Raw genomic sequence first — 72,089 nt, forward strand, 5'->3', positions numbered from 1 at the left:
AAATTGTATTAGCTCATATAAATGGCATAATCAACTAGCGAGAAATAAGAAGATATCTCAAACAATCAACACTTTGTCAAAGCAACCATGATATAATATGACAATAGTGGTATCTCGCTTAGCCCTTTCTGAGACCACAAAACATAAATGCAGAGCACCTCCAAAGTTGAAGCAGCGACTAAACATTGTAATTCATGGAAGAAAAGATCCAGTCATGATGCAACCAACATTAGCTACACCCAATGCATGAGGATGACAATAGTGATCTCAAGTTCTGGCGCTTATTTGAGAAGGTGATGACACAACATAAAAGTAAATAGATAGTCCCTTCGCAGAGGGAAGCCGTGATTTGCAGCGGTGCCAGAGCTCAAGTTTTTAAAACAGAGGTAAATGGAATTTTGAGAAATGCACCCTTCTTGTTTACTTCGCGACCATTAGTTATCAGTACCTTCCATGCTAAACACATTACTGGCGGTTCCCAAGCAATAAAAGTAAAGGTTTACTCCCCCTCCACCAACAATCACACTCCATGGCTTGTCCGAAACAACGGGTGCTGTCCATACCAACAATAGTCCAGGGGGATTTTTGTTTAATTATTTGCAATTTCAGTTCGGGAATGGGGATCCCTATTACCACCCCTCTCATGCAAGGACGAGTGAATAAACACTCATCATGAGAATAACCCTCTTAGCATGGAATATACTAACTACCTGCCATTGCTCTATGAACAATCCAGGCACACAAAAAGGATATTTATTTGAAGTTTTTAGAGGTGGCAGATGCAAATTTATTTAGGACGGCAGGGTAATACCGTATATAGGTAGGTATGGTGGACTCATCTGGAATAACTTGGGTTTCAGGATTTTTGATGCACAAGCAGAATTCCCGCATAGTACATGCGAAGGCTAGCAATTAGGTTGAGAAGCGTCCATCTAGAGAGCGAAAACGGTCATGAACATGCATTATGCATAAGTAACATTGGATACTAGCATGAGTAAGATATGAACACCATGGACATAAATATCATAGAGGCTATGTTGGTTTTCATTTAACTACATGCATGAACATGTGCCAAGTCAAGCCACTCGAACATTCAGAGGAGGATACCATATCATCATACTACATCACAATCATTTTAACGCAACATCGACATCCCCCAAAATAAATCATTATCCACTCCTAGCTACTTAAGCATGGCATGAGAAACTATAATCTCTAATTGTCATTGCAAACATGTTTGATCATAATAGGCTGAATCATGGATACTAGGTTAAACATATTTACAAAAACAAAAAAAGTTGAGTTCATACCCGTTTCTCTCTGCCACAGCCAATTCATCAAATATCATCATTATTGCCTTTCACTCACACGGCCGGATGATATGAAAATAATAATAGTGCAAGAGTGCCGTGGACTAAGCTGGAATGTGCAAACATTTTATTCAAAAGGAGAAGACAAGGTAATATGGGCTCTCTGTTAGATCAACAATAATGCATATGAGAGCCACTCAACATTTTCATCAAGGTCTTCTCCTCGGTACAACTCAATAAAAAGAAAAGAACTACAGAGAAACACACTGAAATGTTTTTGGTTTTTATTGAACAAGCAAATAAAATGGAAAACAAAGACCAGAAAAACTATATACATGGGAAAGCTCCCAACAAGCATAAGAAGATCAAAGAAATATTTTTGGGTTTTCTTTTTTAGTACTACAACAAATTAAACTAGAAAGAAAATCTAAAAAGAAGCAGGAAATATTTTTGGATTTTCTCAAAGTTTTTCAAACACACAAGAGGAAAATGAGGAAATAAATCTAGCATGGATAATACAATGAAAAAGCGTGGACACCGACAATTGGAATGAAAGGTGTGAACATGAATATAATGTCGATGTAAATATGTACTCCCCAAGATTAGGCTTTTGGCCTAACTTGGTAATCACCACTTGAAGAAACCATGGGGGTCCTATGGTGAAGTGCTAGGGAGTGGGCACCTGAGGGTTCCACTCCCGAGGCTCCTCCTCTGCTGCAACTAGGTTGTTCCGGTAGGCGACAATGCCCTCAGGCATAATCCTGTATCCACCCTTGGCAACCTGATCAAACAAAGTAGGTGCAGGCAATGGAATAATATCACGAGTGCCCACACTGAAAACTAGGTTACAAGGAATAGAAATGTCAGTGTTCTCGCCAGCAATAAACTGGTAATGTGCCATAGCCCGACGATCTAAATAAACCTTGGGTAAAGGATAATCATGCTGGCGTATCTGCATGTTAAAGTGACTCGCTAAATGAGTAGCATAAATACCACCATGTATTTTACCCTTGGATCTGTTAATGTGGAGATGACATGCCACAATAGCTCCCAAGCTATAAGTGTTGTCGCCGTAGAGTGTGTGGTGTAAAACGGCGAAATCGGGGGCACTAAGTGCACCAACCTTCTCTCTAGCAAGTAAACACTTCACAATAAATAAAGTAAAATAATGCACTGAAGGGAATTGCAAGCTAGTGGCGGTGACACTCGACACCCCTCTCTCATCTCCTACAGACAGAGTACGATAAAAGCCTTTGAATTCTACAGGCCTAGGATCTACTAAACTCCCGTCATAAGGGATCAAGCATATGTCACAAAATTTAGTATGTGGTATCTGATGGGGTTCAACATATAAGTTAAACTGCACCTCAGGGGGATTATTCCTAGGTAGGAAATGAAAACTTTGCACAAAGGAATTTGTGAGGAGATGATACTGTTCAGCTACGATGAAATTGGTGAGGCCGACATTAGCAGCATATTGTGCAAACTCTTGAAGGATTCCGGCCCCCTCCATGAATGGGTTATGCGGCCATTCACACGGCCATACCTATACCATTCTCCTGGTACGGATATCACTGTCAGATGACTCCCCAATAACTCCCTTGGAGTTCTTCTTGGAAGCAAACATCCTAAAGAAACTCATCTTTTTCCTATGAAAAAAATTCTGAAATTTTTAGTCCACAAAAAATTTCTCAACAAAACTTCACAAGATTGGTAGCAACTACTCATAGGGATGCATAGAGGCCATATCAGGCATTCAAACTACTTAGAACTCTAAGAATTCAACATGTAAGCTCATCTACAGCAGCACCAAGAGTAACTAATTATTCAAAATATAAACCACTAAAGCAAAAACTAATTGGATAAACGGAGGAGTCACATACCAAGCAACAATCCCCCAAAATAGTTTCAAAAACGGAGCTTCGAGCAAAGAGATCGAAATCCGCAGGTTTGAGAGCAAGAACACGAGAGAGATAGAGCAAGGGTGATTTTTTCTGGAGGTAGGTGGTGATGTGGGATCAAGAGATAAGTGAGGGGGCCCACGTGGGGACCACAACCCACCAGGGCGCGCCTGGGGGTCCTGGCGCACCCAGGTGGGTTGTGCCCACCTGGTGCACCTCCCTTTGATGTTATTTGCACCAAATATTCTCAAATATTCAGATAAAACCGTATTAAATTTTAGAGCATTCTAAGAACTTCTATTTTTGGGACATTTTTTATTGCACGGGAAATTCAGAAAATAGACAAAACATGATATTTTATTTTATTTAACTAATAAAAACAGAAAACAAAAGATATGAACAGAAGGTAGTGCTTACTAAATTCAAATTCATACCTCTCAAAAATGATTCATTAATAAGGTTGATCAAGTCTTATTAATAACCACTTCCGATTAGCATGAAACCGAAGAACTTTTGTAAAACACCAAGTTACCTCAATGGGGATATGAATGTCCCCAACAATTAGCATTTCATATTTCTTTTTGACAGTAGGTAGAGGTAGTTGAAAACTTCCAATAGTGATTGTCAGAGATTTTTCAATAACACTAATACCATTCACTTGGAATGGTTTCTTCATAAAGTGCACCGTATGCTCATTACCATTGATATGAAAAGTGACCTTGCTTTTATCGCAATCAATAACAGCCCCTACAATATTCAAGAAGGGTCTACCAAGGATAATCGACATGTTGTCATCCTCGGGCATCTCAAGTATAACAAAGTCAGTTAAAATAGTAACATTAGCAACAACATCGGGCACATCCTCACAAATATCAATAGGTATGGTAGTTGATTTATCAGCCATTTGCAAAGATATTTTAGTTGGTGTTAGTTTATTCAAGTCAAGTCTTTTATATAAAGAGAAAGGCATAACACTAACACCGGCTCCTAAATCACATAAAGCAGTTTTCACATAATTTCTTTTGATGGAGCAAGGTATAGTTGGGATTCCTGGATCTCCAAGTTTTTTAGGTACTCCATCCTTAAAAGTATAATTAGCAAGCATGGTGGAGATTTCACCTTTTGGTATTTTTCTCTTATTAGTGATGATGTCGTTCATGTACTTTGCGTAAGGAGGCATTTTTAAGATATCAGTCAAGCGAGTACGCAAAAAGACTGGCCTAAGCATTTCAGCAAAGCATTCAAATTCTTCATCATATTTCTTTTTAGTTGACTTAGGTGGAAAGGGCATAGGTTTTTGAACCCATGGTTCTCTTTCCTTCCCATGCTTCCTAGCAACAAAGTCTCTTGTATCATATCTCTTATTCTCGAGTTGTGGGTTATCAAGATCGACAGTGATGACCCACAAGTATAGGGGATCTATCGTAGTCCTTTCGATAAGTAAGAGTGTCGAACCCAACGAGGAGCAGAAGGAAATGATAAGCGGTTTCCAGCAAGGTATTCTCTGCAAGTACTGAAATAAGTGGTAACAGATAGTTTTGTGATAGGATAATTTGTAACGAGCAACAAGTAACAAAAGTAAATAAAGTGCAGCAAGGTGGCCCAATCCTTTTGTAGCAAAGGAAAAGCCTAGACAAACTCTTATATAGAGAAAAGCGCTCACGAGGACACATAGGAATATCGTCAAGCTAGTTTTCATCACGCTCATATGATCTGCGTTCGGTACTTTGATAATTTGGTATGTGGGTGGACCGGTGCTTGGGTACTGTCCTTACTTGGACAAGCATCCCACTTATGATTAACCTATGTTGCAAGCATCCTCAACTACAAGAAAAGTATTAAGGTAAACCTAACCATAGTATGAAACATATGGATCCAAATCAGCCCCTTGCGAAGCAACGTATAAACTAGGGTTTAAGCTTCTATCACTCTAGCAACCCATCATCTACTTATTACTTCCCAATGCCTTCCTCTAGGCCCAAATAGTGGTGAAGTGTCATGTAGTCGACGTTCACATAACACCACTAGAGGAGAGACACCATACATCTCATCAAAATATCGAACGAATACAAAATTCACATGACTACTAATAGCAATACTTCTCCCATGTCCTCAGGAACAAACGTAACTACTCACAAAGCATAAACATGTTCATAATCAGAGGGGTATTAATATGCATATAGGATCTGAACATATGATCTTCCACCAAATAAACCAACTAGCATCAACTACAAGGAGTAATTAACACTACTAGCAACCTACTAGCACCAATCCGGACTTGAAGACAAGAATTGGATACAAGAGATGAACTAGGGTTTTGAGAGGAGATGGTGCTGATGAACATGTTGATGGAGATTGCCCTCTCCCGATGAGAGGAGCATTGGTGATGACGATGGCGATGATTTCCCCCTCCAGGAGGGAAGTTTCCCCGGCAGAACAGCTCCGCCAGAGCCCTAGATTTGTTCCGCCAAGGTTCCGCCTCGTGGCGGTGGAGTTTCGTCTGAGAAGATGGCTGCTTATTTTTTCCCATCGAAAGACTTCATATAGCAGAAGATGGCCACCGGAGGGCCACCAGGGGGCCCACGAGGTGGGGGGCGCGCCCAGGGGGGTAGGGCGCGCCCCCCACCCTCGTGGGCAGGGTGTGGCCCCCCTAGTGAATCTCTTCCGCTGAGTATTTTTTATATATTCTGAAAACGTCTTCCGTGAAGTTTCAGGACTTTTGGAGCTGTGCATAATAGGTCTCTAATATTTGCTCCTTTTCCAGCCCAGAATCCCAGCTGCCGGCATTCTCCCTCTTCATGTAAACCTTGTAAAATAAGAGAGAATAGGCATAAGTATTGTGACATAATGTGTAATAACAACCCATAATGCAATAAATATCGATATAAAAGCATGATGCAAAATGGACGTATCAACTCCCCCAAGCTTAGACCTCGCTTGTCCTCAAGCGAAAGCCAAAATCGAAAAATATTTCCACATGTTTAGAGATAGAGGTGTTGATATAAATAAAATATGGACATGAGGGCATCATGATCATTCTTAGAACAACAACTTATATAATTCTTGTCATATGATTTCTTATGCTAGAGTAACAATTCAATCACAATTTCAAGTATGAATCATAAACTTCATTGACAACTATAAAACTACAATATCAGTCATTGGAGCAATTGCAATTTATCATAACATAGGAAAGAGTCAACATATAAGAGCTTTTCAGCAAGTCCACATACTCAACTATCCTATAGTCTTTCACAATTGCTAACACTCACGCAATACTTATGGGTATGGAGTTTTAATCAGACACAGAGAAAGATAGGGGCTTATAGTTTTGCCTCCCAATGCTTTACCTCAAGGGTAATGTCAACAATAATAGTTCATGAAAACTCACATCCAATTAGCCATATATATTAGGATCTTTCCAACATACCGTGCTTGCCAAAGGATAAAATGTAAAAAGGAAGGGTGAAGATCACCATGACTCTTATGCAAGGTAGGAGATAAAAGTAAAAGATAGGCCCTTCGCAGAGGGAAGCAGAGGTTGTCATGTGCTTTTATGGTTTGATGCACAAAATCTTAGTGCAAGAGAATGTCACTTTATATTGCCACTTGTGATATGGACCTTTATTATGCAGTCTGTCGCTTTTATTTCTTCCATATCACATGATCGTATAAAGCTTATTTTCTCCCACACTAATAAGACATACATATTTAGAGAGCAATTTTTATTGCTTGCACCAATGACAACTTACTTAGAGGATCTTACTCAATCCATAGGTAGGTATAGTGGACTCTCATGGCAAAACTGGTTTAAGGGTATTTGGAAGCACAAGTAGTATCTCTACTTGGTGCGATGAATTTGACTGGCATGAGGGGGAAAGGCAAGCTCAACCATGTTGGATGATCCATGACAATATAATTTATCTCAGATGTAAGAAAACATAACCTATTACGTTGTCTTCCTTGTCCAACGTCAACTCTTTAGCATGTCATATTTTAATGAGTGCTCACAATCATAAAAGATGTCCAAGATAGTATATTTATATGTGAAGACCTCTCTTTCTTTATTACTTCCTATTAATTGCAACAATGACCAAAACTATGCTTGTCAACTCTCAACAACTTTTATTCATCATACTTTTTCTTTGTGAGCTTATTACTCTCCATAAGACTCACATGATCTCTTTGTTTCTTTTTATTTCTTTCTCTTTTCTTTTATTCCCTTAGGATCATGGAAAAATAATCAAGCCCTTGACTCAACACTAATCTTTATTGTATAGCTCACGGGCTCGATTACATAGAAGGATTATAAACCAAATCTCACAACTAGATCATAATAAGAACTTTTATTCTACTAGATCAATATATTACCAAAAGGATCGAACTAAGAAAAACGGTAAAGATAAAAGTGATGGTGATACGATACCGGGGCACTCCCCCAAGCTTGGCAGTTGCCAAGGGGAGTGCCCATACCCATGTGATTATGTCTCTCTTTTTGGGCATGGTGATGTGATATTCTTGGCGATGATGCCCCTCAGGATACGATTCTCCTCCTCGAGCTTATTGACTTGCTGCTTGAGGTCCATTATTTCCTTTTGGAGTTTTCCTATAACAGCCAAAGCTCCCTGCACCCAAGGGTGCTGCATAGCTGCGGGAGAACTAGTGACACTCTGTTTCATATTCTCATAAGAAAGAAATCTAACATTGGAAGGGATAACCGAGTTTGGAATAGCCGAGCTCTGCAGTTCTCCCATTGTGAATCTAGCTCGGAAGCGGGAAGTGACTTCTTGATCCTCTTCCATGGCATCTATACTCTTCAAGTCAGCCTCCATCTCTTCCTCCGTTGCTGTCCCAAGGAGGTCAACATTATTGTTTGTCATTGATCTCGATGCCGGATAGGACACCCGGCTCTCCCTGACTGACTCTTGCGAAGACATCTTGCTCTAATCTGCAGCAGCAACAGCTCAAAACACAAACAGAGGGTAATTGCGTGATACGGGAGTCAAAACCTCCAGGAGATTATATAATGAATTTTTACCGACCAAAATACGTGTCGTGTACGAAAACGGAGTCCGGAGAGCACACGAGGTGCCCACGAGGTAGGGGGGCGCACCCAGGGGGGGTAGGGCACGCCCTCCACCCTCGTGGAGCCCTCTTGTCCTTCCTGTACTGCTTCTTATTTTTCTATTTTTCTAAATATTCCAAAACGGAGAAATATTGCCTTAAAAACTGTTTTGGAGTCGGTTTACTTACCGTACCACATACCTATTCCTTTTCGGAGTCTGAAATGTTCCGGAAAGTGTCCCTTATGTATTCCTCTGGGGTTACGGTTTCAATAACATTGGTTTCAACATTTATGGGATTACCTGAGATATAATGTTTGATTCTTTGACCGTTCACCACCTTCGGATTTGTGCCTTCGAAGTTGTTGATTTTTATGGCACCGGAACGATAGACCTCCTCGATAACGTAAGGACCTTCCCATTTAGAGAGAAGTTTCCCTGCAAAGAATCTTAAACGAGAGTTGTATAGCAATACATAGTCACCTACATTAAACTCACGCTTTTGTATCCTTTTATCATGCCATCTTTTAACTTTTTCTTTAAACAGCTTGGCATTTTCGTAGGCTTGGGTTCTCCATTCATCGAGTGAGCTAATATCAAATAACCTTTTCTCACTGGCAAGTTTAAAATCATAATTGAGCTCTTTAATAGCCCAATATGCCTTGTGTTCTAGTTCGAGAGGTAAGTGACAAGCTTTTCCATAAACCATTTTATACGGAGACATACCCATAGGATTTTTATATGCAGTTCTATAGGCCCATAATGCATCATCAAGTTTCTTGGACCAATTCTTTCTAGATCTATTAACAGTCTTTTGCAAAATTAATTTGAGCTCTCTATTACTCAATTCCACTTGATCACTAGACTGTGGGTGATAAGGAGATGCAATTCTATGATTAACATCATATTTAGCAAGCATTTTACGGAAAGCACCATGAATAAAATGTGAACCACCATCAGTCATTAAATATCTAGGGACTCCAAATCTTGGAAAAATAATTTCTTTAAGCATTTTAATAGAAGTGTTATGATCAACACTACTAGTTGGAATAGCTTCTACCCACTTAGTAACGTAATCAACAACAACTAAAATATGTGTATATCCATTAGAGGAAGGAAAAGGTCCCATATAGTCAAAACCCCAAACATCAAATGGTTCTATAACAAGTGAATAATTCATAGGCATTTCTTGACGTCTACTAATATTACCAATTCTTTGACATTCATCACAAGATAAGACAAACTTACGGGCATCCTTGAAGAGAGTAGGCCAATAAAAACTAGATTGCAATACCTTATGTGCAGTTCTATCTCCAGCATGGTGTCCGCCATAAGCTTCAGAGTGACACTTGCGTAGGATCTGTTCCTGTTCATGCTCAAGTACAGAACGTCTAATAACACCATCTACTCCTTCTTTATAAAGATGTGGGTCATCCCAAAAGTAATGCCTCAAATCATGGAAGAACCTTTTCTTTTGTTGGTATGTGAAACTAGGTGGTATAAACTTAGCAACAATGTAGTTAGCATAATCAGCATACCATGGAGCAGTATGAGAAGCATTTATGACATTTAATTGCTCATCAGGAAAGCTATCATCAATAGGAAGTGGGTCATCAAGGACATTTTCTAACCTAGACAGGTTATCTGCAACGAGGTTCTCAGCTCCCTTTCTATCAACAATATGTAAGTCAAATTCTTGTAGCAAGAGAACCCATCTAATAAGTCTAGGTTTAGCATCTTTCTTTTCCATAAGATATTTAATAGCAGCATGATCACTGTGAATAGTTACTTTAGAATCAACAATGTAAGGTCTGAACTTATCACAAGCAAATACAACTGCTAATAATTCTTTTTCAGTAGTAGCATAATTTCTTTGAGCATTGTCTAGGGTTTTACTAGCATATTGAATAACATTTAATTTCTTATCAACTCTTTGCCCTAGAACAACACCTACAACATAATCACTGGCATCACACATAATATCAAAGAGTAAATTCCAAACAGGTGGCTGAACAATAGGTGCAGAGATCAATGATTTCTTAAGTATTTCAAATGCTTCTACACAATCATCATCAAAAACAAATGGTATATCTTTTGTAATAAATTAGTCAGAGGCCGAGAAATTTTTGAGAAGTCCTTAATGAACCTCCTATAAAATCCGGCATGACCAAGGAAACTTTGTATGTTGGGTCATGTTACCCATATTTGTAATATCTGACTCTTCGGAGTCTTATGAATAAATACTTTGAGTCATAGAGTTTTGTTGTGATGCCATGTTGTATTTGCACATATCGGGCATATTGTGTGTATGTTATTGAAATGCTTGGTATGTGTGGGATCCGACAACCTAGTTGTTTATTCTTGGTAGCCTCTCTTACTGGGAAATGTCTCCTAGTGCTTCCACCGAGCCATGGTAGCATGCTACTGCTCTGGAACACTTAGGCTGGCCGACATGTGTCCTTCTTCGTTCCTATGTCTGTCCTGTCGGGGAAATGTCACGCGTTGTTCCTCTAAGTCCTTGTAGCTTGCTACGACTTGGGTTCATACATTGATGACTGGCACGTTCATTGCTGGGTCATGTAAGCCTATCCCTGTAAGTTAGTGCCACTTTGGGTTTACGACTAGTCATGTCGTCCTAGGTTCTCTAACATATGGATGCTAGCGACACTATCATATACGTGAGCCAATAGGCGCAAACGGTCCCGGGCCAGGTAAGGTGGCACCCGTGGGAATACCGTGCGTGAGGCCGCAAAGTGATATGCTGTGTTACATGCTAGATCAGTGTGGCTTAGAATCGGGGTCCTGACAGCTTTGGTATTAGAGCCCGGCTACCTGTAGGATTACCAAGCCAAACTGGTCGAAGTTGAGTCCAGAAATTCTTTAGTTACGTAAGGGAATTGATTGTGGAAGGGAACGTAAGGCTCTTTTTACTCCTTTACCTTATGCCCTTCTGATCCGAGTCATCTTATCTTTCCTACAGGTTTAAGGAACTAGGCTTTCTATTCTCTCTATCAGGATCACGTGTTACTAATCCATAGACTTATAGGATTGATGGTTTCAAGCCCCAGTTTAGTTCCTACTACTTCTGTGTGTTACAGTTGATCTCAAAACCTTGATATTGTGATGCTCAGTGGTTATGCCACCATTTTGCAGGATGTCTCAAATCGTTTTGAGCATTTACAGTCGTTATGCTGTCCGAGTCAACCCAGGTTTCAAAATAGTCTGATGCATTTGTAACTCCCTTCTTTCCGTTCTCGAGGTTTTCTTTGGGCCAGTTTAACCACACTAATCGGTGAGTTGAGGTACTCTGTTGCCTCGACATATATGTTGGAGCTATTATTATGACCCTAGGTGTCTTAGAGGATCACCTAGTAATCTAGCCTTGTTTTGTGTTCCCAGTGTGATGATTCTGGCCATCATTCTCGAAAGCATCCCGTGATGCCATTTAGTTAGTAGGCATTCAATTCCTGGGTTTTTTAACCCGAGATTCACTCTACTCATTCATGTTGATAGTGTTTGCTAGTTCCTTTAGGATATTAGTAACCTTTGTGATAGTCTTTGAGGTCTGTGGTATATCATTCTTCCAATACCATGAACCATTATGGAAGAAGATATTTGAACCAATGATCACAACAAGAGTGCTCTTGATGAGTTCTCCATTCAAAAATTGTGAATCTGCTAGTCCCTCCTCTTCTGCATGGGTTATCCGGAAGAAATATGTTGAACTTGTTCGACATACTAATCTATGCGTCCACAACTCAGAAAATTATATGTTCCTTTGAGTTGTTCTCTTTAGTTGTATTCTGACCTTCGTCTATCATTTGATAATCAAGAGCATGTCATGCATTCATGCTCATCGATGCCTATTATCCTTGTGGTCTGTCAAGCCATTCTATTATTGAATGACTAGGAGAAACAAACTCCAGTACCTCGTCCATCTCTGGGATTGGGTCAAAGGAGTTGTATTCCGCAAATCAAAATGCCAATCTAGCTTTTGTTCTGTTCTACCTAGAATGTTGCCTCTTTATGTCAATGTCATGGGAATTGCACCACCTCCTATGAACTCTTGATACAATGATACTTCTCGCCATCATTATTCATCCCTCGGTCTCCGTGTTGGTTGTAACCAGAATGCTGACAAGTGAATTGTGATGTGTGAAATCAATACTCCTAGCAACCATGTTGCTTGGTAGTTAATGGACATTAATATCATTCTTAGTGTGTTGGTTATCGAATTACTATTCTAGGATTGATCGTGGTACTTTGTCCTTATTTCTGGTGCACTCTTCGATCTTTGAATTAGGATTGAATCCCTTGCTCTTTTTATCACACCATCTTGTCTCAAAAGCAAAATTGCTCCCGAGCTTAATAACATATCGGTGGTTCATGATTTTCCGAATATCTTCTCGGAAGTATTACCAGGTTGTCACCTTACCGCTATGTTGAGTTTGTGACCAAGTTGGTTTCTTGTAAACCACCCCTTTTCCAAGAATATGTATTGGATACCATGAACTAGTTGGTTAAGCTAAACAATAACTTGGAGAGTTGGAAGATAAAAGCTTTCCCTAACTTAGTTCATTCTGATGGGATATCTTTGCGTTTGTATGTGTGTGATGAAGAAAGGTGATATCCTCATTGATTTGTCCTCGTGATAAATTGTTGGATCTATTGTCTTGTCCAAACTTTGGTTTGAGTATGGGCTATCGTCAAGTCAAATCAGAACCAACAATGTTCATAATGTTGTCTTACTCGTGGTTGATCCCTCGAGCATACACCAATACATCTTTGGGTCTGACCAATGCTATCCCCGTGTTCAATTAATTGTGGAATTCCATCTATATGGAAGCCTGGATTAATTGTTGTTGAGCCCATCGGCAACACTTCTATCTCCTCCATAATTCATGATGAACATTAAGTTAGTGCTGGAAATTTGTGTAAGCATTTTCTTCATGTCTCGTTCATGAAGCATATGTTTGGATCAAATACGTGACTTCCTCCAATTCACGTGCATTTGATGAAAGTTTCCGCCATGAATTCGAGAAAGCTTGTTTTTGCTTCCTCTGGAATCATCCCAAGTCAGTTATGCATGTGCGAATGTATTCTATGGTTTGATAGATTAATTACCTCCACCCCATATATATTCCCTAGCACACCAAGCCACTGACTGATTTGTTCAAGGAGAGGAAGTTCCTTCTTAAGAGCTAGACTTACGCAAGGACTTCGATATCCTCGCTGATGGTTCCCAACCTGAACTCGGTAGTGTTGATTATAAGACTAATACGTGGTCTTGCTTGTCTGGGATAGCGTGTACACACGTGTGTAGCAGAACCTGCTCATGTTTTGGAGCTTACTACCATAGTCCATTTCCCGAGAATCTCGCAACGTTATATCGTCGATTTGTGTTGCAACCTTCCTTTTCTAGACATGTTGTCTGAAATATCCTGTTACCAACCAGATCTGAATCTCAGGCAGATATGATGGTTGAAACTTTTCCAAGATCTACGATGTAGGTCCCGGCAAGGTTGATGTTTTGGCCGACACACCTAGTTGGAAGATCTATTATTGTAGTATCTTGATTGAGAATTTTGATCATTCTTTCCATGAGGATTTCGTGCGACTTATTCTAGAAGTTGCTCCTTGGGGATTCTTGTGCTCTTAGTTTCTTCGATTATAGTATAAGCATTCAAATAGTGGATTCACTCTCCACTCCTGAGCTTTTCCCCAGTTACCAGAATCATTCCCAACATTTGCATTTTGTTCCCATCTTGCACCCGCCATTGTGCCATTTTACCATGGGCTTCCCTTCTCGGTAATTGTTGTTCAAGATCATCTTCAGAAGTGGGCTTGCCATGGGCTCCATCCATTTCCGATGATAAGCAAAAATCATCCAGTGCGTTGTCTTCAACAAGGTAGTCCACATCATCCATTCTAGCCCGAGTATGCCGTTCTCTCAAACTCCGTCAAACGATCGTTTGCAAATTACCTTAGCCTGGTATGAAGAGTTCCAATGATCTATGTATCAAAAGTAATTCTTTTGCCACTTAAGGGAATAATTCTATGAGTCACCTCTTCTAAGGTGTCCCTTTATGGAATCATGACAGTTATCTCCTCGCTACTTTGAAACCATCCACCATCTTACCCAAGCATGGAATTTTTGCCTACCCAATTGAACCTCCGCCGTCTGTCCTTCCATCCCTCCCGATGTGTGTTTGGACGTCTCAGCTCAAGAGGTGTTCCATGTCTCATCCCGTAAGTTAATCGTCAGTTGCTCGATCTTCGTGAAGATCTATTCATCCAGAGTTTTCCCTTTCTTCTTGTTGTCATGTTGGATGGACTTCTCAGAGCAAGACGTAGAGACAAGGATGATGATCGAATCAACGTTCTTATGAAGTGCAACCTGGATCATGAATATTGTGTCAGCTCCATGTTCCCTTTGTCTTCTTACCTCACGTCTTGAATCTCGGGACGAGATTCTTGTTTAGTGGGGGTGAGTTATCACATCCCTAGAATTACTTGTAATTAGTTACATTAAAGCTTTGATGCATCATGTTTAAATTCAAAGGAAATTTGAAATGGGGATTGGTAAACCCTAGCACCAAATGAAATTCAAATAGGTTCAAATAAAATATTTATCAATGACCCAAAATGCCCTTTGGAAATGTTCATAATTTCTGATAAAGGTGAAAACCTCTGCCAAAAATGATGAACATATTTCTAGGTCATTCCTGGATTTTTGAATTAAATCATAAAGTATTTGAGTTTGGGCATTTAAATGCTACAAATATTTTAAACACTCAAATAATTCTGAAACTAAATGAGGGCTGTTGGAAATAATTTCACAAGTGCCCACAATTAATTTAAGTAATTTACCAAATGGTTTAGTATTTTTACTAAATCAAAACAAAATAGAATAAATAGAAAACAGAAAGAATTAGAAGAGAGAGAGAGAGAGAGAAGGACTCACTTGGCTCTTACCTGCGGCCCAGCACTGTAGCTGAGCCCCAGCCCAGCAAGCACTCGACGTGCCAGTCGTCTTCCACCTCTTACCAGTGGGCAGGGGGGCGCGTATTCGCCGCGCACGCACACGCGCGCCACGTGCTGCTTGCTGCCTCCTCCCAAGCGCGCCTAGATGGTGCCACACACCTCTCTGGCTCTCTCCCTCACCCCTCGTCCTTCTCCTCTCCCCTGGCGCTCTCTTTCTCGCACACCCGAGCGCCACCGTCACTGCCGCTAGCCGCTGCCATTTCCTAAGCCCCCCTCGTCTCCTCGACGTATCCACCGGCTCCGCTGCGCCGCCCTGAAGCTCCCTGCCAACGAATACGATGCTGGAAGCCCCGTATTGTCGTCCCCGACCTCGTCTTGAAGCTCCGGCCGCCGGAGATCGCTGTCGCCGTCTCATCGCCTCCAGGCCTCCCCAAGCACGCTGACCATCCCATCGTCTCCGCTGTGAGCTCACGGACCGAACCCCCCTCTCCTCCACCTCGATTGCTCGCCATGGCCATCTTTTCATCGAAGACCGAAACGCGCCGCCACCTACGCTCGCTGCCGACACGACCCTGGTGAGCAAATGGTCTGGGCACTATGTCTAACATGCTCACCTCCTCGCGTAGATGTCGCAGGTGCCACGTACGCGCCGCCATGGCCACCACAGCCGCTCCGCCGTGCGCACCCGAACACCGGCCGCTGCGTCGAGCTCATTTCCGATGAGCTCCGGCTACCCCAGCTGCTTCCGCTTGCTGCATTGGATGCGGGAGAGCTCCAGCTCTTCGCGGGTGCCCTTCGCCACTCGTTTGGGCGCCGGGGGAGCGATCCCTAGCCCTCCACCGCGTCTGGTCGACACCGGTGGCTAAACGCTGATGGGTTAGCCCCGGTTTGACCAGGGATTTAACCCGCCTGGTTCACTGACACGCGGGCCCGGCCCTACTAATTAATCCAGGATTAGTGCTAATTAAACCAGGATAGTTTAGTTAGTAACTGACACACAGGTCCCACTTGTCGGTTTGACCTGGGTCGCTCCTTTGACCGCTGACCGCTGACGCCAGCATTCAATTCTTGGAAGCCCTCCGCTGTGTCTGGTCGACACCGGCAGCTAAACGCCGGTGGGTTAGCCCCGGTTTGACCAGGGATTTGACCCCCTGGTTCACCGACATGCGGGCCCGGCACTGCTAATTAATCCAGGATTAGTGCTAATTAAACCAGGATAGTTTAGTTAGTAACTGACACGCGGTACCCACTGGTCAGTTTGACCTGGCCGCTCCTTTGACCACTGATGCCAGCGTGATGTCATGCTGACGTAGTAAATCTTTTACTGGATTTTGTTTAATTCTAAATAACCAGAAAAATCCAGAAAATGATTTAAACTTCAAAAAATCATAGAAAATAATCTATATCTTAGAATGAAATAATTTATATATGAAAAATGACCAGAAAAATTCAATCTATCAATTTGTACCATTTTCATGCATGTTGGAAGAACTTATAGTTGCTGAATTGGACAAATCAAATAAATGGAATTTGAATTTCACATATGGAGTTTGAATTTGAACCTTGGGTTCAAACCGACTTCATTTAACTTGTTGCTAGCTGCATTAGCTTGAATCACATCATATTGCCATGTCACATTCATGCATCATATTGTTGCATTACATTGATTGTGTTCCCTCTCGTTTTCCGGTGATTGTCCCCTCTTAGTTGACGTGGTTCCGACGATGAGTTCGATGACACCAATGAAGAGCTATACTATCTTCAGAAGTGCCAGGCAAACAAACCCCCCTTTTTCATTCCGATACAATCCTACTCTCTCGCTTCTGCTCTCTTTTATGCATTAGGACAACAACGATTCAACTGTTACATGCTGCGGTAGTTGAACCCTTTTCCTCTGCATGACCTGTCATTGCCACAGTAAATAGATGAAACCCACTAGCATGAGTAGGAGTTGTTTGAGCCCTGATGTGCCTACTCGTTCATGCTTGTTGTCATGCCTGCTACTGCTTAGAGTTGAGTCAGGTCCGATTCATTGGGGATAAATTGGAATGTGGTGAACATGTCTTACTGTTGAGAGCTAAGTGTGTGACAACCAACAATTCAACCAAATGGAGACTTTGATCCATCTATTCTGGAATTGCTCCTTTTCTCTCAACTGCAGGTCATGGCTATGAAAAAGTTCCACTTTGGTTGCCCATTCAACTTCAACCAGCAATGCATGTCGGTGAAGTTTTTCTTCTCCAACTTCTTGCATACCAAATAAGCACGAGAACACTACAAAACATTGCATATCTAGCTAGTGAGCAACAAAATTAATGCATGTTCGACTAGTGATCAACAAAACCAGCATATCCGGCTAGTGATCAACTTACTTGCTCGGTGATTTGTGCACTGCTAGGCCACCTTGCGATGAGATGCTTCAAGTGCCCGGAATACTTGGACACGGCCTCTTGGATGGTGTACCATCGACGATTGAGGGATTTCCATTCACGGTTGTGGATGACCACGTCAGAGTATGATACGTCTCCAACGCATCTATATTTTTTGATTGTTCCATGCTATTATAGTTTCAGTCTTAGATGTTTTATATGTAATTATATGTTATTTTATGTCATTTTCTTGGACTAACCTATTAACCCAGTGCCTAGTGCCGATTGCTGTTTTTTGCCTGTTTTTGGTTTTCTAGGAAATTAGTACCAAACGGAGTCCTAACGCTATGAAACCTTTTGACATTTTTTCTGGACAAGAGAGACTCTAGAAGCTTCGGGAGGAGACTAGAAGGCAAATGAGACAACAAGGCAACACAACGCTCCCTAGGAGGGCCCTGTTACCTTGTTGGCCCCTCGTGGCTCCGTCTGACCTAATTCCACCTCTATAATTTCTCTAAAATCGGGAAACCAACAAAAGAGCCACTCAAAACATTTTTTCCACTGTCGCAAGCTTCTATTCTTCCCCGATCCCATCTGGAGGCCTTATCCGATACTTTTCCGGAGGGGGAATCGATCATAGAGGGCTTCTACATCATCCTTACTGCCTTTCGATGATGCATGAGTAGTTTACCACAGACCTACGGGTCCATAGCTAGATGGTTTCTTCTCTCTCTCTTTGATCTTCAATGCAATGTTCTCCTCGATGTTCTTGGAGTTCTATCCGATGTAATCTTCTTTTGCTGTATGTTTGTTCGGATCCAATGAATTGTGGGTTTGGTCTGAATATTCATGAATTTTAATTGAGCCTTTTCTGAACTTTATTATGCATGATTATTATAGCTTTGTATTTCTCTCCAATCTATCCGTTTGGTTTGGCCAACTAGATTGATTTATCTTTAGTGGGAGAGGTATTTGTAATGGGTTTAATCTTGCGGCGGTCTATATCCCGGCGACAAAGTAGGGGACAAGACACGTATTTGCATTGTTGCCATTAAGGGTAAACTGACGAGGTTTATTCATATTGATTGGGTTTACTTTGTCTACATCATGTCATCTTCCTTAAGGCGTTGCTCTGTTTTATACTTAATACCATAGATGCATGCTGGATAGCGGTCGATTGGTGGAGTAATACTAGTAGATGCAGGCAGGAGTCGGTCTACTTGTCTCGGATGTGATGCCTATATAAACAATCATTGCCTTGAATATCGTCATAACTATGCGCTTTTCTATCAATTGTCCAATAGTGATTTGTTCACCCGCGTATGCTATCTGCTCAAGAGAGAAGCCTTTAGTGAAAACTATGGCCCCCGGGTTTTTCAAATATTTTTTGTTTTTTTGGAGCAAGGTATTTTTGTGTTTTTATATATAATGAAAGTAGACCCCGGGCCATAGTTTTCACTGGAGGCTTCTCTCTCGAGCACATAGCATACGGTGGGTGAACAAATTACTGTTGGGCAATTAATAGAAATGCATATAGTTTTTTTGATAGAAATACTGTAAGGGAACCCCTTACAGTATAATTGGTGCAACAAACCCAAATTGCAAGTACCATGCCTTGAACCTGGGTGGGTGGGAAGGCATCAGCCCCTTCCCACCACTAGGCTATGCCTTAGTCTGCGAAATGCACATAGTTATGACGATAATCAAGGGAATGATCGTTGTTGGGGAACGTTGCATGGGAAACAAAAAATTTCCTACGCTCACCAAGATCAATCTAGGATATGAATGATAATTCTCCAACGTATCTACTTTTCCTAACGATGTTCCTCTTGTTTTGGACTCTAATTTGCATGATTTGAATGAAACTAGCCCCGGATTGACGCTGTTTTTAGCAGAACTACCATGGTGTTGTTTTTCTGCAGAAATAAAAGTTCTCGGAATGGAACGAAACTTTGCGAGGAATTTTTATATAAATATAATTTCTGGAGCCAAGATCCACCGGAGGGGGGTACCTGGGTGGGCACAACCCACCAGGGTGTGCCCCCCTCCTGTCGTGCTTAGGTGGGTTGTCCCCACCTAGTGGCCCCGCAGACCTCAACTCTGATATTATATAATCACATATTTGGAGAAAAAAATCAGGGAGAAAGAATTATCATGATCCACAAGACGGAGCCGCCGTCACCTCCTGTTCTTCATTGGGAGGCCAGATCTGGAGTCTGTTTGGGGCTCCGGAGAGGGGGATCTTCGTTCTTCGTCATCACCAACCTTTCTCCATCGCCAATTCCATGATGGTCCCCACAGGGAGTGAGTAATTCCTTCGTAGGCTCGCTGGTCAGTGAGGAGTTGGATGAGATTCATCATGTAATCTAGTTAGTTTTGTTAGGGCTTGATCCCTAGTATCCACTATGTTCTGAGATTGATGTTGCTATGACTTTGCCATGCTTAATGCTTGTCACTTTGGGCCCGGGTGCCATGATTTCAGATCTAAACCATTTATGTTATCACCATTATATCCATGTTCTAGATCTGATCTTGCAAGTTATAATCACCTACTAAGTGTTATGATCCAGCAACCCTGGAGTGACAATAGTCGGGACCACTCTCGGTGATGACCATAGTATGAGGAGTTCATGTATTTACCGTGTGTTAATGCTTTGTTCCAGTTCTCTATTAAAAGGAGGCCTTAATATCCCTTAGTTTCCAATTGGACCCCGTTGCCACAGGAGGGTAGGACAAAAGATGTCATGCAAGTTCTTCCATAAGCACGTATGACTATTTACGAAATACATGCCTACATTATATTTATGAACTGGAGCTAGTGCCGTATCACCCTAGGTTATAACTGTCTCATGATGAATATCATCCAACAAGTCACCGATCCAATGCCTACGAATTTATCTTATATAGTTCTTGCTAAGTTACTACTGCTATCGTTACTGTTGCACTTGCTATAAAATTATTGCTATCACTGTTACCGTTACCATTGATACTGTCACTACTATCAAAACTATCATATTACTTTGCTACTGATCATGTTGCTGCAGATAATTAATCTCTAGGTGTGGTTGAATTGACAACTCAGCTGCTAGTACCTTCAAATATTCTTTGGCTCCCCTTGTGTCTGATACGTCTCCAACGTATCTATAATTTTTGATTGTTCCATGATATTATATTATCTGTTTTGGATGTTTAATGGGCTTTAATATGCTCTTTTATATTATTTTTGGGACTAACCTATTAACCGGAGGCCCAGTGCCATTTTCTATTTTTTTTTGCATATTTTAGAGTTTTGCAAAAAAGGAATACCAAACGGGGTCCAAATGGAATGAAACCTTTGTGAGGATCTTTCTTGGACCGAAAGCAATCCAGAAGACTTGGAGTCGATGTCTAGAACTCCATGAGGAAGCGACGAGGCAGGAGGGCACGCTCAGGGGGTAGGCGCGCCCCCACCCTCGTGGGCCCCTGATAGCTCTACCGACGTACTTCTTTCGCCTATATATATACTCTTATACCCTAGAAACATCAGGGAGAGCCACGAAACCACTTTTCCACCACCGCAACCTTCTGTATCCGTGAGATCCCATCTTGTGGCCTTTTCCGGCGATCTGCCGGAAGGGGAATCGATCATGGAGGGCTTCTACATCAACACCATTGTCTCTCCGATGAAGCGTGAGTAGTTTACCATAGACCTTCGGGTCCATAGTTATTAGCTAGATGGCTTCTTCTCTCTCTTTGATTCTCAATACAAAGTTCTCCTCGATGTTCTTGGAGATCTATTCGATGTAATACACTTTTGGGGTTTGTTTGCCGAGATCCGATGAATTGTGGATTTATGAACAAGCTTATCTATGAATATTGTCTGGTTCTTCTCTGAATTCTTATATGCATGATTTTATATCTTTGCAAGTCTCTTCGAATTATCGGTTTAGTTTGGCCTACTAGATTTATCTTTCATACAATGGGAGAAGTGCTTAGCTTTGGGTTCAATCTTGTGGTGTCCTTTCCCGGTGACAGTAGGGGCAGCAAGGCACATATTGTATTGTTGTCATCAAGGATAAAAAGATTGGGTTTATATCATATTGCTTGAGTTTATCCCTCTACATCATGTCATCTTGCTTAATGCGTTACTCCGTTCTTATGAACTTAATAATCTAGATGCATGCTGGATAGCAGTCAATGTGTGGAGTAATAGTAGTAGATGTAGAATCGTTTCGGTCTATTGACACGGACGTGATGCCTATATTCATGATCATTGCCTTAGATATCTTCATAACTATGCGCTTTTCTATCAATTGCTCCGCAGTAATTTGTTCACCCACCGTAATACATGCTATCTTGAGAGAAGCCACTAGTGAAACCTATGCCCCCCGAGTTTCTTTCCTATTATATTACATCTCTTTTATTTACATCGCATCTCGTTTACTATTTTGCAATTTTTACTTTCCAATCTATACAACAAAAATACCAAAAATATTTACTTTACTATCTCTATTAGATCTCACTTTAGCGAGTGACCGTGAAGGGATTGACAACCCCTTTATCATGTTGGTTGCAAGGTTCTTGATTGTTTGTGCAGGTACTAGGTGACTTGTGCGTTGTCTCCTACTGGATTGATACCTTGGTTCTCAAAACTGAGGGAAATACTTACGCTACTTTGCTGCATCACCCTTTCCTCTTCAAGGGAAAACCAAGGCATGCTCAAGAGGTAGCAAGAAGGATTTCTGGCGCCGTTGCCGGGGAGATCTACGCCAAGTCAAGACATACCAAGTTCCCATCATAAAATCTTCTCCCTCGCATTACATTATTCGCCATTCGCCTCTCATTTTCCTCTCCCCCACTTCTAAAATGATTTTCGAAAACCTTTGCCTTTTCTTCGCCCCTCTTCCGTTCGTCTATTTTCGCTTGCTTCTTGTGTGCTTGTTTGTTGGATTGATTATTTGTCACAATGGATCAAGATAATACTAAATTGTGTGACTTTTCGAATACCAATAATAATGATTTTATTAGCAGTCCGATTGCTCCTACTACCGATGCTGAATCTTGTGAAATTAATACCGCTTTGTTGAATCTTGTTATGAAAGATCAATTTTCTGGCCCTCCGAGTGAAGATGCCGCTACCCATCTAAACAACTTTGTTGATTTGTGTGATAAGCAAAAGAAGAAAGATGTGGATAATGATATTGTTAAATCGAAGTTATTTCCTTTTTCGCTTAGAGGTCGTGCTAAAACTTGGTTCTCTTCTTTGCCTAAAAATAGTATTGATTCATGGAATAAGTGCAAAGATGCTTTTATCTCTAAGTATTTTCCTCCCGCTAAGATCATCTCTCTTAGGAACGATATTATGAATTTTAAGCAACCTGATCATGAGCATGTTGCACAAGCTTGGGAGAGGATGAAATTAATGATACGTAATTGCCATGCAAATGGTTTGAATTTGTGGATGATTATACAAAATTTTTATGCCAGACTGAATTTTGCTTCTAGAAATCTTTTAGATTCGGCCGCGGGAGGTACTTTTATGGAAATCATTTTAGGAGAAGCTACTAAACTCCTAGACAATATTATGGTTAATTACTCTCAATGGCACACCGAAAGATCCACTAGTAAAAAAGTTCATGCGATTTAAGAGATTAATGTTTTGAGTGGAAAGATGGATGAACTTATGAAATTGTTTGCTAATAAAAGTGTTTCTTCCGATCCTAGTGATATGCCTTTGTACACTTTAATTGAGAATTATAATGAATCTATGGATGTGAATTTTGTTGGTAGGAACAATTTTGGTAACAACGCGTATAGAGGAAACTTTAACTCTAGGCATTTCCCTAGTAATTCCTGTAATAATTATGGTAATACCTACAACAACTCTTACGGAAATTTTAATAAGATGCCCTCTGATTTTGAGACTAGTGTTAAAGAATTTATGAGTTTGCAAAAGAATTTCAATGCTTTGGTTGAAGAAAAATTACTTAAGATTGATGAGTTAGCTAGGAACATGGATAGAATTTCTCTTGATGTTGATTCTTTGAAACTTAGATCTATTCCACCTAAGCATGACATCAATGAGTCTCTCAAAGCCATGAGAATTTCCATTGATGAGTGCAAAGAAAGAACCTCTAGGATGCGTGCTAAAAAAGATTGCTTTGTGAAAGCGTGTTCTTCTAATTTTCATGATAATAATGATGAAGATCTAAAAGTGATTGATGTGACTCCTATTAAATCTTTGTTTTCCAATTGATAAAGATGGGACTGGAGATGAGTCAACTTTAGTTAAAAGGCATCCCAATGATTCTGAGTTTTTAGATCTCGATGCAAAAATTAACAAAAGTGGGATTGAAGAGGTCAAAACTTTACATAGCAATGAACCCACTATTTTGGATTTCAAGGAATTTAATTATGATAATTGCTCTTTGATAGATTGTATTTCCTTGTTGCAATCCGTGTTAAATTCTCCTCATGCTTATAATCAAAATAAAGCTTTTACTAAACATATCATTGATGCTTTAATGCAATCCTATGAAGAAAAGCTTGACTAGAAGTTTCTTGTAACATCCCAAAATTCTAAATTTTGGAATGTTTAAAAAGGAACAAATTCAAAGTCCTTTTGAAAATATTTTCAATTTGGAGTTATTCGAATTTTGTTCAAATTATTTTTCTCCAAAAATAAAATATATGGAAATTAGGGTAAAATGATTCCCTACATCAGAAAATTGGAGAAAAATAAATTTGAATTAATTTAGGTATTTTTAAAATGTTTTTATTGGATTTGTTTTTGAACAGTAGCACTGTTTGATTTATTAGAATTTTTGTGGATTCTATTTGATGCTAGAAAAATGTTCATGTTGTAGAAAATCTTTTTATGAAAATTTTGATATATAATATGCCTATATGAAATTTTATTTTTGTTTTCTTTATTCTCTTTTCCTTCTGTTTCTATTAAAAAACTATACATGTGGCGCATCACTAACTGCCGCCCAGGTGCACATCATAGTACCAATGGGCGCCCCATTTTTTTCCTATATGGGCCAGGCCCAGCCAGCCTTTTTATTTTTTTACGCCGAATTTTGTTTAAAAAAAACTGCAGCTGCGCGGCCGGCCGAACCGCCTTACGCGTTTAGGCCCATGCGACCCGCCTCCTGTGTTTCTTTTCTATTTCGTCTACGTTTAGTCTCACATTGCCTAGCCTTTGACCCTAAACCTCTTTTCCACCTATAAATATAGACCCATAGAGCCTCCAAAAATCATCCGATTCGGGTTAAATCAATATTTTTGGTTTGACTAGATTCATTTAAGAAAAATATTTTTCTCCTCTCCGCCGTGACTTCTAGAAGTTGTCTTCTCTCTGCAAAGTTGTCTTTTCTCTGCCTTATAAAGGTATCTTTCTTTCTTTCTTTTTATACTTCCGTAGTTTATTATTTCTAGACTAATATGATAGAATAATTAGATTATCAATTAGTCTACGTATTTATACATTAGACCCTACTCGTAGCTATTTTTCTTTCGTAAAACAGCTTGGCCCTGATTTTTCAAATAGCCATAACTTTTCACTCGTTTATCCAAATTAGATGAAACCAACGCCCACTTCTTCGTTATGATCTCCTCTATCCAGTAAAACAACTTAAACATGTTTTTGAAAGTTTTAAAATTTGAATTCAAACAGATTTGAATTTGAACTTCTTTTGATCATAACTTGAGTTTTATAACTCCGTTTGAGTTGATTCTTTTTGCAAATCGAAGCTCTTGACCTAAACTTTCTGATAAGGCCAAATTCACATAATTTTGGTATGGTTAGAAATTGTTTTATGTTGCAAGAGTTATTTGTTTGGTTTTGATGTTTTCCAAATTGTCTTCTTCGTTCTTTCTGATCTTTTGAGTGATTGCTTATGTGCGGTTACTATTGCTTGCTCTCGATAGATTGACCGGAGTATGACGAATAGAACTATCAGGAGTTATGAGTGCGAATCATCTTCATCAACAGTACGAGGCAAGTTCACGCTTTGATCATATCCCTTTCATACCCAGTTTTTATGCATTAGTTTCACCCCCAAACATTGCATGAGTAGGATTGATAACATGTGGGTATTGGGAAGTAGTTGATGAGGTAGAACCCATTGTCCTTTATATCAAACCCTTGGGGTTTACTTCTACGTTTTGCTTATATTGCCATGCTATGGTCATAGACGTGGATTAGGTTTGAGTGTATCCATGATAGATGTGAGATTGTTAATTAATGGTTCAACTTAAGGTGGCTACTTTAATACACATCTGGGTGGAATGGTACACTACTAGGGAAAATGTTATACACAGAACTTTAGCAGTAGCGCTTGTTAAAAGAGCACGCTACTGCTAGATAGCAGTAGCGCGTGCAAAATAAGTGCGCTGCAGATGGACATATATCAGTAGTGCGTCTCACCGAAAACTCGCTACTACTAAAATTCCAATCACTTAGCCGATGGGCTACACATAGTAGTAGCGATCTTACAAAAACCGCACTACCGCTAATAAACTTATAGCAGCGCGTTTATGTGTAAATCGCTACTGCTAACGAAAAGAAAATGAAATGAAAAACGAATAGAGAAGTAAATGAAAATGAAAGAAATAGAAAAAGGAGAAAGGAAAAATATAAAATGTAAAGAAAAGTAAATGAAAAAGGGAAAAAATGATGAAGACGTAGCAGTAGCGCGCTCTCTGAAACGCGCTATAGCTAACTTAGCTATAGCGCGTTTTTTGTAATGCGCTACCGTTACTTTTGACTTAACCAAAAACGGTTTCCCCCCGGCCACCACTTCTCCCCCAAATCGATCCCTCGCCCACTTCGCCGTCGCCCCCACTTCGCCGCCGTCTCCTGCCGGCGTCGACGCCGCGCTCATCCTCACGGCCGCCGCCCGAGGCCGCCCAGCCTCACCGCCGCTGCCTCTCGGGCCGCCCTCGACCTCACCGTCGCCTCCCTCGACCTCACCATCGCCTCCCTTGACCTCACCGCCGCCGCCCTCGACCTCACCGCCCCCGAGCCTGCCAAGACCGCCATGTCCCGATCCTGAGCCCGTCCACCCCGCCCCTACCTCCGTCGCCAAGCACCTCCCCGCCACCGTCTCTCCCCTCTCTGTAAGCCCCCCAACCCATCCTTTTTAGTTAATAGATGTTAATGTTAAGTAATAGATAATGTTGATGTTTTTTAGTTAGGGTAATAATATACGATGTTAAGTAGTAGATAATGTAGATGTTAATTAGTTCAGTAGGGTTTAGTTTTTGAATTGAGTTTGTTTAACTAGATGTTAATTAGGGCAGTAGGGTTTAGTTTAGAGTAAAGTTTAGTTCAGTAGTTAACTAAATATAATCTATATTTGGTTTTTGAATTGAGTTTGAGAGAGCATGTGATTTGTGTAGATTTTCTTGAAGTGTCAAACGCTAGGACATGCAAATTTGAAGTGGTCAGGATATATGCAAATTCCTCAATTGTGTTTGCCCATGTTTCGATTGTGCCCAAGTGGCCTTTTATTGTTTCCAGGGAATGAAGTTGAGTGGCCTATGTTTTGCCGGAATGTTGATTCATTTCCGTTCTGGCAAATTTCAGGTTCTTGATTTGTCCACTTTTTAGCAAAGGTCATGCCGAAATTTTCCGTGAATTTCGGCATGACTTGTGCTACAAACTAGGACATATCGAGTGCCTGGGATTTGCCGCACCAGGAAGGAGTCAACGTTCCTGCAAAACATAGGCCTTTTGTATGTCATTATTCATTTTATTAGGTCTAGAATTAATTTAATGGATTTAATCGTAGGAAACATGGCTAGCAACGATGAAGGACAGGGTTCTGGTGATTGTGACGACGTCTATCGGGCGGCAGACGAATTTTTTAGCCTTGCCGACGATCAACCAGTGGCATCGGGGACTGAGACCGACACGCAGACCGGTGCTGAGACTGAGACCGGCACTGAGACTCAGACCGGCATCGAGACCGGCGCTGAGATTGAGACAGGCGCTGCCTCGGGGAGCGGAGCCGGTCAAGAACTGAAAGCAAAGAGGCAACGGCTTCCTAACAAACTCAAGACTACTAGACTGGTGGTCATGGAGGTGGACGACGGCAATTTTGAGCCAAAGGCGCCCAAGGAAGCACGTCGATGCTACGGCAATCAAATAGGCTGCATCATACGGACAACCGCCACCATCAACGATGAGAAACTACCGAAGTTAGAAAATATGAGGAGCTCCTTCCTAAAGAAGTTTCACTAGATATTCTTGTTCCCGGGCCGGAATGAGAAGGATTATGAAGAACCAGATGAGGACCCGACAATGAAGAAGATAAACAAACACGCCATGACCAAGTTTAGCAACGCGTTGGCTGCCTGGAAAAATCGAGTGAAAGCAAAGATCATCGACAAGAAGGAACCTACTCCGAGATTGTAAAGGATAATCTGACAATCACGGAACAACAGTTTCAAATATTCAAGGAGGCTTGCGAGGCCGAAGCTACCAAAAAAAGTCTAAGTACATGAAGGGGCTTCAAGAGAGGAACATTGGGAGCCACCACCTCGGAAGCCGTGGTTACGGCGGAAAGAGGTCCAAATGGGCCAAGGAGGATGCGGAAGCCGCAAGTCTGGGCATCCCAGACCCCTTGGCGGATTTCACCGTCCCGCAGGAGCGTGATGTCCTCAGGGCCCGGCACCGTTGGGACCCAGTGAAGAAGGTTTACGAGACAAAACCGGTCATTACGAAGTTCATGAGACTGCTGGTAATTTTAGTTTCCGATCAAGTCGACTGCACATGTTAGTCATATTTGTAAATGATCCTTGTGCCTTTTGCAGAGAGAGCAGCACTGGATTGCGGCCGAAAGCGACTCGCCGTCTGAGGCATTGGCGAGGCCCAAGTGGGACACTCCATTCAACCGGGCGTTGAACATATTGAAACGACAACCGGTGGATACTCGATCGTCGTATGGACGCGTGCACGGTGTCGGAGACGGTGCCACGTGGAATAAGTACTACTGTGAGAGCACGGAGGAGAGAAAGGAAAGACAGAGGTTAACTGAAGAAAACATCGACAAGAAGGTTGAGATTGCGGTTGAGAAGAAATCATCTCAGATAGTCGCAACAGCAGTAGCTGCCGCAAAACAGGTGGTTGTAGATTTGTCTACTTCCTTGGTGACGGGCGTTATCACTTGGACAAGGAAAAATCCAGAAAAATGCAGAGGACTTTCCCCTTGCTGACTTCTTGGGAAGCAGCTCGACTAGCGTTGCACCCGCACCTTCTCCCGCACCTACTCCCGCACCGGACGTGCTCTGTGGTGCTTCGTCTTTGGCTGAGCTCGATGCCCTCATGGTATCTGTCACACCGGCCCCCTTCAATATAAATGTATAATCTCCCCTTTTTGTTTCCTTTCGGATGTCTCACGTCGCAGACTTTTCTTTGCAGGCCGACGAAACCCCGTGCACCATATTGTACACCATCGGCGACCAGAAGGTGGACGTGGGGAAGGCGACGATAATGGAGCCGAAGGAACCATTATTCCACAGCCGGCCGATCCCCCCGAATGTCTTCAAGGTTTCCGTGGCCAGTGTCAAACTGGGCCACGAGAATTTGCCTCCTCCAATACTAGTGGGGGATGACGATGAGACACCGCGGCGGCTTGGTGACTGTTGCAATGGGTGGGTCCAGTTGTGGCCAAAGAGTCTGCTTCGTCTAGAGGCGGCCGGGAGCACACCCACGAGCATGTAGCCTCAGCAAGGTATGAACATCAACACCCCACCTACCCAATTAGCGTTGGGTGTCGGGTTGGGTGATAGCGGACGGGGTAAGGAGGATGCTCCATTAGTCGCTGATGACATCGCCATGGATGAGGATGAGGACGACGATGGCGCTGAATAGTATGTCTATACTAGCGCCTCCTCAGGGTTTGAGCGTCATGAGTCAGTGCCTGAATTGTCGTCTCAACGTATTATGGACGACCTTCCGGTAGTAAAGAAGTCTAGGAAGAGAGCGAGGAAAGGCAAAAAATCTGATTCTATGATCGAGCCGCCTCAGCAGCCTCGGCTTCAGGACCGTATAGATATCCCCGATGCGGATAAATGGTATATCCCCAGTCAACCAATCCTACCCGCAACAGCGCTACGGGTCAGATTCGGCGATCTAAGGAGACTTCGTGACGATGTGCTGCGGGTAGAGAAAGGCCTCATCGCCTCGAAAGATCCAGGATACCCACTCTACGTGGTTAATGTTCCACGGCAAATGTTGTACGTCGACAGCTTCCTCGCGGATAAGTTCTTCCTCCGATTCGATTACATATTCGACATGTTTCACGTGAAGAAGCTGGATTTTATGTTTGTCTGCCTTTATGCCTTGCACATGAACTACATCATCGGGGTTGAGCAGATATCTCATATCTGTGTCGCTGACCCGTACTACATGCACGAGGGCTTCTTGGGAGTCTGCGCAAAGCACCGTGAATACGTGAGGGATTACATCGTCAGTTTCATGCTCGCCAATAAGGACAAGGAGGCAATTCTCGTGCCTTATCATCCCGTGTAAGTCATCCGCGCTGCTATCCTTCCTTTGATTTCAATCATTCATTTGCATGGTGATGGCTAATTAATTTGAGGTGTACTTATTTTGCGCAGCGGCGGGCGCGCCGTCCTCATCATCCTCTACCCCCGATTCTCCCACGCTCTTTACTTGGACTCATCGAAGAACATTCAAAAAAAGGATTACACCCACATCAAGGATGTTCTCGACAGTGCTATGTTTTACTACCAAGCAGGGGGTGGAGAGGTCAGGGACAAGAAGAGAAGGGGCGGCTGCACACGTTAGTCATATTTGTAAATGATCCTTGTGCCTTTTGCAGAGAGAGCAACACTGGATTGCGGCCGAAAGAGACTCGCCATCTGAGGCATTGGCGAGGCCCAAGTGGGACACTCCATTCAACCGGGCGTTGAACATATTGAAACGACAACCGGTGGATACTCGATCGTCGTATGGACGCGTGCACGGTGTCGGAGACGGCGCCACGTGGAATAAGTACTACTGTGAGAGCACGGAGGAGAGAAAGGAAAGACAGAGGTTAACTGAAGAAAACATCGACAAGAATGTTGAGATTGCGGTTGAGAAGAAATCATCTCAGACAGTCGCAACAGCAGTAGCTGCCGCAAAACAGGTGGTTGCAGATTTGTCTACTTCCTTGGTGACAGGCATTATCACTTGGACAAGGCAAAATCCAGAAAAATGCAGAGGACTTTCCCCTTGCCGACTTCTTGGGGAGCAGCTCGACTAGCGTTGCACCCGCACCTTCTCCCGCACCTGCTCCCGCACCGGACGTGCTCTGTGGTGCTTCGTCTTTGGCTGAGCTCGATGCCCTCACGGTATCTGTCACACCGCCCCCCTTCAATATAAATGTATAATCTCCCCTTTTTGTTTCCTTTCGGATGTCTCACGTCGCAGACTTTTCTTTGCAGGCCGACGAAACCCCGTGCACCATGTTGTACACCATCGGCGACCAGAAGGTGGACGTGGGGAAGGCGACGATAATGGACCCGAAGGAACCATTGTTCCACAGCCGGCCGATCCCCCCAAATGTCTTCAAGGTTTCCGTGGCCAGTGTCAAACTGGGCCACGAGAATTTGCCTCCTCCAATACTAGTGGGGGATGACGACGAGACACCGCGGCGGCTTGGTGATTGTTGCAATGGGTGGGTCCTGTTGTGGCCAAAGAGTCTGCTTCGTCTAGAGGCGGCCGGGAGCACACCCACGAGCATGTAGCCTCAGCAAGGTATGAACATCAACACCCCACCTACCCAATTAGCGTTGGGTGTCGGGTTGGGTGATAGCGGACGGGGTAAGGAGGATGCTCCATTAGTCGCTGATGACGTCGCCATGGATGAGGATGAGGACGACGATGGCGCTGAATAGTATGTCTATACTAGCGCCTCCTCAGGGTTTGAGCATCATGAGTCAGTGCCTGAATTGTCGTCTCAACGTATTATGGACGACCTTCCGGTAGTAAAGAAGTCTAGGAAGAGAGCGAGGAAAGGCAAAAAAGCTGATTCTATGATCGAGCCGCCTCAGCAGCCTCGGCTTCAGGACCGTATAGATATCCCCGATGTGGATAAATGGTATATCCCCAGTCAACCAATCCTACCCGCAACAGCGCTACAGGTCAGATTCGGCGATCTAAGGAGACTTCGTGACGATGTGCTGCGGGTAGAGAAAGGCCTCATCGACTCGAAAGATCCATGATACCCACTCTACGTGGTTAATGTTCCACGGCAAATGTCGTACGTCGACAGCTTCCCCGCGGATAAGTTCTTCCTCCGATTCGATTACATATTCGACATGTTTCGCATGAAGAAGCTGGATTTTATGTTTGTCCGCCTTTATGCCTTGCACATGAACTACATCATTGGGGTTGAGCAGATATCTCATATCTGTGTCGCTGACCCGTACTACATGCACGAGGGCTTCTTGGGAGTCTGCGCAAAGCACCGTGAATACGCGAGGGATTACATCGTCAGTTTCATGCTCGCCAATAAGGACAAGGAGGCAATTCTCATGCCTTATCATCCTGTGTAAGTCATCCGCGCTGCTATCCTTCCTTTGATTTCAATCATTCATTTGCATGGTGGAGGCTAATTAATTTGAGGTGTACTTATTTTGCGCAGCGGCGGGCGCGCCGTCCTCATCATCCTCTACCCCCGATTCTCCCACGCTCTTTACTTGGACTCATCGAAGGACATTCAAAAAAAGGATTACACCCACATCAAGGATGTTCTCGACAGTGCTATGTTTTACTACCAAGCAGGGGGTGGAGAGGTCAGGGACAAGAAGAGAAGGGGCGACAGGGTCGCCTTCGGCCATAAGACCGACTTCTGTTGCATCCAGCAACCGAACGATTCTCTTAATGATGGATTCTATGTCCTACACCACATGCTGGAGTACAGACGGGATCACCAGAACCTTCGCATGTCACCTAGATCCGGCGATGCCCATATTCTGCAATGGGCAAAGGACATAGGAGATATCGAGGATCATCGACTTCGAGCTGAGTTCTATAACATCCAGCGTGAACTTGCCCAAATCATCATGAAGGAGGTCATCGGAAAAATAGGGATGTTCTACGGAGAAGGACAAATGTTGCGGGAAGACGTCCGAACATGGATAGCCTCTCAGCGTCTCGACATGAAGCCTTTCAGTAAGCTCGAGGACTATCTCCCTGACTTGGATGGATGGAACGACATGTTGGAGTGATTGTCTATATATGACAATGTGTCCGTTTAGTCCATACTTTCTGTATGACAAAACTTTGAGTTATGCATGGTGAAACTTTATTTGTGATGTAATTAAACCGTCCTCCTCCTCGACTAGCAAAAATCACTCTAGTTAGGGCATTTTGGGGTACGATGAACTTTGTTATTTATGCTTATGATATGTTGTTTCTATTTTTGCCAAGTTTGTCTCTTTCTGTTGCTCAACTATATATGTTGCATATCATCGACTCATGTGACAATGCAGGTGCATAGATCATAGATGGCAAAGAAGTGCTACGCCAGGAGTATATATATGGCCGGAGTGTCAGGCCCAGGTGTACCGGTTTCCGGTTTCTGAGCGACAGGCAGTAGTTAGTTTAGGTTCACGCTAATGCGAGAGAGGGATACGAACTCATGTACTCAAAGTGATAGCTCATCTCGCGTATATCATTGTTTAGATGGATGACGATGTATTTGCAAGTAATCGAGACTTGTATCACTATTTTCGAGATGATGACGAGAGACCACTTTGTGTTGGATGATGATTATGATGATGACATGATTTGATGAGACTAATTGTATGTATATGCTATGATTACATTTGTATGTGTATGATATGCTAAAGATTATTGTATAAAGCCTATTCAAATACAAAACAAATATGCAGGAAAAAAAACTAATAAAACTAGTAGTAGCGAGGGGCGAAAATTTAGCAGTAGCGCCGACTTACCAGTAGCGCTTCCCAGTAAACAGCGCTGCAGATAATATCAGCAACGCCTTTTTCTAAAGAGCGCTACAGCTATTCATGTATAGCAGTAGCGTGGGACAACAGGCGCTACTGCTATACGTTAGCTGTAGCGCCTTATTAGTAGCGCTGGTCCCCGCGCTACTGAGAGGCCCAAAACCTGCGCTGCTGCTAGGCTTTTCCCTAGTAGTGGTAGGGGTACCCTGGAGCACCCAGTGGTTTGCCCGGGCACCTGGAGAACCCAGTGTTTGCCAAGGGGATCTCGGAGGACCCGTGTGATCACCCTATGGAATGCCACCCAGGCTCAAAGGGATCATAAGATTATTCGTGCTAGAAACTTCCGTGTGCAGCCACAAGGCATTATGGGCTCTGGCATAGTTGAGTAAGTTGCGTGAGCTCTTGAAGAGGTTGACTAGCAGATGTAGGGGGATAGTAGGTGTACCGGTCTGCCCGGAGTAGAGAGTAAACACTTCTGAAAGATTGTGTCTCGGTCATCCGTTTCTCAAACACCCTGTAGTGCGAGAAATCCAATGGAGGAGATCGAGTCTTGTGGGGAAAAGTGCGCAAACCCCTGCAGAGTGTACAAACTAATCATGATTAGCCGTGTCCCCGGTTATGGACATCTTGAGTCTCTGGTACTTGGATTATCATATTGATCTCATCACTTTACTTAATCAATTGTTGGGTTGATGATTATTAATTTAGGATTGAGTTGGAGGAACCTTCTCAATGTTTTCCACAAACTTTGTAGTTAAATAAAATGGGAAAACTTTGTTTTTGCCACTCTAGTTTTTGCCAACTTTGCTTAAGCCACTCTAGAATTTGACATTTCACTTTTGCCACTCTTAGATTTTGACAATATATCACTTTTGCCATTCCGTGGTAAAAGCAAAAATTTTAGAGTGGCAATTGTGATACATGTCAAAAGCTAAGAGTGGCAAAAGTGAAATGAAAAATTATTGTTTTTGCCATGGAATGGCATTTGTGATGTATTGTCAAAAGCTAAGAGTGGCAAAAGTGAGATGTAAAATTCTAGAGTGGCATAAGCAAAGTTGGCAAAAACTAGAGTGGCAAAAACAAAGTTTTCCCAAATAAAATATATTCCTTTGATGTAGGAAAAAATTGGCTTTTGCAAAAACATTATAACCATAGAGCTTTTCCACCAGCCATATATGCATGTAGTGATAGCTATTATTCATCATTATCCTATGGTGTGAATTTGCCAGTACATTCAACGTACTGACCCTTTGTGGCTGCAACGTCTCATGTTGCAGGATTCTTTCGAAGAGTAAGTGATACGTTAGGGTTATGATTACTACACTCAACTTTGCCGTTGGTGTTGATGGGAATCCACAACCTTTATTACTTCCGCTATATGGATTGAGGTAATAGTATTTACATTACTTTATACATGTGATTTACCTCTGTTATAAATCCTCGAGTACTGTGTGTGTGCCAGCATACCGATCCAGGGATGACACTTAAGCACAGAGACTTGATCCATTCGGGTCGGGTCGCTACAAGATGGTATCAGAGCACATGTTGATTGTAGGACGTGACCCTAGAAACTGGCAAGTCCATCGGAAGGATTTTCTCTAAAACTTTACTTTCAGAAGATCTTTTATCTCTTCTCTCCTGAGCTTATTCAAATATTCCCTTTTAGTGAGACTATAGCCCTTTCCCTTTTTGACCACACGAGGAATCGACTGATGAGACCACTCCAAGGAGTACAAGATAGCGGACAACTAAGTTTATTTCATAAAGAAGAGGATTTTACCGTGCATTAGAATAATGGAAACCTCAATGGTTGAAGACTCCGAAGATTAGGAGAATTTGAGGGCTCTGAAGAATTTCCAGATTGGTATGACCTAGGAAGGCTACCCTTATGGAATTTGTCAGACTATTGAAAGCTGTCAATACTCGAGATCAAGGTGTATCGGAGAAAGACCAGAACATGGAGCGTTAAAACTCAAAAGTTTTGTCAAGAAAACCCTAAGGCAGGAGATATCAACTATGGAATGATAGCTCATGGAAATGACAAGAGAAAAACACAGTTATCCATAATGTTATCGCCCACTTGTGCTATTGTCACCGTGTTGAGATAAGCATGCATTTCATCGGAAGGATGGATGACAAGAAGGCTGATGGAGCACCTATCAGCAAGAGATGAAGTTTTAACCTTAGTTGGTGTATCACCGGGATCTGGAGTATTACATCAAGAAGTTTAAGATGGACCTGCAGGAAGCCGTATTTGACCAAGAAGTATTTCATGAAGGACTTAGGACCCAGAAGCTGAAAGTAGCCAAGATGGAGGAGCAGAACCTCGAGACATCGGGGATTCGTCAGGAACTGAAGGACAGTAGGACATGGTTCATGCCAAGGATGTTGAAACCCATAAGTTTGGAACACAACTCTAGAAATATTGAAGGACGTCATGAGAGACTTCGTGTCAATAGAGAGGATCTGGCAAAAGAAGTTGAGAAGGACAAGCACGATCGGAAGAAGCCACCGGAGTCAGGAACAAGACTTGAAGAGTTTGGCGATGTTGAAGATTTATTGACCTTTAGAAGACCAAACCCCTGTTCTATACCTACGTTAGGTGCGATGATTGTGAGCTGTCATTTGTTTGTTGTTTTCCGACAGCCACGATAAAATCTGTCTTTTCAAAAACTGTTGTTTGCATTGTGTGTATCCTTCTCTATCTCTCTTATCTCACCCCAAACCCATGGAACCAATAGAGGATGAATGAAGATGAGCTTGTATTTTCCGGACCGCTGAGTCAATTGGAGATGGACCGATGGATTCAGAACATGGAAGATCATATGAAGAATAACACTATAGCTGGAAAGGATATGGCCCAGCATGCTCTTCAGTGCTTTGAAAGAGGTGCTACTACCTGGTGGAAGATGTATCAAACCATCAATGGATGGCAAGGAGTAACCACTTGGAGAGAATTTAAGTTGACTTTGCCAAAGTCTCGGCTTGTGTCCCAGAAGTTGAAGCCTTATGGAAATGATATGAAGAAACCTTGTGCATGCAAGCTCTATGGAGAAATAGGACACACCCATAAAGAACACAAGGATGAATGCCCTAATTGTGAAGGAAGTCACCCAGCTGAAGAATGCCCAACTAGGCAGATTACTTGTTTCTTATGTGAAGGACTACCCACTACCCTGCTAAGTGTCACATTTACCCCGTGGTTCAAAGAACCATCCAACAGAAGAAAGAAGCAATGAAAGGAGCGCTCATGGAAATTTTAGAAGAACCAGTGATGAAGGAAGAGGTGAAGGACACACCCATAGAAGACCCAATTAAACCATGCACTAAGTCTTGCTATTCATGTGGAGAAGAAGGACACATCTCCCAAAATTGTCTGAATGGGGATCTAGTAGAATTTACGACAGAGGAAGTAGAGTATAACCCACAGGAAATAGAAGCCCTGATTGGAATGGAAAAAATCCAGGAAGAGAAATAGATCGATTCCAGGAAGGACCTGAGTCATATCACCTGTTTCAGGTGCAAGGAGTCAGGGCACTACTTCAGCAGTTGCCCAAAAAGGAAGGCGAGGACCCTAGGAGGCTTTGAAATCACAAGGAAACCTCGAGACTTGTCGGAAGTAATATGCTTTCATTGTAATGAAGCAGTACACTTTGCCAGAGATTGTCCCAAGAAGAAGGAGACTTGTGATAATTAGTTGTGTTTATGAGAAGTATAGTAGTAGTAGTAGTGAGAACATTTTCCTTTATATTGAGGTGTTGAGTTGAGGCATGTAATGGAAGTGTAGGAGATTGTAATACTTTGAGAATCAATAAAGTTAGTATCATGGGTACTATTTGGATTATATGAGTTGTTATTCTATGAACAAAGATTTTGGTCATTTTCGAGGATATGAGAAATAGGGTGTATGGAAGAAGTGGATCATTTTAAGGGTGGTAGTACCCTGTGAGGACACTTGACCTCTTGAAAGGATTATGATATTCCACGGAGTGGATGTCGGACAAAATAAGAATGAGTTTTGTCTCGATATGTGGGATATCCCAAGAGTATGATGGGATGAAGTACTATTGGATATAAAGGAGGTATGATGTTGGAAATATGGAGCAATTGTAACTCCGTGATGAGTCTGAGTAATCCCTTCTCAGTTTGGTACCTATAGAAGGAAGGGAGACAGTACCATTGGATGGATTTAAGAATGCTAGGAAGCTGGATGTTGGAATAATGATCACTTGCCCCGATGATGAGTTCAAGGTTTACAAGTGATGAGATGGGCCATAACCCACAGGCTCCAGGACCTGCCAAGAAGCAAGCACACTCTTGCTGAAGGAAAAACCCTGGAAGAGGATATGCCTTTATCAACATACGATCCTATAGGAGTAACGTAAAACCCGGGAGTTGTGAAGGAACGATAGATGTTTGTTTGGCTTGGAGAATCAATGGATTTATTGGAACTTAGTTCGTCGACAAGAGAAATTCTGCAATGCTTGTGAGGATGACTGAGTGTTAGAATGCAAGATTCGCTAAACCATATACAGGGTAATGATTTGGGTGCGGGATGGATTGATCACCATACCGACTTACTCTTATTATTCGCCTTGCTATATGGGATGGTAAATCTGAGTGACTTACCCATAGTAGAGCGACGACGATCGAAACCTTGTTTGAACCTTAGAATGGTATGACAATTTTTCCCCTTATACAAGGCTTCCGTTGCCAACCGTAGGTCATACGGTGAGTGTTGGGAATATAGCTACCATGTAAGACCCGCCCAGGAGGGGCCGGGTCAGCCCCAATGGCGGGTTACAAAAGAAGCCCAGTAACATTCAAGGCGATAGTTTATTAAGACTTATAGAAGGCCTAAGCTCAGAGGCGGCTTAAGGCCCAATATTGTAAACTCCCGTATGTAAGGAAAGACTTGTAAAGAAAGGCATGTAAAAGAAGTCACCGAGCCGGACATGTTTTATGAGCCGGCCGGGACTCTGTAGGCCGCCAGGCGTCAACCCATGTATATAAGTGGACGACCCGGCGGTGGCTTAGGAAAGGAGACAACAACTCGAAGCCAGGACAAGCATATTCGCTCCCTGGTCTTCGAAACCTCAGCAATTCCAAACACAACCAGACGTAGGCTTTTACCTTCATCGTAAGGGGCCGAACTAGTATAAAACCTCTCGTGTCCTTTGTCATGATTAACCCCTTTAAGCCTCCTAGTTGTGATGGCCCTATGACTAAGTCCTTTTGCTAGGACATCTGCCGTGATAATTCCACGATAGTTGGCGCCCACCGTGGGGCCAGCGCATGGTGGATTTGAGTTCTTGAAGGGCAACTTCGAAGGGCTCAAGGGATACGCTGTGGGCCAGATGACCAAGAGTCATTGCGGCAAACTCTACATCGACGACGAAGGCTGGGGCCCCAAGGCCGGCTCGATTGAGTACGGGTACCGGGTCCCCTTCGGCGGAATTCATGTCTTCATCGGCCGGATCGACGAATCGGGCCCTGAGCCAGACGTCCACACCAACCTCGTCGAGACGGCTCAGCGCGCGAGATCCGCCCGGGTTCAACCTGCCGTGAGGCATGCCTTCGTGGGTTGCGTCCATGGAGGTGAATACTTTGAAGGATCAGTGGATGGCGGTGAGACGACAATCTGTTCTGATGCTACGTCAGCAACAGGCGAGACATATTCTTTGTACCAACTGCAAGATGGCATGCTCGGGGGCTGTTCTGATGGCAGCAGTATTTCGGACCCCTTTGAGCCACCGAATCGAGCCAGAGTCTTCATGGTGGGCACTCAACCTGGGCAGAACTCCATGGCTGCAGCGGCAACAACCACCGGGTCAGCAGCGGCCGGGTCAGGAGACCCTGCGCGCCCCTGGCTCAGATGCTAATGGACCTCATGGGTAAGTTGACGGCTCTGTTGACTGCTATGGTGGAGCCGATGGATAAGGCCCGGCATGACGCGGAGGTGGCACGGGTACGCGAAGAGATGGCCAAGGTTAAGGAAAATTTAGCAGCAGAAGAGGTCAGGATGGCCGCAGAGCGGGCGGCTTTGGACGCTCGTGCTCAGCAACTTCAAGCGGAGACTTTCCGGCTCTCGGTGGATCTTAACGCGTCAAACGAGGTCATGAGGAGAAGGCACCAGAAAACTCAGTCACGCCTACCTCTAACGTTCATTCCTAGTAATCTTTTCCACACACCCGGGCCGGTCCAAGTAACCCGCCCGAGGCAAATCGGATCACGACACCTGGAGCACCGGTTCAGCCGCGGGCCATGGAGCCGCCTCGTATGAATACCGCTCTGCCTCATTATACACCGATACCACTGGGTCACTTTTCCAATCCTTTGGAGAATCCCATTGCTGCATCGGCTCATTTGGCGGCTCTCCCGATGGAAGGCGACTCTCCGACAGCAATCGAAACACGAAGGGTGCGAGAATTTCTTCAGATGGCTCTGGCACAGCAGGATGCATACTCTTATAGTCGAGATAGAATCCACTCAACCCCTCGCCCAAGCCGGAGCCCAAGCTATAGCAGGCATGTGGACTTAGCCGAAATGTCGAGCAACGCTCAACGCCGTAACCAACCGCACAGGCACGGGCCGACATAGGGTGGAGCCCTTAGCTTGGCGGATCAGGAGAGGATCCGTCAAGAGGCTGAATGGGCGGTTCAACTGGCAGCTGAGCAGGTGGCTCATCAGGCTTTTCCGGCTTATCCGGCAACCTCTGTTGAGGCAGGAGTAGCCACAAGAACAGGAGGTGTCCCTTGCCTGGTGCTGGCTATCCGCAATGAGCGCTTGCCAAAAGACTTCATGGGGCCTCGTAAGGTGCCTAATTACACGGCCGACTTGCAGCCTGGGGCCTAGATTGAAAGTTATGAGATGGCGATGGAGCTGTTGGAAGTCAGCAATGCAGCAATGGCTAAGTATTTCACTATGATGTTGGATGGAACGGCTCGCACTTGGTTGAAAGGATTGCCCCCCAATTCCGGTTCACGGGCGGAGTTAAAGGCCCGGTTCATTCAGAACTTCAAGGACACATGCAAGCAACGTATGTCAATCGTGGACATGACTAATTGTAAGCAAGAGGAAGGTGAGTCCACGACCCATTGGGTGCGCCGGGTCAAGGAGATAATACATTCATCTGATAAGATGGATGCCGGCTCGGCAGTCTTAATGTTGGAGAAAAATTGCTGTTTTGAACCTCTGAAGCAGAAGCTGGGGCGGCTCAAGCGTGACTGCAATGACATGGGCCAGTTGATGGTGGCTCTGGTTAAGTATGCTGATTTTGACAGTACCAAGGATCCCGTGTCTGATGAAGAAAAAATAGGGAAGGGAAAGAAGAACGGCAACGGCAAGGGTCACCAGCATAACCCGACAAATCAAGGAGGTAATAAACGTAAGGCTGACGAATTTGTGGCTAACAGCAATGCACAGGGCAACAGCCAATGGCGCAAGGGTAGGCAACCCCCTCGGTCAGGCGGGTCAGGTCCCACCCTCAAGCAACTATTGAATGAACCTTGTACAAGAAACGGCACCCGGGAGAAGCCAGCCACCCATCTGTGGAAGTACTGTACAATCATGAAGGCATTTAAAAATTCCAACACATTTGATGGAAGTCACGGGCCTGGCGGCGGTTCAGGCGGAGGCGGCTTTCATGGCCCGGGCGCCGGTTCAAGCGGAGGCGGTTTTCACGGTCAGGGCCATCCGGGTAACCAAGGGGGTTATAACCCACAACCCGGCCAAGGTAATTAGCAGCAACAGCAGCAACAGTCCGGATATCAGAGCAACCCAAAACAGTTGAATAGTGGGCAGTACCATGTATTTACCAGTAGTTTATGCAAGAGGGACCAGAAGCTTCATAAGAGGGCTGTCAATGCCGTTGAGCCGGCGATTCCACGTTATTTGAGGTGGTCAGAACAGCCTATTGTGTGGAGTAGAGAAGATCATCCTCCTTGGGTTGATAATTCGGGTCACTTAGCCTTGGTAGTGGCACCTTAGGTCGGTGGATATAAATTCACTAAAGTGCTCATGGATGGAGGCAGTAGCATCAACATCCTCTACCATGAGACGTTCCGTCGGATGGGGTTGACTGATAAGAGTCTTAAGCAATCCAACACTATTTTTCACGATGTTGTGCCTGGCAAGTCGGCATACCCAGTTGGTAAGATTGAACTGGAAGTATCCTTTGGGGATGAATATGATTCCAGGGCTGAGAAATTAACTTCTGAGGTGGTTAAGATCAAAGCCCATATCATGCTCTGTTTGGACGGCCGGCTTACGCCAAGTTCATGGCTCGGCCATGTTATGTATATCTGCAGCTCAAGATGCTGGGTTATAAAGGCACCATTACAGTACATGGAAGCCGGAAAATAGCCTGGAGTGTGAAGAAGGAGATGCCGCTTATGCTGAGTCTGTTTGTGCAACAGAGGAGTTAAAGTTTTATAAAGATAATGTTGACCCAGCAGACATGACGTCTTTAAAGAAGCCAACTACAGAGCATGAACTGGTGTTGAAATTCAAGTCAGCTGATGACACCAAAACGGTTGATTTTGCGCCTGGCGACTCATCCAAGCAGTTCATCATCAGTGCCAACTTGGATCCAAAATAGGAAAGCGCGCTCATCGAGTTCATTCGTGAGAACCGGGACATCTTTGCATGGAAACCTTTTGACATGCCAGGTGTCCCGAGAGAACTCGCTGAGCACACTCTTAATATTGACCCGAAGTTTAAGCCGATCAGGTAGTTTCTCCGATGGTTTAACGAGGAAAGGCACAAGGCCATTGGAGAAGAGGTGGCCCGGCTCTTGGCGGCCGGGTTCGTTATTGAAGTCTTTCACCCAGAGTGGTTGGCTAACCCGGTCTTGTACTCAAGAAGAACGGCACCTTGCGTATGTGCATGGATTACACCAATTTGAACAAGGCTTGTCCGGCTGACCCTTTTGCTCTCCCTCGTATTGATCAGATCATTGATGCCACGGCGGGTTGCGAGCGTTTGAGTTTTTTGGATGCATACTCAGGTTATCATCAGATCAAGATGGCAGTTAAGGACCAGGAGAAAACAACTTTCATCACTCCGTTTGGAGCCTTCTGCTATGTGTCTATGCCTTTTGGGCTCAAAAGTGCCCAGGCGACTTATCAACGGTGTGTATAGAATTGCCTTCACAATCACATTGGTCGTAATGTTCATGCTTATGTGGATGATATAGTGGTGAAATCCAGAGAAGAAGAAACCTTGGTAACAGATCTGAAGGAGACCTTTGATAACCTCCGGGTCTACAAGATGATGCTTAACCCGGCCAAGTGTGTTTTTGGAGTCCCAGCTGGCAAGCTCTTGGGTTTTCGGTGTCTAACAGAGGTATTGAAGCTAATACGGAGATAATTAAGGCAATCACCTCCCTGGCCAAACCGGTGTGCATCAATGACGTTCAACGGCTGGCGGGTCGCGTCGCTACTTTGAGCCGGTTCATAAGCCGGTTAGGGGAGAAGACGATGCCTTTGTATCAGATGATGAAAAAGACGGATGACTTTGTTTGTAGTGATGCTGCAAACTCTGCTTTTGAGGATCTGAAGAAACAGCTTGCTGAGCCGCCGGTTCTTGTTGCTCCGGTTGAGAAAGAGCCGCTATTTGTTATATGTAGCTGCTAACTCACGAGCTGTTAGTGTGGCAATTGTGGTGGAGCGCAAGGAGGCTGGCAAGGAACATCCAGTCCAACAGCCGGTTTACTACGTCAGTGAGGTGTTGATTAAATCTAAACAAAGATATCCACATTGGCAGAATCTCGTTTATGGGGTGTTCATGGCAAGTCGGAAGCTCAAACATTACTTTCAGGGTCACCCAATCACTGTGGTTAGCTCTGCTCCTTTAGGAGACATAATTCAAAATAGAGAAGCCACAGGACGAGTTGCCAAGTGGGCTATTGAACTTGGGTCTCATGGTTTAAGGTATAGGCCACATACTGCGATCAAATCTCAAGCGCTGGTGGACTAATGACTGGACAGAGTTGCAGATGCCAAAGGAGAAACCAGACAACACATATTGGACAATTCATTTTGATGGGTCCAGAAAGTTGGAAGGCTCGGGGGCTGGAGTCGTTTTAACTTCTCCTCGAGGGGACACGTTTTGTTATGTGTTGCGATTAATGTTTCCTTGTACTAACAACGCAGCAGAGTATGTAGCCTTGCTCCATGGTCTTCGAATGGCTAAAGAGATGAGCCTGAGCTGGGTCCGGTGTCTTGGCGATTCAGATTTGGTGGCCCAGCAGGTGTCAGGCAAGTGGGATTCCAATGACCCTCTCATGGCGGCTTATCGCCGTGAAGTCGACGTTGTTGCAGGACATTTTAAAGGTTATCAGGTGGAACACATTGACCGTAGGAAGAACTAAGTGGCCGATGCTTTAAGCCGCTTGGGATCTCAGTGTAAGCCGGTGCCACCTAACACCTTTTTAGATGTTTTGCATAACCCGTCTATTAAGTTACCTACAGAAGAAGATTTGGCCATTCCTGACCCAGAGGCACAGTTGGTGGCGGCTCTTCACGTCATTCCAGATTGGACAGTATCGTTTTTGGCTTACATGACCCGGGGCGAGTTGCCAGAGGATGAGACCCTGGCCCAACAGATAACCCGGCGGTCCAAGTCAATGACGATTTCTGACGGAGAGTTATACCATCGCAGCGTCACTGGAGCGTTTCAGTGGTGTGTTTCTCCTGAAGACGGCCAAGAAATACTTCGTGAGATCCATGAAGGGGATTGTGTTCATCACGCTGGGTCAAAGTCTCTTGTGGCCAAAGCTTTTCGTCATGGTTTTTACTAGTTGACGGCTCACGCTGATGCAGAGGATCTGGTCAGTAGGTGTGATGGATGTCAAAAATTTGCACGACGAGCGCATGTGCCGGCTCAAGAGTTGCAGATGATTCCAATCACTTGGATGTTTACAGTCTAGGGGCTGGACATGGTTGGACCTTTCAAAAGGTCTAAGGATAAAAAGACACATCTTTTAGTGGCAGTTGACAAATTCACAAAATGGGTTGAGGCAGAGCCAGTGAGTAAGTGTGATGCAGCCACGGTGGTTTAGTTCATGAAAAAGGTGATCTTTCGTTTTGGTTTTCCACACAGCATCATCACTGACGATGACACTAATTTATCCCAAGGGGCTATGGAGGAGTTTTGTCAACATGACCATATCCCGCTTGATGTTTCTTCTGTAGCTCACCCTCAATCAAATGGTCAGGCTGAGAGAGCAAATCAGGAAATCTTAAAAGGTCTCAAGCCCCGGCTTATGGTTCCCTTACAGCGGACGCCGGGTTGTTGGGTAGAGGAGTTACCCTCGATGTTGTGGAGTATCAACACCACTCCTAACAGGTCTACAGGTTATACACGTTTCTTCATGGTTTATGGAGCAGAAGCGGTGCTGCCTAGTGACATCCGTCATGAATCGGCTCGTGTGGCGGCTTACGTTGAAGCTAATAACGAACAAGACCGATAGGATGCACTTGACTTGTTAGATGAGGAGAGAGACTTAGCAGCGGCTCGATCAGCAATTTATCAATAGGACATGCGCCGTTATCACAGCTGCCGGGTTAAGTCCAGGACTTTTCAAGAAGGTGACCTGGTGCTCCGGCTCATCTAGGATCTGTCAGATGCACACAAGCTATCCCCGCCTTGGGAAGGACCCTTTGTGGTCAGCAAGAATTTAAACAACAGGTCATATTACCCCATCGACATCCGAGAACATAAAGACTCACGTAAGTCGGAGGAGGAGACCCGCCGGCCGTGGAACATTGCTCAACTTCGGCCATACTACACCTGAGCCACCGGCTCTCGTCATGTACATACTTTGACGTTGTATATACTATGATAAGTAATAAAGCAGGACCTCTGTCCTTTTCCTTTTCAAAGATTATGTATCTTTACTCTTTTTCACTATTTAAATGACTATTAAGGAGCTGATCATATATGAATCAAGTTTAACCTTTTTGGTCCGGCTTATGATCGTAGCTGTAAACCTCATGATCACTTGGGGGCTTCCTGTTCAAACATAGGTCGTATTCGAACCAAAGAGAACATAGCTGTCATAACCCTCTTGATCGGCTCAAAGACAAACTCACTAGGGGGCTTCTTGATCGTATACGAATCATAGATTAACCCCTTTTGGGTCCGACTTGGATCATATTCGAATCAGGGTCGTTAAAAACCTCTCAAGGTCATTTGGGGGCTTCCAGTTCAAACATAGGTCGTATTCGAACCAAAGAGAACATAGCTGTCGGTACCCTCCTGATCGGCGCAACGCCAAAGCCACTGGGGGCTATATGATCATATTCGAATCTTAGCTTAACCCCTTTGGTCCGGTTTACTGATCGTATTCGAATCAGAAACCCCCAACTTTCAGTTACAAAGTTAATTTATATTGTTTGCAAACTGCTATTTGTCTTACTGGTCTTTGTTGTCTCAAATTTAAACGATCAACACGGTCTTTTTCACCGGCTTGACTATTTGACAATAAGCCGCCAAGGCATGATGGTCATTAGGCATGAAGAAGCATTGACTTCTCAAAAAAGGACTGGGTCATGTGAACTGGTGATCCAGATGCAAAAGATACATGTATGACTATTATTTATGAACAATTCTTTCTGTGTTAATCAAAGGTTGTTTCAACCTTGTTTATTTTCACGTCTGGTTCTGTTTTTCTACTATGATAAAACCATTGGTCATGTACCAGGTGTTCTGACCCGTTCGGTGCTAAACCGCCAAGCCAGTTTTTCCTTTTCTATAGGAATAGAGCCGAAATATTACAGATATAACCATAAATGTGACACATATATTGACATTAGGAAGCAAAGAGTCACACACGACATCTTATGCACGATGGCCTAGGCAAAATATGAAGTTGTTTCAATCTAAATCTATTACAAGGATTTAAAGAGCCCACAAAGATGGTTCTCACTCTTCCCTCGCCGGTTCACTTCCTTATGCTGATTGGAAGCTGGGATTGGACCAGTCAAAGCCATTCACATCAATGAACTCTGCTTTATCATCAATTAGGCCAGTCGGATCAACTTCCGGAGCAAACGTATGTTGACGAACCGGCGGGAGAAGATCTGTCACCTTGTAAGAGGGAGTCACCATCTTCTTATTCTCCAAATCAAAACCCGGCTGATATTTGTCAATGTTGGTCTCATCTCCAAGAACAGTAGCCTGAGGTCGAACTCCCCTCATGCAAGCAATGAAGTCATCCTGCTCAAATAGAGACCCATCTTCCTTCACGGTGGGGTACCCCCTAGCTACATCTGCCAGGTCTAGATCTGGCACCCAGGCTTTGGAGCGGCTTAGGGCAGTAAAGGCTCCGGCTCTGGCACAGGATCGTTTGACTTCTTGAAACCTGGCAGGAAAGATTGGCAATTTTTTCAAGACATCGCTGAGCCGATTGGGTCCTTGGTTGGCAGTAGAGATAGCAGCAAGTACTCATTGAGCGCCCGTGTACAACTGCTCCACTAAGGTGTAGACCGCCTTCAGTTTGGTCACATTATCTCGGCTCAGATTTTTGCTTCGCAGACCTGCACATATTTTTTAAACAAGGGGTCAGCAGGCGGTTTACATTCCAGGTCAAAAGAAGGTACAAAAGATCAGTATAGATGGCTTACCAAAGATGGCGGAAACCATTTGAGACACCCGATTCTTTAAGCCGGTGAGCTCCATGGTAACCTCCTCAAGAGCTGCTTCAGCTTTTTCAGCATGTTGTGTGAGCAGCGTCTTTTCTTCGGCCCATGATTTCTTTTTGGCAGTCAAGCTGGTTTTCAATTTTTCCGTCTCAGCAAGACTCAATTGAAGTTTAGAATCAACAGACTTGATTTCTGCCTCTTGATCCGCCAGCCGGGTCTTTGCATCAGTTAATTGGGAGCCCAGTTTAGATAGGGCGTTCTACAAAACATACACAGGTGTGTCAAGGCTTAAACTAAAAGTTATAAAGATGCAAGTCTCAAGTACTTTGCACTGCAATACTACTTGACACTTGGGGGCTAATGTCTGCCAAAGCAGTCTTTTATGACTCTTATATGTTTCAAGTCCCAAGTGTTTTACAAACTAATAACACTTGGCACTTGGGGGCTAATGTGTAACGCCCTCGATGCGGCTATATCTCCCACGTGTCGAAGCACGACTTAGAGGCATAACCGCATTGAAAGCAATGTCGCAAGAGAGGTAATCTTCACACAACCCATGTAATACATAAGGGAAAGAGATATATAGTTGGCTTACAATCGCCACTTCACACATTACATGAATAAAGCATTACAACATCCAAATACAATCAAGGTCCGACTACGGAACCAAAATAAAAGAAGAACCCCAAATGCGACAAGGTCCCCGACCGACCCCAACTGGGCTCCACTACTGATCGACTAGAACGAACAACATAAAGGACAAGATCTTCATTGAGCTCCTCCTTGAGCTTGGTTGCGTCATCTGCACGGACTCATCGGCACCTGCAAGCTGGGTTTGGAAGTATCTGTGAGTCACAGGGACTCAGCAATCTCGCACCCTCGCGATCAAGACTATTTAAGCTTATGGGTAAGGTAAAGGTAAGAGGTGGAGCTGCAGCAAGCGACTAGCATATATGGTGGCTAACATACGCAAATGAGAGTGAGAAGAAAAGGCAAAGCACGGTCGATAAAAGTATGATCAAGAAGTGATCCTAGAACAACCTATGTCAAGCATAAGTCCAACACCGTGTTCACTTCCCGGACTCCGCCGGAAAGAGACCATCACGGTTACACACGCGGTTGATGCATTTTAATTAAGGTCAACTTCAGGTTTTCTACAACCGGACGTTAACAAATTCCCATCTGCCCATAACCGTGGGCACGGCTTTCGAAAGTTCAAAACCCTGCAGGGGTGTCCCAACTTAGCCCATGACAAGCTCTCATGGTCAACGAAGGAATAGACCTCCTCCCGAGACATTCCGATCAGACTCGGTATCCCGGTTCTTCAAGACATCCTCGACAATGGTAAAAGAAGTCCAGCAAGACTGCCCGATGCGCCGACATCCTGATAGGAGCTGCACATATCTCGTTCTCAGGGCAACACTGGATGAGCGCTCTGTACAACTAAAACCAGCCCTCAAGTTTCCCCGAGGTGGCGCTGCAAAGGACTCTAGTTTGAACCAACACTTAGACAAGCATTGGCCCGGGGGGGGGGGGTTAAAATAAGATGACCCTCGGGATGCGCGACTCCCAAGGGAAAAAGGCTAGGTGGCAAATGGTAAAACCAAGGTTGGGCCTTGATGGAGGAGTTTTGTTCAAAGCGAACTGTCAAGGGGTTCCCATTATAACCCAACTGCGTAAGGAACACAAAATCCGGGAACATAACACCGATATGACGGAAACTAGGGCGGCAAGAGTGGAACAAAACACCAGGCATAAGGCCGAGCCTTCCACCCTTTACTAAGTATATAGATGCATTAATTAAATAATATATATTGTGATAACCCAACAAGTAAACATGTTCCAACAAGGAATAACATCTCCATGTTCCAACAAGGAACAAACTTCAATCTTCACCTTCAACTAACAACGCTATAAGAGGGGCTGAGCAAAGCGGTAACATAGCCAATCAATGGTTTGCTAGGACAAGGTGGGTTAGAGGCTTGGTTCAACAATATGGGAGGCATGATAAGCAAGTGGTAGGTATCGCAACATAGGCATAGCAAAAGAGCGAGCAACTAAGCAAGCAAAGATAGAAGTGATTTCGAGGGTATGGTCATCTTGCCTAAAATCCCGCAAGGAAGAAGAATGAGTCCATGAAGAATACAAACGGATGTAGACGAACGAATCCTCACAAACGCGACGTTACCGGAACCAACCCGAAGAGGCAAACACCTGAAAGAAGCACACAACATAGTAAACAACCAACACATGAACATGGTATGAGATGCGGGATGCGGTATGCGATGCATATGCATGATTTGCAAGGGAATGAAAGACCCTGGCGTCAACTTGGAAATCTAAGTGTGCCACTGGAAAGATGAGACGAAATCGCTTGAAAACGATATAAAGATCACCGGAATCGGAGTTACGGTTTGGAAATGGCAAGCAATTCAAATATGGCCACGTTCTGCGATATACGACAAGTAGCCATCTAAATGCAACAAGATGAACATGCTACAACACTCAAACATGGCAAAAAAATACATGGCCGGGATCCATTCATGATGCTTAACAAAAGTCTAGCACTGAGCTAGGGCCAATTCATACATTAACAGGTTCAAACAAGCATGGCAAAAATGCATATGGTAAACAGATTTCAGACTTAGTGAAATTAACACTTGTCTGGAATTTCAGATCAGATAACACTCTTCGGAGCATGAAAACTATATGCTACAGGACCTGAACATGGCAACGTAAAGCATGGCATGGAGATACTCAAAGATCACAGACTTAGTGACCTTGAGCCAAAAGGGATCAGAAAATACATTTGCAAGCATGTGAACATGGCAAAAACATAATCAGATCACAGACTTAGTGAAAACTGGAGCATGCTGAAACAGATATCAAGTAGGCATGTTTACGAGCTCGATGCACTCACTACAGAGCAAGTCATGACAATCTAAGCATACACCCATCAAGAATACACAATATACAAGCTAGGCATGGCAAGAACAACAACATAGCATGCACGGATCAACTACAACATCCTCGGCAAAATCGCTAACAAGTAGACAATCCGCCCAGATTCACGAAATAGCAAAAGTAGAGCTCGATTGACTAAAGCTAGGGTGCTCCATTATTGCAAACAAAGACATAGATGGATAGAGCACTACAAGATTAACAAAACATCTTTACTGATCATCCTCAAAAGAGGCACGGATCACTTGGAAACAACATGAACATATGGCATCATGAAATGAACAGATCAAGGACTTAGTGGAAATGCTAAGTTCCTGAAATCAGCATTACCAAGTTCCTCACTTTGCAAGCTTGTGCTAGTCACCACACACATCACAAAAATACATGGGTTGCACCTCTGGAAATATGGAAAAACCCTTAACAAAACATATGTAGAGCTCATGGGCATATCATGCACACAATAATTATGGCAAAAATGACAAATATCTAAATGGAGCAGCAGATCTAACAATTATCTCAAGTAGCACTCTTCCAACGACATTTCGGGCATCAAGATGGACTCAAATGAAAATGATGCAATGAGATGAAATGATGTACTCTCTGAGACGAACATTTTGATATGCTATATGCATGAATCGGAGCTATGGATGCAAAGTTACGATGCGATGAACATGAGAATTTGAATCTGGGAATTTCGGGGACTTCGGAAAAAAATATACCCTCTTCGAGAACAGTGAACGGGACGGCGGGATCCAGGAAGGACGCGGTCGGGTTTGGTTCGATGGAAGAAGTCATCCAGACTGAGGTTGGACGGGGCCATCCCGGCCGGAGGTTGAAGATGAGGCGGCGGCCGGGGACTACTCCGGCGACGCCGGCGAGCGTGGTGGCCGGAATGGGGCACGGGAGGAGGACTCCCTCCGGATCTGGCGGCGCTGGCTGGGATCCGGTGGAGAGGAGCGGCCATGAGCGGGGCTCCGAGCTCGGGGCTCCATGGAGGCGGGGTCGGGCTCCGGCGATGTCGGCGGTTGGCGGCGTCGACAGAAGAACGGCGGCGGCGCAGCAATGGTGCTTGCGGCGGTGCGGCGAGCTCCGATGAAGGCGGTGCCGGTGACGACGGCCTCGGGCACGGCCCGGCGAGAAGACGGCGGAGCGCGGGAGGAGAGGCGCGCGAGGGCAGCGGAGATGCGGCGTAGTCCAGCGATGTGGCGGCGGGGTCGCGGCCTCCAGCGAGGTCCGGGTGGCCGGCGGGAGGCGCTGTGGCGGCGGCGAGGCTGCGGGTCTCCTCGGGCCCGGCGCGGCCCGGGGCGGGCCGGCGATGGGCTCGACGGGCCCGGTGGCGCGGGGACGGCGGCGGTGGACAGGTGGCGATTCGCGGTTGGCTGAGGCGGCGAAGGCGGTGACGTGGCAGCTTCTAATTGGATGAAGTGAGGTGGCGACTGGACATGTCCGTCGGTGGAAGAAGTGTCCGGCGGCGCGAGGGGAAAAGTTAGGGTTTGATATGCGCGGAATTTTCGGGGAGGCCACATATTTATAGGTAGAGGGAGCTAGGAGAGTCCAAATGAGGTGCGGTTTTCGGCCACGCGATCGTGATCGAATGACCGAGATGATGGAGGAGGTATAAGTGGGTTTTGGGCCACTTTGGAGGGGTGTTGGGCTGCAACACACACGAGGCCTTTTCGGTCCCTCGGTTAACCGTTGGAGCATCAAACGAAGTCCAAATGGTACGAAACTTGACAGGTGGTCTACCAGTAGTAAACCAAGGCCGCATGGCAAGTCTCGGTCCAATCCGGAAATGTTTAATCACCACACACGAAAGGAAAGTAGAAATGACCACCGGAGGAGAACGGAGCGCCGGATTGCAAAACGGACAACGGGGAAAATGCTCGAATGCATGAGACGAACATGTATGCAAATGAAATGCACATGATGACATGATAAGCAAAGCATGACACGCAAGCAATGACAAGACAACAACAGCGAATAACTGGCAGACACCTGGCACATCGGTCTCGGGGCGTTACAACACTCCACCACTACGAGAGGATCTCGTCCCGAGATCTAGAATGGCACCGGAGGGACAACGAAAGAGAAAGAGAAGAGTTAAAACTAAGTTGCTTCATTGAAAAACGAGTGAAACCATGAACCTTGAAGAGGTTAAGCAAATACGAGAAAAGAATACAACGGAGATGAACAAAATTGAAAACACACCGATAGAAAGGAGGAACAAAGAAGAACAAATTCGTATAGCGCTTCGGTTGGAAAGAGATGCAAGACTTGATAAGATGAAAAGAACTTGATCTTGACAAGAACAAAAAGAAAAAAATAGAAGAGAGCCACGTCAAAATGCCTCCGGAAGAAAAGAGAGAATGGAAAGGAGTGAACGAAGTAGAAAACAATATCTTGGCAGAGCACCCTTACAACAAAGGCTAGAACGGAGTTGTTGGAAAACCAACAACGAAAAGAATAATCTTGATATGGTCTTATGAAATACATCTCAAAATTATGAGGTGACAATCTGCCACTCACGGGAAAGAATTGTATTTATTTGAACAAGGAGACGAGAAAGTATTTCACCGGGAGGGTAAAGAATAGCTTGGATCATTTATGAGCACCCTAGATAGCAACAGTCCTTAGGGATGGCTTTAGGTGAAATATAACCCAAGACAATTCCAATGAATAGGTTGATGGATTTAAAATATCCCAATCTTGACAGCATGTGAATCATGAAAACATGAACTCAAATTATCAAGAATGACATAATACCACCTCCAATGATACGATAGACAGAAATGCACTCCGGATTACAATATGAAGAAAGCTTGAGTTTCTTAGAAAAGAATCTCGATGAACACTTCAAGAAGGAATATAAATCCTTGATGAACCATCATGTAGAACTTTCATGAGAACTCCGGAAATAAAAGAAATGATCAATCGAAATGGAGGATGAAAAGAATAAGGTTGAAGCCTTGCAATGATTTAAATGAATCTCTGTGGTAATGTGATTCCGAGAGCTAGGAACTCCAGGAAAAGAAAAGATAAAGCATCTCGAACCCAAAATGTGATATGATACACCTCCGGGATAAGGAATTAATCACTTGGATGAAACAAGAATAAGAATTACATTATGCTTATCCTTCACCAATTAAATTGATGATAAGCAATGGATTTGACATACTACTTATTCTCGTAGGAAGGATTAAGAGAGATATAAGTCAAACTTGAGAAGGTATTCAAAGAACCACCGGTAGAATGAAACAACGAAAGAATTAAAATGATCGAGGAAAAGATAAAGAACACCGGGAAGGGTTTGCAACTGAACGAAGGAGCTCGATTAGAGAAATATATGAATGATGCACCGGTAAGATTTGGAGAGCGAGAGCTGAAAGCTGAGAATGAACAAGTCTTCTGAAATGATGGGCTACGGATAATCGAACTGAAAATACCCTTGAATATATCCTGATGGGTGAAAAAAAATTCTCACAATTGAAAATAATTATGAGAGGATGGCAACAAGCTAGCACCATGAATCTTGAAGAGAATGGAGCAAGATTGAGAGAAAATCTTCTTCGGTCTTCAAAATCTGAGAATGATGATGAGAAACACCACCATGAATTGTTTAGACGCTCCGAAAGAATCAAAAGCGAAGAGATTTAGCCAACGATGAAAAGAATTGTGAAAGATCTAGGAGAAGACATTTGACTGATGATAAATCATTCTTACGTCAAACATTGAAAAGAAATATGAGGATAGCTCCGGGAAGATTGGAAGAGTCAGGTAAGATCCTGGGAAAAGACCTGTGGGTTAGGGCCCACTCAAAAGAAACGCCGTTGAAATGATTACTTGAAAAGAGATATTGCACCGGTTGAATTAAATGGCTTGAATAAGATAACAACCTCGAACTAGGTTGAACGGATCTTGAATGACAAGATGAGCCTTTTGAGAAAGCTTGAGCACGCCGGAACAAAAGAATAGTGAGAAGTGAATTATTATGAGGTGCACCGGTATGAGAAGGCATTGAAAAGAGGAAAGGGTAAGATCAACAAAGCTTGACTTGAAACCACCAGAGAAGATAAAAGAAACGAAGAATGATGAACTAGAAGTTGTGTTAGTATCTTCATGAGAATCACCGGATAAGAACATGAAGGAAATAAAACAGAGGGACTTTCATCAATAAAATGGATAGTGATTAAGGAATCTGAATCCTTAAAGAAAAAGGGGTGGGTGGGTGGGAAAACAAAGACAACTTGACGACGGATGAAACAAACAACGTTGATGAAAAACTGAGATTGGATCCTGCGGATGTTGAAATGATCGGATCCACTTGAAGAGAAAACACGCCGGTGAAAAGGATTGACAAGACAATCTTGATGATCAAGAAGGATTGGAATCCACATCGGAGTATGAAAACACCATTTGGGAAAGGTATGGAATCAACACTTGACATTGAAGCAACTCGAATACCACAACTCAAAACAAAACAAAGGATTGGCTTGCAGAATAAGCCGGAACAAACATATGATAGAGATTTCGTCCGAAGTTTTCGTGGTGGGGCCTACACGGGCTCGATCGTACAGCACCATCATGTACAAGGCAGTGCACATGACATACGAAGCGTCCCTGAGTCGGCATAGCCAAGGACTCTTTAAGACACAACGAGACCACTGTAAAACCGACCGTGAATAGGCGGACCACTAGACGTCGAACCCCAATTTCATATCATACACCTGTTGGAAAGATATCCTAAGAGCTACTTGAATTCCCACTTATAAACTCCCGAAATTATCCCGGTTATGCAATCAGGTGTTGGGGATACAGGGGAAGCATAATATCTCACCCAAACTAGCAAATCCTACATCCAGCTGTATCCATCCTTCAACACATAACCAAGAAACCTTCGGAAATCGTCTACCTCAACCTTCGAAAAGCATCCGTTATACAAGTTATGGCGATACTCCCGAACTCCCGCCCCAGTACTGGGTGGCGTCGAGGTTATCTCACCAACGAATTGCATAAAAGAGATTTTCGATGTTGGCGTACTAAACTCAGGTATTCCAGAACTGCAACGATAAAATTATGACGACAACACCTCGGAGCTCAACTCCCCAGGACACTTCCACAAAACCCCTGACAGGAGGCACCAAGACAATGTTCTCGTCGTAAAACCATCGGAACGATTCCAAGATACCCGCGTGATCTTAAATTTTTTTTATTGAAATTTGAGAAGAGAAGAGTCAAAACTCTACGTCAGGATGCCTTACCAGAGCGATGAGGAGATTGGGGAGTAAAAAGAATTCCTAAACTCTCTGATATATAATTCCTAAATGACTGAAAACATTTTTCTAGACTCAACAACGGCTGCTAAAAACGATCAAGAAGTGGGGGCTCCTAAGGTCGAGGAAGGCTCTGATACCAACTTGTAACGCCCTCGATGCGGCTATATCTCCCACGTGTCGAAGCACGACTTAGAGGCATAACCGCATTGAAAGCAATGTCGCAAGAGAGGTAATCTTCACACAACCCATGTAATACATAAGGGAAAGAGATACATAGTTGGCTTACAATCGCCACTTCACACAATACATGAATAAAGCATTACAACATCCAAATACAATCAAGGTCCGACTACGGAACCAAAATAAAAGAAGAACCCCAAATGCGACAAGGTCCCCGATCGACCCCAACTGGGCTCCACTACTGATCGACTAGAACGAACAACATAAAGGACAAGATCTTCATCGAGCTCCTCCTTGAGCTTGGTTGCGTCATCTGCACGGACTCATCGGCACCTGCAAGCTGGGTTTGGAAGTATCTGTGAGTCACGGGGACTCAGCAATCTCGCACCCTCGCGATCAAGACTATTTAAGCTTATGGGTAAGGTAAAGGTAAGAGGTGGAGCTGCAACAAGCGACTAGCATATATGGTGGCTAACATACGCAAATGAGAGCGAGAAGAGAAGGAAAAGCACGGTCGATAAAAGTATGATCAAGAAGTGATCCTAGAACAACCTACGTCAAGCATAACTCCAACACCGTGTTCACTTCCCGGACTCCGCCGAAAAGAGACCATCACAATTACACACGCGGTTGATGCATTTTAATTAAGATCAACTTCAGGTTTTCTACAACCGGACGCTAACAAATTCCCATCTGCCCATAACCGCGGGCACGGCTTTCGAAAGTTCAAAACCCTGCAGGGGTGTCCCAATGTAACACCTCGGATATGACTTACCGAATTTGTACTCCAACTCTTGCCGTTTCCGGCTTTAAGTTATTTTATTTTCTCGGGTTTGGGTCTTTGTCTCCATGTGGTGTTATTGTTGTCATGCATCTCATATCATGTCATCATGTGCATTGCATTTGCATACGTGTTCATCTCATGCATCCGAGCATTTTCCCCGTTGTCCGTTTTGCATTCCGGCGCTTCGTTCTCCTCCGGTGGTCATTTCTACCTTTCTTTCGTGTGTGGGGATTAAACATTTCCGGATTAGACCGAGACTTGCCAAGCGGCCTTGGTTTACTACCTGTAGACCGCCTGTCAAGTTTCGTATCTTTTGGACTTCGTTTGATACTCCAACAGTTAACCGAGGGACCGAAAAGGCCTCGTGTGTGTTGCAGAACAACACCCCTCCAATTTGGCCCAAAACCCACCAAAACCCTCTCCATCATCTAGAGCGTTCGATCACGATCGCGTGGCCGAAAACCACACCTCATTTGGACTCTCCTAGCTCCCTCTATGCCTATATAAAGACCCCCTCCTCCAAATTCGCGGATCCCTTCTCCCAAACACTAAAAATCGGATCTCCGCCGCCGCCGGACACGTCCGGACGAGTCGGACGCGTCCGGATCCGCCACCGCCGCCACGTGTCAGCCGCCGATTCGCCCACTGAGCCGCCCCACATCGCCGGCCCGGGAGGCCCAAGCTGGGCCCCCGAGGCCCATCGCGGCCACCGTTGCCCTTCTCCAGCGCCCCGCCTCCCTCTTCGCGCGGCCCCGCCGCCATCCTCGCCAGCGGCCACCGCACCGCCGTGCCGCTCCATGCCGGCCACCGCCCGGTGTCGGCCGGACCTCGCCGCCGTGCGCCCGCACCGCGGGAGCAAGCGCCGCCGCGGCCAGCTCCTCCCTCCACCGGCCGAACCTCGCCGCCCCGCGCGCCCGCGGCCACCACCACCCTCTCCGGCGTCCTCCTCCAACTCCGGCGTGGATTCCGGCGATCCTCGGGAGCCGTGTTGCTATAGTACCCCCGGATCCAGATCTGGATCTCGGGTTGATTTTTTATCCCTAACCCTAATTTTTTGCCTATGTTCATCATGCTATATCTCCGCATCTGTAGCTCCGTTCTTGGTATATAGCAATCAAAATGTTCGTCTCAGAGAGTACATCATTTCATTCCATTGCATCATTTTCATTTGAGTTCATCTTGATGCCCGAAATGCTGTTAGAAGAGTGCTACTTGAGATAATTGTCAGATCTGCTGCTCCATTTAGCTATTTGTCATTTTGCCATGATTATTGTGTGCATGATATGCCCATGAGCTCTACATATGTTTTGTTAAGGGTTTTGCCATCTTTCCAGAGGTGTAACCCATGTATTTTTGTGATGTGTGTGGTGACTAGCACAAGCTTGGAAAGTGAGGCACTTGGTAATGCTGATTTCAGGGACTTAGCATTTCCACCAAGTCCTTGAGCTGTTTATCTCATATGGACATATGTTCATGTTGTTTCCTAGTGATCCGTGCCTCTTTTGAGGATGATCAGTAAGGATGTTTTGTTAATCTTGTAGTGCTCTATACATCCATGTCTTTGTTTGCAATTATGGAGCACCCTAGCTTGAGTCAATAGAGCTCTACTTTTTCTACTTCGTGAATCCGGGCAGATTGTCTACTTGTTAGCAATTTTGCCGGGGATGTTGTAGTTGATCCGTGCATGCTATGTTATTGTTCTTGCCATGTCTAGCTTGCATTTTGTGTATTATTGATGGATGTATGCTTAGATTTTCATTACTTGCTCCGTAGTGAGTGCATCGAGTTCGTAAACATGCCTACTTGATATCTGTTTTCAGCATGCTCCAGTTTTCACTAAGTCTGAGAACTGATTATGTTTTTGCCATGTTCACATGCTTGCAATTGTATTTTCTGATCCCTTTTGGCTCAAGGTCACTAAGGGACTTTTGTTAATCTCTTTGAGTAGCTCCATGCCATGCTTTACGTTGCCATCTTCAGGTCCTGTAGCATATAGTTTTCATGCTCCGAAGAGTGCTATCTGATCTGAAATTCCAGACAAGTGTTAATTTCACTAAGTCTGAAATCTGTTTACCATATGCATTTTTGCCATGCTTGTTTGAACCTGTTAATGTATGAATTGGCCGTAGCTCAGTGCTAGACTTTTGTTAAGCATCTTGAATGCATCCCTACCATGTATTTTGTTTTCATGTCTGAGTGCTGTAGCTTGTTCATCTCATTGCATTTAGATGGCTACTTGCTGTAAATCGCAGACCAGTGTCATATTTGAATCGCTTGCCATTTCCAAACCGTAACTCCGATTCCGGCGTTCTTTATATCGTTTTCAAGCGATTTCATCTCATATTTCCAGTGGCACACTTGGATTCCCAAGTTGAGGCCAGGTTCATGCATCCCTTGTCAAATCTTGCATATGCATCCCGCATCGCATCCCGCATAGCATACCATCTTTGCATCATATTGTTTGAGCTTTTCACGTGGTTGATTGTGTTCGGTTTGCTTGTTTGTCTTGTTTGGATAGAGCCGGGAGACGAGTTCGCTAACGAGGAGCCCGTTGAGTTTGCTTTCGAGGATCCAGTCAACTTTGACAACTTTGTAGGCAAGATGATCATACCCTCGAAATCACTACTATCTTTGCTTTGCTAGATGCTCGCTCTTTTGCTATGCCATGCCACGATGCCTACCACTTTCTTTCAAGCCTCCCAAATTGCCATGCCAAACCTCTAACCCACCATGTCCTAGCAAACCATTGTTTGGCTATGTTACCGCTTTGCTCAGCCCCTCTTATAGCGTTGCTAGTTGTAGGTGAAGATTGGAGACCGTTCCTTGCTGAAACATTATTTTACTTGTTGGGATATCATTATATTGCCATGTTATCTTAATGCATCTATATACTTAGTAAAGGGTGGAAGGCTCGGCCTCTCGCCTAGTGTTTTGTTCCACTCTTGCCGCCCTAGTTTCCGTCATATCGGTGTTATTTTCCCGGATTTTGCGTTCCTTACGCGGTTGGGTTATAATGGGAACCTCTTGATAGTTCGCCTTGATTAAAGCTTTTCCAGCAATGCCCAACCTTGGTTTTACCATTTGCCACCTAGCCCCTTTTTCCCTTGGGTTTCCGGAGCCCGAGGGTCATCTTATTTTAACCCCCCCCCCCCGGGCCAGTGCTCCTCTGAGTGTTGGTCCACCTCATCAGCCGCCGGTGGCCACCAGGGCAAACTCTGGGCTGGCCTACCGGAAGTTTGGACAATCTGAGTGTGCCGTGAGAACGAGATATGTGCAGCTCCTATCAGGATTTGTCGGCACATTCGGGCGGTGTTGCTGGATTTGTTTTAACCTGTCGAAGTGTCTTGAAGAACCTAGATACCGAGTCTGATCGGAACGTCTCGGGAGGAGGTCTATTCCTTCGTTGACCGTGAGAGCTTGTCATGGGCTAAGTTGGGACTCCCCTGCAGGAATTTGAACTTTCGAAAGCCGTGCCCGCGGTTATGGGCAGAAGGGAATTTGTTAATGTTCGGTTGTAGATAACTTGAACCTTAACTTTGTTAAAATGAATCAACAGTGTGAGTTACCGTGATGGCCTCTTCTCGGCGGAGTCCGGGAAGTGGACACGGTGTTGGAGTAATGTTTGCGCAGGTTGTCCTCTAGTTTCTCGCTCGCGCTTTGCCACCTCTTCTCGCTCTCTTTTGCGAACAGGATAGCCACCATATATGCTAGTCGCTTGCTGCAGCTCTATATATATTTTTACCTTGCCTTACCTATAAGCTTAAATAGTCTTCATCGCGAGGGTGTGAGATTGCAGAGTCCCTGTGGCTCACAGATTACTATTACACCAGATGCAGGGCTTGATGATTCCTCTCCAGGTGACGCGCTCGAGATCAAGTGGGAGTTCGACGAGGACTCTCAACGATACTATGTGTCTTTCCCTGATGATCAGTAGGGGTGCCTAGTTGGGGGTGATCGGGACCGTGTCGCATGTTGGGTTGTCTTTTATTTTGGCGCCGTAGTCGAGCCATGAGTGTTTGGATGATGTAATGTTATTTATGTACCTTGATTGACGTGGCGAGTGTAAGCCAACTATGTTATCTCCCCTTTTATTATCTATATTACATGGGATGTTGTGAAGATTGCCTAACTTGTGACATATGCCTTCAATGCGATTATGCCTCTAAGTCGTGCCTCGACACGTGGGAGATATAGTCGCATCGAGGGTGTTACACCCAACTTAGCCCATGACAAGCTCTCACGGTCAACGAAGGAATAGGCCTCCTCCCGAGACATTCCGATCAGACTCGGTATCCCGGTTCTTCAAGACATCCTCGACAATGGTAAAACAAGTCCAGCAAGACCGCCCCATGCGCCGACATCCTGATAGGAGCTGCACATATCTCGTTCTCAGGGCAACACCGGATGAGCGCTCCGTACAACTAAAACCAGCCCTCAAGTTTCCCCGAGGTGGCGCTGCAAAGGACTCTAGTTCGGACCAACACTTAGACAAGCACTGGCCCGGGGGGGGGGGGTTAAAATAAGATGACCCTCTGGATGCGCGACTCCCAAGGGAAAAAGGCTAGGTGGCAAATGGTAAAACCAAGGTTGGTCCTTGCTGGAGGAGTTTTATTCAAAGCGAACTGTCAAGGGGTTCCCATTATAACCCAACCGCGTAAGGAACGCAAAATCCGGGAACATAACACCGATATGATGGAAACTAGGGCGGCACGAGTGGAACAAAACACCAGGCATAAGGCCGAGCCTTCCACCCTTTACCAAGTATATAGATGCATTAATTAAATAAGATATATTGTGATAACCCAACAAGTAAACATGTTCCAACAAGGAACAACATCTCCATGTTCCAACAAGGAACAAACTTCAATCTTCACCTGCAAGTAACAACGCTATAAGAGGGGCTGAGCAAAGCGGTAACATAGCCAATCAACGGTTTGCTAGGACAAGGTGGGTTAGAGGCTTGGTTCAACAATATGGGAGGCATGATAAGCAAGTGGTAGGTATCGCAGCATAGGCATAGCAAAAGAGCGAGCAACTAAGCAAGCAAAGATAGAAATGATTTTGAGGGTATGGTCATCTTGCCTGAAATCCCGCAAGGAAGAAGAATGAGTCCATGAAGAAGACAAACAGACATAGACGAACGAATCCTCACAAAAACAACGTTACCGGAAGCAACCCGAAGAGGCAAACACCGGAAAGAAGCACACAACATAGTAAACAACCAGCACATGAACATGGTATGAGATGCGGGATGCGGTATGCGATGCATATGCATGATTTGCAAGGGAATGAAAGACCCTGGCCTCAACTTGGAAATCCAAGTATACCACTGGAAAGATGAGACGAAATCGCTTGAAAATGATATAAAGATCACCGGAATCGGAGTTACGGTTTGGAAATGGCAAGCAATTCAAATATGGCCACGTTCTTCGATATACAGCAAGTAGCCATCTAAATGCAACAAGATGAACATGCTACAGCATTGAAACATGGCAACAAAATAGATGGAAGAGATCCATTCATGATGGTTAATAAAAGTCTAGCACTGAGCTACGGCCAATTCATACATTACCAGGTTCAAACAATCATGGCAAAAATGCATATGTTAAACAGATTTCAGACTTAGTGAAATTAACACTTGTCTGAAATGTCAGATCAGATAGCACTCTTCGGAGCATGAAAACTATATGCTACAGGACCTGAACATGGCAAAGTAAAGGATGGCATGGAGCTACTCAAAGATCTTAACAAAAGTCCCTTAGTGACCTTGAGCCAAAAGGGATCAGAAAATACATTTGCAAGCATGTGAACATGGCAAAAACATAATCAGATCACAGACTTAGTGAAAACTGGACATGCTGAAACAGATATCAAGTGGGCATGCTTACGAGCTCGATGCACTCACTACAGAGCAAGTCATGACAATCTAAGCATACACCCATCAAGAATACACAATATACAAGCTAGGCATGGCAAGAACTACAACATAGCATGCACGGATCAACTACAACATCCTCGGCAAAATCGCTAACAAGTAGACAATCCGCCCAGATTCACGAAATAGCAAAAGTAGAGCTCGATTGACTCAAGCTAGGGTGCTCCATAATTGCAAACAAAGACATAGATGGATAGAGCACTACAAGATTAACAAAACATCCTTACTGATCATCCTCAAAAGAGGCACGGATCACTAGGAAACAACATGAACATATGGCATCATGAAATGAACTGATCAAGGACTTAGTGGAAATGCTAAGTCCCTGAAATCAGCATTACCAAGTGCCTCACTTTGCAAGCTTGTGCTAGTCACCACACACATTACAAAAATACATGGGTTGCACCTCTGGAAAGATGGCAAAACCCTTAACAAAACATATGTAGAGCTCATGGGCATATCATGCACACAATAATCATGGCAAAAATGACAAATATCTAAATGGAGCAGCAGATCTGACAATTATCTCAAGTAGCACTCTTCTAATGACATTTCGGGCATCAAGATGAACTCAAATGAAAATGATGCAATGAGATGAAATGATGTACTCTCTGTGACGAATATTTTAATATGCTATATGCATGAATCGGAGCTATGGATGCAAAGTTACGATGCGATGAACATGAGCATTTGAATCTGGGAATTTCTGGGACTTTGGAAAAAAATATACCCTCTTCGAGAACAGTGAACGGGACGGCGGGATCCAGGAAGGACGCGGTCGGGTTTGGTTCGATGGAAGAAGTCATCCAGACTGAGGTTGGACGGGGCCATCCCGGCCGGAGATGCGGCGCGGCGGAGATGCGGCGAAGTCCGGCAATGTGGCGGCGGGGTCGTGGCATCCGGCGAGGTCCGGGTGGCCGGCGGGAGGCGCTGTGGCGGCGGCGAGGCTGCGGGTCTCCTCGGGCCCGGCGCGGCCCAGGGTGGGCCGGCGATGGGCTCCGCAGGCCCGGCGGCGCGGGGACGGCGGCGGTGGACAGGTGGCGATTCGCGGTTGGCTGAGGCGGCGAAGGCGGTGACGTTGCAGCTTCTGACTGGATGAAGTGAGGTGGCGACTGGACATGTCCGTCGGTGGAAGAAGTGTCCGGTGGCGCGAGGGGAAAAGTTAGGGTTTGATCTGCGCGGAATTTTCGGGGAGGCCACATATTTATAGGTAGAGGGAGCTAGGAGAGTCCAAATGAGGTGCGGTTTTCGGCCACGCGATCGTGATCGAACGACCGAGATGATGGAGGAGGTATAAGTGGGTTTTGGGCCACTTTGGAGGGGTGTTGGGCTGCAACACACACGAGGCCTTTTCGGTCCCTCAGTTAACCGTTGGAGCATCAAACGAAGTCCAAATGGTACGAAAGTTGACAGGCGGTCTACCGGTAGTAAACCAAGGCTGCATGGCAAGTCTCGGTCCAATACGGAAATGTTTAATCACCACACATGAAAGGAAAGTAGAAATGACCACCGGAGGAGAACGGAGCGCCGGATTGCAAAACGGACAACGGGGAAAATGCTCGAATGCATGAGACGAACATGTATGCAAATGAAATGCACATGATGACATGATAAGCAAAGCATGACACGCAAGCAATGACAAGACAACAACAGCGAATAACTGGCAGACACCTGGCACATCGGTCTCGGGGCGTTACATAATGTCCGCTAAAACAATTTCTTATGACTCTTATATATTTCAAGTCCCAAGTACCTTACAAAGTAACAACACTTGGCACTTGGGGGCTAATGCATGATATTCAGAAAGTTTCTCAAGATTAAGCCAGATTATAATATTTGTTGGGATTAGTAAAAGACAGCTATGAAGTTAAGTACTAGTTCATTTATGATAAATTGAGCTGGCCCTTGGGGACTACAGGTGAAGTTTACACTATTTTTTTGGACTTTTTGAAAAACTTAGAGAGAAGATATCAATCTATATCATAAAGTCTCCAGATCATTCAGGTTCATCATCTGAAGACTTGGGGGCTGGCAGAGTATAAGTAAGCCGGGGAACATACCTCATATTTCAGCTGCAGTTGCTTGACCATCTCATTATCTGACTCACGGCTGGAGTGAACATGGCTAAGATAGCCGGACAATATGTCACTAGCTTTCAGATGAGTGTAGTGAGAAATGTCAAAACGCACTTTCTGTCTCTCCAAGGCTTCTTGTTTAGCAGTGTGCCGAGCTAACACAGTAGGAGTCCCCGGTTCAAGAAAACAGCTACCAGAGACCAGAATGTCATGATCAGAAGATGATGGTGGGTTAGCTGAACTGGATGGTCTGGCAGTAGAGGGGTTAACAACGGTATCATCAGCTAACGGCTCAGGAGGATCCAATTGAGTATTGGCAGCCGAGTCTTCTGGTGCTTCAGTTCGAGGGGGAGAAGTTGGCATGGCCGGTTCAGGCGCAAGGACTGACGGATCTTCCGCCGGTTTAGTCATCTTGGCCTTCTTGGACTTGGCTTGTCCACTAAGAAAGATGTTATGAGATAGTCAATACAAAGATGCAGTTTGAAAGACACAGAGGAAAGATGATTTTTTCCTTACCCAGGAGCACTCTTAAAGGCCGGAAATTGAGTTTAAGATGAGTCGCCAGAAGAGCGAGACACCTCCTACAAAGATAAAATAAAGTTAGTAATGCAAGGGAGAAGATCCATTAATGGAAAGTAAAAGATGAAGATAAAATAGACGTCATTCTGGCGTTTTTGAGGAGTTTGTTGAAGAACGGAAGGCGGTTCATCGTCGTTCCGGGCCTGACGGCTGCTCTCATGTTGCTTCTTTTTCAAAAGAAAATGAGGGTCCAAATAAGCCAAAGGGTGTGAAAACCTTACTTTTCGGGTTACGAGTGAAAGTTTCTGTCTTGGCAAATGGGCCGAGTCAGAGGAAATAGTTACCTCTTCTTCAACGGCCTGACTGGCCCCCGTGTTGTCCTGGCAATAGTCAGTGTCAATAAGGTTATTAAAAAACTGGCCAAGGGAGTCAAGGGCTAACTCCGACTCAGAAGTATCATGAAGCTTTAACAGGTCCTCAGCGGTGCTCTTTTTCTTCTTAGACCTCCGGGTCATCTTCTTGGTGGTTATGGCAACGGCTCTAGCCTTCTTGGCGGCTTCATGGTCATACTTGGCTTTCCAGAAGTCAGATTTGGCCTGTAAACAAGTAAACAAGATAAAAGGTCATGCAGGTATTTAAAACTGCTGAGAAAAATACAAAGAGAAAAGGTCAGGGTTTTTTTTTACCTCAGGAGCCAGGTTAAGTTTGTAGAAGGGGTTTAACCCGACTTTACTGCAGTCTTCATATTTTCTGTTCACCAGGAGAGTTGACATTGAAACAATATCTTCTTCAGTTAGTTGAACGGAGCTATGACGGAGAGAGTCATTTGGGCCTCCACCATATTCATACATCAATTTGGATCGGCGGCTTAGAGGGATGACCCGCCACGAGACCCAGCAACGGGTCAAGTCAACTCCGGTTAAGCCGTTCCCCAATAAGGCGTTAATCATTTTAATTGATGGAATAAGCTTCTTGCGTTCGGCGGCAGTGAGTTTGTCAGGGAGCGCAAACTTGGAATGTAGACGCTCCGCGCGGTAACCCGGCAGTGGTTTCTCGTTGGCTGGTGAAGTGTCTTGACAATAGAACCAGGTCTGATTCCAGTCTTTGGGATGACTCGGCAAGACTATTAGGGGGAAGATGGTGCCCCGTCGGCACTGAATCGAGATGCCTCCAAGTTCCAAGCTAGGGCCATTGGTACACTCATTCTGGCAGTTCAGTTAAAAATACTCTCTAAAGAGTTCCACAGTCGGTTCTTCTTGAAGATACACTTCACAGAGAACTTGGAAATTGCAGATATTAGATATGGAATTGGGCCCAAGATCTTGAGGGTGAAGTTTGAAAAAATGAAGGACGTCTCTGAAGAATTTTGAGCCGGGGGGGGGGGGGGGGGAAAAACCCCGATTCATGTGGTCAGAGAAGACAATGACTTCACCATCTTTGGGATTGGGCCGTTCCTCGTCCGGGTCAGGTGCACGGTAAGACATAACATTCTTCCCTGGAAAAAATCCTATGGTGAAGAATTCCTTCAAGTTATCCTCAGTTAATGTGGAAGGGACCCAGTTGCAGACAGTTGGTGCTTTTGACGGCATGATGATCAAAACATGAACTGAAAAGAAAGTAACGTGCCGGTTCAATTCAATGGTGATGGTGAAGTTAAGTGATGATGGTACAAATAAGTAATGGCGGCTTACGTAAGGGCTAATGTCATATAAAGGAAAAGGTAAGCCGGCGCCATAAGCCGCCGTAACTACAGATATTTGAGGAATACCAGCAACAGAATTGGCTAAGTGCTGAGACAAACAAGTTTCATAATTTCTTGATATTATTCTGGATCAAATGGCCATTCAAAATGGAAAATATTCTAGACCTAAAAATCTAGCACAGATGAGTTCGTGAGTTCTAATGAGGCTTTTTGTACCAAGAGAAGGAATCTACTGTATCAAGGATGGGCACAAAACAACTACCGCACAAGTATATGTTCTTTTTGGATCAAGAAGAAGCGCCAGTGGAAGAACTATGAAGAAACTGAGATGAACTGAGAAGAACACGCAGAAAACCTAGGAACCCTAATGCGGATCTGAAGAACAGGAAGGCAAACATTTACAACCAAGAATCTTCCGTGAAGAGTCGTCGCCGCTCTCTGGACTGATTCCGGTTGATGCAGCGGCCAAGGTCGACGGAGACGAGATGCTCTGCGACGGCGGCGATGCTCGAGCTGCGGTGGAGTGGCGAAAGGAATTATACGAAGAGAGGGAAGAATGAGAAGGACCGGGGCGTGCCTATTTATAAGGGGATAAGCAAACAGGCGGGCACGAAAATCGAGGAAGACCCAAATAATGACTATCCAACTAAACGGACGCCTCGATTCTCGGAAGACATTAAAAGATAAAGCTCCGTTGAGGATGACGTCATAACAGTTTTTGTGTTTTCAGAAGATGACGTCACAGCGAGTTACAAAATTTTTACAGAGAGAGGAAGATGGATTTCATCTAAGTATTGAAGATTGACAAAGAACAAAGTTCAAAGTCAACCTGGGGCCTAATGTTGGGACCATAGCTACCAGGTAAGACCCGCCCAGGAGGGGCCAGGTCAGCCCCAATGGCGGGTTACAAAAGAAGCCCAGTAACATTCAAGGCGATAGTTTATTAAGACTTATAGAAGGCCTAAGCCTAGAGGCGGCTTAAGGCCCAATATTGTAAACCGCCGTATGTAAGGAAAGACTTGTAAAAAAGGCATGTAAAAGAAGTCACCAAGCCGGACACGTTCTATGAGCCGGCCGGGACTCTATAGGCCGCCAGGCCGCCAGGCGTCAACCCGTGTATATAATGGGACGACCCGGCGACGACTTAGGAAAGGAGACAACAACTCGAAGCCAGGACAAGCATATTCGCTCCCTGGTCTTCGAAACCTCAGCAATTCCAAACACAACTAGATGTAGGCCTTTACCTTCATCTTAAGGGGCCAAACTAGTATAAAACCTCTTGTGTCCTTTGTCCCGATTAACCCCTTTAATCTTCCTAGTTGCGATGGCCCTACGACTAAGTCCTTTTGCTAGGACATCTGCCATGACAATTCCATGATAGTGAGGTTCAAGCCCAGACCCATTTTCTGCAGGGACCCAGTCAAATTGTTTGATGACCACCATGAGATACCGATAGTTGTTTAGTATTGGCGCCAGACCCGTCAGCTAAGAAGACCCAGTCTCGGAAGAACGTTACCAAGATGAAAGGACACAATAATTGAGGAAAAAGGTTAAGCGACTACCGGAAGAGCCAGATAAGGAATTATATTGAAGATATGAGAAGACCAGCCCTGTCAAGAATAAGGATGGAGTATATGAGTATTGATGGGACCGTAACGATGTTTCTAAGGGTGGTAGCACCCCAGACCCCCTGTGATGATCGATGGATTTTGAGAAGACCCCCCAAACCTAACCTTTTTCTTGCTAGCCTCACCGAATCTCGAGGACGAGATCCATTTTAAGGGTGGTAGGTTTGTAACATCCCAAAATTCTAAATTTTGGAATGTTATATTAAATAAATAGATTTGATTGATTGTTTGATTGTTGTGTGATTGAATGACTGAAAGTGAGTGCAATTCGAAACTTTTTGAAAGGTAAATGAGAGGGAATAAAAGGACTTTCCCAAACTTTCATTTTCTTTTATGATCTCCGTGAATTCAAATACTTTTCAAATACAAAACCCTAGAGAGAAGATGACATGACTTCTTCCATTTATTTAAATGAAAAGGGTTTTGAATTTTATTTGGAAATATTTTTCCAATTTAGAAACTTTAAGCAACTCAATGATTTTCATGAGAGAAGATAAAATGACTTCTTCAAAACATATGAAATATGAGTTGGAAGTTTAAAAAGGAACAAATTCAAAGTCCTTTTGAAAATATTTTCATTTTGGAGTTATTCGGATTTTATTAAAATTATTTTTCTCCAAAAATAAAATATATGGAAATTAGGGTAAAATGATTCCCTACATCAGAAAATTGGAGAAAAATAAATTTGAATAAATTTAGGTGTTTTTAAAATGATTTTTATTGGATTTTTTGAACAGTAGCACTGTTTGATTTATTAGAATTTTTATGTATTCTATTTGACGCTAGAAAATGTTCATGTTGTAGAAAATCTTTTTCTGAAAATTTTGATATATAATATGCCTACATCAAATTTTATTTTTATTTTCTTTATTTGGTTTTCCTTCTGTTTCTATTAAAAAAACTGTACATGTGGCCCATCACTAACTGCCGCCCAGGTGCACATCATAGTACCAGCAGGCGCCCCATTTTTTTCCTATATGGGCCAGGCCCAGCCAGCCTTTTTATTTTTTTAGGCCGAATTTTGTTTAAAAAAAACTGCAGCTGCGCGGCCGGCCGAACCGCATTACGTGTTTAGGCCCATGCGACGCGCCTCCTCTGTTTCTTTTCTATTTCGTCTATGTTTAGTCTCACATTGCCTAGCCTTTGACCCTTAAACCTCTTTTTTCACCTATAAATATAGATCCATAAAGCCTCCAAAAATCATCCGATTCGGGTTAAATCAATATTTTTGGTTTGACTAGATTCATTTAAGAAAAATATTTTTCTCCTCTTCGCCGCGACTTCTGAAAGTTGTCTCCTCTCTTCAAAGTTGTCTTTTCTCTGCCTTATAAAGGTATCTTTCTTTCTTTCTTTTTTTTTATTTTTATACTTTAGTAGGTCATTATTTCTAGATTAATACGATAGAATAATTAGATTATCAATTAGTCTATGTATTTATACATTAGACCTTAGCCGTAGCTATTTTTCTTCCGTAAAACATCTTGGCCCTGATTTTTCAAATAGCCATAACATTTCACTCGTTTACCCAAATTAGATGAAACCAACACCCACTTCTTCGTTATGATCTCCTCTATCCAGTAAAACAACTTAAACATGTTTTTGAAAGTTTTAAAATTTGAATTCAAACAGATTTGAATTTGAACTTCTTTTGATCATAACTTGAGTTTTATAACTCCGTTTGAGTTGATTCTTTTTGCAAATCGAAGCTCTTGACCTAAACTTTCTGATAAGGCCAAATTCACATAATTTTGGTACTGTTAGAAATTGTTTTATGTTGCAAGAGTTATTTGTTTGGTTTTGATGTTTTCCAAATTGTCTTCTTCGTTTTTTCTGATCTTTTGAGTGATTGATTATGTGTGGTTACTATTGCTTGCTCTCGATAGATTGACCGGAGTGTGACGAATAGAACTATCAGGAGTTATGAGTGCGAATCATCTTCATCAATAGTACGAGGCAAGTTCACACTTTGATCATATCCCTTTCATACCTAGTTTTTATGCATTAGTTTCACCCCCAAACATTGCATGGGTAGGATTTATAACATGTGGGTATTGGGAAGTAGTTGATGAGGTAGAACCCATTGTCCTTTATATCAAACCCTTGGGAGTTACTTCTACGTTATGCTTATATTGCTATGCTATGCTCGTAGACGTGGATTAGGTTTGAGTGTATCCATGACAGATGTGAGATTGTTAATTAATGGTTCAACATAAGGTGGCTACTTAAATACACATCTGGGTGGAATGGTAGGGGCACCCTGGAGTACCCAGTGGTTTGCCTGGGCACCTGGAGAAGCCAGTGTTTTCCCAAGGGGATCCCGGAGGACCCGTGTGATCACCCTATGGAATGCCACCCAGGCTCAAAGGGATCATAAGATTATTCATGCTAGAAACTTTCGTGTGCAGCCACAAGCCATTATGGGCTCTGGCATAGTTGAGTAAGTTACGTGAGCTCTTGAAGAGATGGACTAGCAGATGTAGGGGGATTGTAGGTGTACTGGTCTGCCCGGAGTAGAGAGTAAATGCTTCTGAAAGATTGTGTCTCGGTCATCCGTTTCTCAAACACCATGTAGTGCGAGAAATCAAACGGAGGAGATCGAGTCTTGTGGGGAAAAGTGCGCAAACCTCTGCAGAGTGTACAAACTAGTCATGATTAGCTGTGTCCCCGGTTATGGACATCTTGAGTCTCTGGTACTTGGATTATCATATTGATCTAATCACTTTACTTAATCAATTGTTGGGTTGATGATTATTAATTTGGGATTGAGTTGGAGGAACCTTCTCAATGTTTTCAACAAACTTTGTAGTGTAATAAAATATATTCCTTTGATGTAGGGAAAAATTGGCTTTTTGCAAAAACATTATAACCATAGAGCTTTTCCACCAGCCATATATGCATGTAGTGATAGCTATTATTCATCATTATCCCATGGTGTGAATTTGCCAGTACATTCAATGTACTGACCCTTTGTGGCTGCAATGTCTCATGTTGCAGGATTCTTTCGACGAGTAAGTGATACGTTAAGGTTACGATTTCTACACTCAACTTTGCTGTTGGTGTTGGTGGGAATCCAGAACCTTTGTTACTTCCGCTATATGGATTGAGGTAATAGTATTTACGTTACTTTATACATGTGATTTACCTCTGTTATAAATCCTTGAGTACTATGTGTGTCAGCATACCGATCCAGGGATGACACTTAAGCACAGAGACTTGATCCATTCGGGTCGGGTCGCTACATTTCTATCCCTAGAAAACTTTATGATGATTGGGAACCTACTATTAAAATTAAGATTAAAGATTATGAATGCTATGCTTTGTGTGGTTTGGGTGCTAGTGTTTCCATGATTCCAAAAACCTTATGTGATGTGCTAGGTTTCCGTGAATTTGACGATTGTTCTCAAAATTTGCATCTTGCGGATTCCACCATTAAGAAACCTATGTGAAGGATTAATGATGTTCTTATTGTTGCAAATAGGAATTATGTGCCCGTAGATTTCATTGTTCTTGATATAGATTGCAATCCTACATGTCCTATTATTCTTGGTAGACCTTTCCTTAGAACGATAGGTGCAATTATTGACATGAAAGAAGGAAATATTAGATTTGAATTTCTGTTAAGGAAAGGCATGGAGCACTTTCCTAGGAGGAAAATTAAATTGCCTTATGAATCTATTATGACATCCACTTATGGATTGCATACCAAAGATGGCAATACCTAGATCTATTCTTGTTTTTATGCCCAGCTAGGGGTGTTAAACGATAGCGCTTGTTGGGAGGCAACCCAATT

Source organism: Triticum urartu, chromosome 3 (genome assembly GCF_003073215.2).
Source record: "Triticum urartu cultivar G1812 chromosome 3, Tu2.1, whole genome shotgun sequence".
NCBI lineage: Eukaryota > Viridiplantae > Streptophyta > Magnoliopsida > Poales > Poaceae > Triticum > Triticum urartu.